Genomic DNA, 63,793 nt, shown 5'->3' on the forward strand with positions numbered 1-63,793 from the left:
ATTGACTAAGTGGTCTAAAAACTTATGGAAATTAGATATTTCTGTGTTTAATTTTTAATACATTTGCAAAAATTTCTAAAAACATGTTTTCACTTTCTCATTATTGGGTAGATGGGTGAGAGAGAAAAAAAATAGATTTAATTCATTTTGAATTCAACCTGTAACACAGCAAAATATGGAATAAGTCAAGGGGTATGAATAATTTCAGAAGGCACTGTATTTGGTACCAGCTCCATACAGTCCATCCAGTTGCCTGTCTGAATTCAGGCATATTCCTACAGAGGAGACAGACAGGGAAGGTACAGAGGAAGCCAGTTGTAACACATATTTGAATAGCTATGATATGTGATCCTTCTAGTTCTCAATCCACATTCAGAAATGGGCTCCGTAGTCAGGAAATTCCAGTGGCATCCATCCATGCAGAAATGCAATGTGAGCTAAACAGCAGTGCAATGTCTTATTCTCAAGAGGAGAAAAGGCCACAACAAAGAAGCATTAAAACACTAAATGTCAGGAATTGTGAAAAACTGAGTTTAAATGGCTAAGGTGTATGTAAACTTCCAACTTCAACTGTAAATATTCCCTTGGATAAATTCTGAATTCCTTATGGATTTGGATTCCTCACGTCTCATTCCTTATTGGATGAGATTCGTTATGACAAGACCCTCTGAGTATAAGTACTTGTTTACTTAGTGGGGGGGAGGGGGGGGGGGGGTACCTTAAAGTGCTTACATGAAACAATTTGTTCCCTATAAATCAATTGTATTATCATATCAGCCTATCATCAAATGCTCTTTGCCAGATATCAAACAATGATTGGTATGGATTTGAACTACTTATTCCTCTATGATAAAGCCGTTAGCCTGGGTTGACAGGCAGGCTGGACGGCACATGGTGTGACATTTTTCACTTCATCCCCAGTGAGCTTTTCTGGGCCAACTCCCTTCACACTGCCCAGAGGAAATATGAACGATTGACATATGGCACCTTTTCACCTCAGTGTCAGCCATGTCAAAGCAGCTGATGTGTCTGTAAACAATACTGCTCCATGAATGAGGTGAGTTGGGGCAAGTAGGATGCCTTTGGCACACCTGAAAGTGAAAACACTTTCTTGTAAATCAGATAAGGTTCCTTACTAGAATCTGGTTGGCATGTGTCAAGATGCAAAGTCAATCGATAAAAGGCTGTTGTAGTGGTTTACCACAGCTAGTCAGCGGGCAATGCCCTTTATTGATAGACAGTTTTAGTGCAGCTGGTATGCTACTAAACTGTGAAGACAGACAGGCTGTGGGTCCAGGTTTAGGGGGGGGGACACTCCTACCTCCTGCACATCTTTCCACTCCCTATAAGACAAAACCTCTCCACAGTTCTCTGTGACTCAAACTCACATGTCAGGTGTCCAGAAATCAAAGCAAAACTGTATCTTTCAGAGGTTGGTGTTTGGTAGCAGAATGCTGAATTATTCAATATGTTTAATACTCAAGTACAGTAGATGTCAATCAATAATAAGAATCATATTTGTGTATATCTTCCTATTCTCCATTCTCTCCCATCAACAGGACATCTGATCCCCTCATCCAAACCTCAAAACATTGGCATTCCAACTAATATCAGCTGGTGAGGGGAAACTTCATCAATGTAAACTCATTACCTGTCCCCTGTTGTATGTGGAGCTGCTAAGCATCCTTTATTAGTGACTTGGTGAAGATGTCTGTTGTTGGACGGTCCGCCCAAGCAATCACAACTTGTTAACTCTCTCTCTCTATGGCTCACCCATAACAGTGCCAACCCTATTCTTGAGCAGGACAAGAGGTGTGTTAAGCGTCATATGCCAACTCTTCCATCCACAGGGTTAAATGTCGAATTAGGCCCTGTGTTTCTCTCTCTCCTGTCTGATCTGTCTTTTTTTCTGTGAAAACATAGCAACCCAAATAAGGAGATTGGCTGAGAGCTGCTGTGTAAGTGAGTGTTTACAGCGGTCCAAGCCATTCCTTAGAAAGGCCTCGCATGAGTGGTTTGATTGGGTGGTGGGGTGGGTGGATGTCTGGTGAGGGGGGCAGAGTGGTGCGTGGAGGGATGGAGGGAGGAAGGGAGAGGGAAGCATCGGAGACTACACTCAGGTTTGGTTAAGAGTTTAAAGCATTGACAGCAGCCCTAGGCTCAAGTCTGCATCCCTCTGTGCTGCGCTTGCAACCTTTTGTCTCTCACTCCATTGCTCTCCCTCTACCTCTGTTTCTCTAGCCCTCTGACTTGTGGACTCAGGATCTAGTAGTCGCTCCATTACTGCATAGGACAGGCTCTATCGCAAACTACAGGGGTAACAACTTTCTCAGCTACATTTCTCTTCTCCGTGAGCACATTAACCAGACACTATGGAGGCCATCAAGAAGAAGATGCAGATGCTGAAGCTGGACAAGGAGAACGCCATCGACCGCGCAGAGCAGGCTGAGACCGACAAGAAGGCAGCAGAGGACAAGTGCAAGCAGGTGAGTTGAGAAAGATCCATCTGCATGTCTATGAAACATCACTCAGTTGACACAGTAAAATGGCACTTAGCTACAGAAGGATAAAGTGCAGGATTTAATCAAAAGCAATGTTCATAAAGGGATATGACAAGAGATATCCGAGTTGGATGATGCTTAAATTCAAACCATGTACGGGCTCTGATGTCTCATACTGCTCTACACTCTGTAAGCCAATCTAAACATTTGTTCCATACCAGATGTATTTCGGAGAATATTGTGTGTAATTAATCCAATGCAAATAGGTTTGATTAAAGTGTGGACCCAAATCAAAGACTGACAGTGTTAGCAAATGTATTGTAATAAAAGATGTGAGACCAAGTCAATCAAAGTTAATGAAAGAATCAAAGTGGACCCAGTGTGCATATGCCTGTAATGTCTGCAGTTGACCAGAGCACAGCTCAGTGGAAGTGTTTAGGTTAAATCAACAAATGAAAGATGACGTTGACCTATGAGGAAAGATTCCTTACCAACAGCCCACAGCAGCCTTGGGAGGGAAAGAGGACCGGATGACAACTCCTTCAATGGACAACACACAGTACCACTGGAACTTGACAAGAGCAATAAAACACAGCTAAGACGGAGTATAACCTCCGATTATGGCTTTAGTTACATAGTCCAAAGATTAATGATGATCCGAGTACTTTATCCCCCAGGCTTGGACTAAACTGATGCCAACTGAAAAAAAAATGTATTTAAAAAAGGACAAATAGGTGCTGGATGCAGCATCGTCTTGATGGTCTGTTGACAAGGCTCAGCCCAAATCAGGATAAACCCAGTGGTGGTCGGGGTCCTACAATTCCACAGAGATGGACCCAGATCCTATTCACCCCGAGTTTGGAGGTTCCTGATGGGGCTCCGGAGAGGTATAGCTGTAGCAGAGGAACACTGGTAGACCAAGGGCCAAGAGTCCATCCAAGTGCCTGACATGCGTCTCCATTGCCTGAGAGAACAGTCAACCAAGGATAGCAGCTGTATTTTTAGACAATAGGAGATCGGCCCTGTGGAATCCAGCGGGATTATCAGCACTTCAGAGCCCCAAAGGCACAGAGGGGAACTCTGATTACTACTTAACCCCCAGTGTGTGTGCAGGCTCTGCATGCTAGCGCTTTATTGTTCTGACAAAATTAAAATCCACTGTCAACACCCTGAGGGAAGTTACCATGCACATTGTAGATTTCTCTCATCACTGTTGCTTTGAGCAGATTATCAATCCAGCTGCAGAATTATAACTTTATAGGCATTCATTTATTTAATGTTTTACCATCAAATCATAAAGGTGTAACATTGGGGCTGCTAAATAGGTCCCCTGAATATCAAGATGGATTATGGGTAGACACATCAGTCCTATAAATCCATAGGCTAAAGTACAGGTAGGGAATAGGCAAAAGGCATTGTTAGTGAGGCAGGCAAAAATTCACACGGGAGCAATAAATCCCAGGAAAAATAGTGCTCTGAAATACGTGTCACAAAACAATACCTCCGTGATGGGGTGCAAAGAACTGAACTAAATAGTGTGTTAATGAAATACAAGTGTGCGAACATGTGAATAGAATTCAGGTGATTGGGATCTGGAAAGTGAGCTGCATTCGGGGGATCTGTGTGTTTGGTGCAGGTAAAAGGTTTGAGCTTACCGGTAGGTAGTTGGCGAGGGCTCTTTGCCCAAGCACAGACGGGATAGGAAAGAACGTAATCTCGGACGTCAGCTGTTAAGGATGACCACCAGAACTTGTGTGTCAGTAGCTCTGCGGGCCGGGTGATTTCAGGATGGCCAGAACTCAGCGAGGTATGGCACCACTGCTGACGGATGCAGGAACATAGGTCTTGCCTGCAGGAGTGTCGGGAGATGCTGGGTCGTGGCATAGGGCCTCCTGGACGGCTGCTTGGATTTCCCACTGTATGGGTCCCACGACACAAGATGGAGGCAGGATGGGCTCAGGAGCTGGGTTAGAGGAAGGGGTGTCAAATAGACGGGATAAGGAATCAGCCTTCACATTTTACTTGCTGGGCAGATAGGTGAAGTTAAAGATGAGTGCCTAGGGAGCCTGTCTGGGGTTGAGCCTATTAGCACTTAAGTACTCCAAATTGCAGTGGGCGGTGAGGACAAGGAATGGGTGATGAGCTCCCTCTAACAAGTAGCACCACTCTTCAATAGCCAGCTTAATGGCGAGGAGCTCTCAGTTCCCAATATCATAGTTCCTCTCAGCGGGTGACAGTTTCTTGGAAAAGAAGCCACATGGGAGTCATTTGGGAGGTGTCCCGACCCGCTGAGAGAGAACCGTTCCCACGCCGACCTCCGATGCACCTCCAGAACAAAAGGAAGGGTAGGATCTGGCTGCCTAAGGATGGCTGCAGAGGTGAAGAGGCATTTCAAGGTCTCAAATGCAGTAAGGGCGGTGTCGGTCCATTGGAGGGTATGGGTTTTGACTGATGAGAGCTGAGAGAGGAGCGGTTGTGCTGCTGCAGTACCAGAATGAACCGCCGGTAGTAATTGGAGAATCCTAGGAGACATTGTAGTTCCTTTACGGTGGTAGGTTTGGGACTTTGCCTTCGTCCATGTTGACCCCTCCTGGTGTCAGCACGAACCCTAGGAAGGTTACTGTGGTAACGTGAAAGGCACTCTTCTCAGCCTTACCATAGCAATGGTGTTCCTGTAGCAGTTGGCTAAAGTACAGGCAGGGAATGGGCAAAAGGCGTCGTTAGTGAGGCAGGCAAAAACTCTCAATCACGTGAGTCAACCGTGGGAAAGACATATCACAAACCAAACAATACCTCACAGGGATGGGCTGCAAAGAACTGACCTAAATAGTGTGTGATAATGACATACAGGTATGTGAACAGGTGATTAGAATTCGGGTGATTGGAATCTGGAGAGTGAGCTGCGTTCAGGGGATCTAGGTGTTTGAGAGTGTGAGCTGGAAAGTGGGCTGGAAAGTGAGCTGTGTTCAGGGGATCTAGGTGTTTGAGAGTGTGAGCTGGAAAATGGACTGGAAAGTGAGCTGCATTCAGGGGATTTACATGTTTGAGGGTGTGAGTTGGAAGCAGACATTACAGATACAGCTAGATGTGTAACTGAAGGACAGAACTGAACAAAGCATTAACATTCCTACCCATACCAACATATTTTCTTGTAGAAATTTGGAAACACAATCTCACATTTGATTAATTAATTAAAGAAGATAAACAAGAACGGCAACATATGATGGAAACTTGATACTAAAAACCTTACGTTGACATTGATAAAATGGTGATATAATAAGAGTTATCATAATAGAAATATAAGAAAGCAAGATGAGTAGGCTAATATACTGAAAGAAGAAAAGACACCAATGTTTGTGAGTGTGTGCATGCAGGAGAGCTAATTTGTGTGTGTGTGTGTGTGTGTGTGTGTGTGTGTGTGTGTGTGTGTGTGTGTGTGTGTGTGTGTGTGTGTGTGTGTGAGTGGGTGGGTGAGTGAGAGAGAGAGAGAGCTGACTGTGTGTACTATTAACTAACAAACATCTGTCCTGCTCTAGCTGGAAGACGAGCTGCTGAGTCTGCAGAATAACCTGAAGGGGACTGAAGACGAGCTGGACAAATACTCTGAGGCCCTCAAAGACGCCCAGGAGAAACTGGAACAGTCTGAGAAGACCGCCGCAGACGTGAGTGGGCAGCAAAGCACCCTGGGTAGAGCCCCTATCACACACCCACTGGGTGGTGATTGGAGGAAGGGAACTAGGAGGAGGTTGGGCGCGTGGGTTAAGTACACTACCAGTCAAACGTTTTAGAACACCTACTCATTCAAGGGTTTTTCTTTATTTTTACTATTTTCTACATTGTAGAATAATAGTGAAGACATCAAAACTTTTGAAATAACACATATGGAATCATGTATTAACCAAAAAAGTATTTGAGATTCTTCAAATAGCCACCCTTTACCTTGATGACAGCTTTGTACACTCTTGGCATTCTCTCAACCAGCTTCACCTGGAATGTTTTTCCAACAAGGAGTTCCCACACATGCTGAGCACTTGCTGGCTGCTTTTCCTTCACCCTGCGGTCCGACTCATCCCAAACCATCTCAATTTGTTTGAGGTTGGGAGATTGTGGTGGCCAGGTCATCTGACGCAGCACTCCATCACTCTCCTTCTTGGTAAAATAGCCCTTACACAGCCTGGAGGTGTGTTGGGTCATTGTCCTGTTGAAAAACAAATGATAGTCCCACTAAGCACAAACCAGATGGGATGGCATATCGCTGCGGAATGCTGTGGTAGTCATGCTGGTTAAGTGTTCCTTGAATACTAAATAAATCACAGACACTGTCACCAGCAAATCACCCCCACACCATAACACCTCCTCCATGCTTTACGATGGAAAATACTCATGCAGAGATCATCTGTTCATCCACACCGCGTCTCACAAAGACATGGCGGTTGGAACCAAAAATATCTCATTTGGACTCCAGACCAAAGGACACATTTACACCGGTCTAATGTTCATTGCTCGTGTTTCTTGGCCCAAGCAAGTCTCCTTTTCTTATTGGTGTACTTTAGTAGTTGTTTCTTTGCAGCAATTCGACCATAGATGCCTGATTTGTAAATATTTCTAAAAACCTGTTTTCGCTTCGGCATTATGAGATATTGTGTGTAGATTGAGGAGGAACAATATTTATGTAATCCATTTTAGAATAAGGCTGTAACGTAACAAAATGTGGAGAAAGTAAAGGGGTCTGAATACTTCCCAAATGCACTGTATATCATAGAAATCAAAAGATAATTCCACATAAAAAAATGTATGGGATTTGCTGCATTGGTTTTGTGGTTTTGCTGCTCAAATGCCAGAATAGCCAATTGGCTACTGTCTAAAACTGCAAGGGTACATCCTCAGTGTTCACTGTAAACACTCGCCGGAAGTTTAAAAACACATTTAGCTCACAAGACATAACATTTGCTCAGTGTTTAGCAGTCTTATGGCTTGGGGGTAGAAGCTGTTCAGGCTCCTGTTGGTTCCAGACTTTGCAGTACTGGTGCCACTTGACGTGCGGTAGCAGAGAACAGCCTGTCTTGGGTGGCTGGATTCGGACAATTTTTGGGGCCTTTCTCTGACACCATCAGGTATAGAGGTCCTGGATGGCAGGGAGCTCAGCCCCCCATGATGTATTGGGCCGTACTCACCACCCTCTGTATGGCCTTACAGTTGCCGTACCAAGAGGTGATGCAGCCAGTCAAGATGCTCTCAATGGTGCAGCTGTAGAACTTGAGGGCTCATGCCAAATCATTTCAGCCTCCTGAAGGTGAAGAGGTGCTATCGTGCCGTCTACATAACTGTGTTGGTGTGTGTGGACCATGTTAATTTGTTAGGGATGTGGACACCGAGGAACTCAACGCTATCGACCCGCTCCACTACAGCCCGATCGATGTGGATGGGGGCGTGCTCGCCCCTCCGTTTCCTGTAGTCTGCGATCAGCTCCTTTACAATATTAAGCATTATTGGAATGGTTCCCACCTGTTGGGATGATTTATATATACACTAGATGACTGATAGGGGGCGATGTGTTGAAACCACCATGTTTCCATCTTGGCACTCTTCCACCACCGTTGTAAAAAATATTTTGGAAGTTATAGAAATGAATGTATTAATGTCTACATTTGTTTATGCATGTATTATATTACACACACCATTTTGTATACTTTTAAATTATATTATGTGAGCAAAAAGGTTCTTAAAAGTAAAACATTTTTAGATTACTAATGCTACTGTCTCCAATACAACAAAAATACTTAAATAGATGTCATTTTGTCCTTGAAACATTTGATTGAAATAATGCACAATTTTATTCATTCCCATAGAGTACCACAGTATGTGGCACAATAACCATACAACTTAAAGTCAAACAGAGAAATGGCTCCAATTGTTTTTTCCACCAATCATTTTGCCGTTAAGGGATTTTAGAAACACTTCAAATTAGGTCTTTGTTTTGTGTAGGCTTACCATGGTGTGACATTTTGATTTGGGCTCCCGAGTGGCGCAGCGGTCTAAGGCACTGCGTCTCAGTGCTAGAGGCATCACTACAGACTCTGGTTTGATTCCAGGCTGTATCACAACCGGCTGTGATTGGGAGTCAATTGGCCCAGCGTTGCCCGGTTTTGGGTTTGGCTGGGGTAGGCTGTCATTGTAAATAAGAATTTGTTCTTAACTGACTTGCCTAGTTAAATTTAAAAAATACAAATAGCTGTGTAAATCTCTAGGACAAGGTGACTTTTATCAATATATTTGCCTGTATTTACCCCTCACAAATGAAAAGCCAAATAGCTGTGTAAATCTCTAGGACAAGGTGACTTTTATCAATATATTTGCCTGTATTTACCCCTCACAAATGAAAAGCCAAATAGCTGCTAATGTGGCTATCATAAAGAAGTACAAACGCTATGATGATCTGGATGAGACTGACGAATCGAGGCAAAGGTAAGAATCTCTGAATTAACTATCTAATGTTAGCTAAAGGTAGTAATGAATAAATTGGCAACATTTCTCTAAATGTACAATTCTGTGAACTGTCTTGCGCAAGTTTTAAATTGACACAATACCTGTTAGCAAAGGTGTCAGCTCGAGATGACGTGCTGGGATTTGTAGTTTTGCATGACGTCTACTTTGATGCTAATTAGCATTTTCGAATCTGAGAGTAAATAAGAGCCGAATATATTGATAAAAGTCACCTTGTCTGAGAGAGATTTACATAGTTATCAAAATGTCACGCCATAATAAGCCTACACAAAACACAGCCCTTATTTTAGTGTTCCTAAAAATCCTATATGGGTAAAATGTATGCTGGAAAAACAATTGGAACCCTTTCCCTGTTTAATACCCATAAAACCACTAGGTTTTATGACGCCTCCACTGTGGGGCTCTATAGAGGACTGCTCCTACTGGAGAGTGCCAACATGGCCGACCGGCGGCTTCAAAGCCTCTTAATGGCCAATGCATAGCATCAGCAATCAATGGTTTATATACATCATTGGTTGGGACCTGGGCCTTTGTGTTAAGAGGCCTACACCAAATTTGGTCAGCAATGTTCTTGGCTACCCACCACATGCCATTGTTTTGAATGGTGATATCCATTCTACTTGTTCTAGTTATATGGCTGGTCCGTTGCCCCAGCGCCAGCTGTGAGTGTACTTTGATCAGGCCTGTCTGTGTGGAGATCATAATGTGTATATCATTCTGGGCGCCTAGTCTTGAAAGATGAGCTCACCAACTCCCCATACACACTCAGCCACTATGTTCCGCCTAAACACAACAGCACTGGTTAACATACAGGAATGCTGGTAAACTCTGGATAGTAGATACTGTATGTATGGCTGGGTGGCTGCTATAAAGGGGGTATCCCTCTACACCTGCTTTGACTGTACTTACAAGCAGGTAGCCTAGTGGTTAGAGTGTTGGGCCAGTAACTGAAAGGTTGCTGGATCAAATCACTGAGCTGACAATGTTAAAATCTGTTGTTCTGCCCTTGAACAAGGCAGTTAACCCACTGTTCCCTGGTAGGCCGTCATTGTAAATAAGAATTTGTTCTTAACTGACTTGCCTAGTTAAATAAAGGTTACATTTAAATACAGGCTTAGGCTTCATTTCAAAGAGGATCAAGTGTGTGCTCGTCATATTTTTGAGGTTGAGTATGAATAAGCCCATATTGTTGTTTTTCAATATCCACAATCTGATTATCTAATAAGATGATCTATTAAAATGTAGAAATTCAGCAACTTTTCCTAAGAGGAAAGGCTGTTTTTGGTATTAGTTATGTGCTCTCTGAACGACTGTTCGTCAAAGAAAGGCAGTGTCTGTTTTGCCTGTGGCTAGAATGATGTTATCCTGCTGTCATTATGAGATATTATCTCTCATACCAGACCCACTTTTTCATTTTCCCAAACACAGTAGGCCTGGTGTCTGAGATCTGCAAGCAGACAGAAAGAATGAGCACCAATATTTATACAATAAACAATCTATGCAAGAAAACAATTAGCAGTAACAATACAGTTCCTGTAACACTTTTTAAAATTCTCTAACGTAAGTGATAGCGGTTTGTAGATAAAACAACAAAGTCAGATTATCTGAGCCGTGTGTGCCCCAACTTCAACAAGGAGACCGTATTGTTTGGGATTCCGGATATCCCAGAGAAACTCACTGTTGTCTTGCACAGGGAGAGAGAAAGACAGAGAGAGAGGAAGTGGCTGACCAGGCGCAGGAAGGCAGGACTGACATGGCAGCTCTGGGGAATTTAGGCCAGGCTTCCATGAAAACATGCTCCTGAACACTCCGCCACATGTCATTTATTAGAGGCAACGGTCAACTCATTACACATCTGAATTAACACAGCGAAATCAGATGAGTAGGCAGAGAATAACTGCCCTATAAGCCAGACAACAGCTGATTGCTAATGTTAGCCTGTGTCTGTGAGGCATTGTAAGTGAACAGTATGGTGAGGTTGCCCCTAGACACTGGTCTAAGGTCAATTTTCCCAGCTAATGATTTAACATCAGGATTTTAGGGAGGTTAAGCTGGTCCTAGATCAGTGCCTTGGGGGAACTCCAACCTGAAGCGTGTGGTATTTCCTTTGTGTCTGTGGGGCATGGTAACCTTAAGAGAATGGGCTGTAGTGAATACGGGTTGAAAAGGGCTGTGGAGCAGCAGGGCAGAGCAGCAGTTCTGGAATGTCAGGAATGCAGCTAAAGCAAACAGATAGGTCCACACTCCGGTGTCTAATGAAATAAATGATCCAAGCTTTTCCTGTGGGGAATTCACATAGGCATTCACAGAGCTGGAGCTGAAGCTGTACCGACCACATTTCCACAAGACACTCACCCGAGACACCATACATCAAAACCTGCTGATTCCATCTGCTTGCTGGAGTATAGACAACTGAATGATGTGAATTGTTTTGTGTACAGCTACCCACACACATATTGATGAGGTATTCAACAACCAAGTTACAGTAACCAATACAAATAGGAGTCGCCAGAGCTACACGAAAACGACACAACATTTAGCCTAAAATCAAATGCTTTAGACTTTGATTTAACAACTGTTGATAAAACCTGGAATTTTTGTACACTGTAATAGATAATTAGAATGAACTGTTGCGAATATTGTTCAGAATAATCTCTTAAAGTTCAAGTATGAATTTTCCATGTCAAACCAGAGAGAAGAGCTATGTATAGGCACTTAAGTGTCACATTTTAGCCTCATGTTTGCTGGACTGGATTTCCTGTTTTCCCTGTCTTTGGTGACTAAATTGAAGCCCTGAATTTGAAGAACATACATTATTTACTATGGCATTGGCAACTGTTAACGTACATAACACTCTTTATAGGCTACAAAATAGATTGATTTCTTGCCATTGAAGCTGTTCATTGAAAGTCCCCTTTGCCTACACCCGCAAGAATCACGCAGAACGGGAACGCCCCGCCTATCCTGAAACCGTGACCTCATCTGAATCACACTTCTCTGTATTGGAGGAACTTTTCTCATCATTCCTTCCTTCCTTTTATTTATTTATTCTCTGCCATTCAAAACTGGAACGCTTCGCTAATGCGTTCATACATATTGCATTCCAAAGTATATATTTGAATACTTTTTTTAAAGTTACTCTTAGTCTGAACTAAATAACCACCTGGAAAACCTATTGTCTTGGCTTATACAACTTTTCTTATTGCACTGCACTTGAAGATTTATATTCTGCTATTTCGGTCCATTCCAAAGACTGAGTACTATTATTATATCCTGTTTGAATAGACCAAAGCAACCTTTGCACAATATTACAATTTTCGAAAACAAAAGTATTTTTTAACGAATAGTACGAGAATGTCGGGTTTGAATTCTTTGGACGCTGTGAAAAGAAAAATCCAGTGTTTGCAACAGCAAGCCGACGATGCAGAAGACCGAGCCCAGGTTTTACAGAGAGAACTGGATGGGGAACGAGAACTTCGGGAGAAAGTGAGACAATCGAATACTTATCTTTTTCCTCTGTCTACTCTTTTTAAAAACGTCGCTTATCTGTCCTTCTCCTCATGACCACGTCTGCTATAATGGTACGTTCTGTAATAGTGTGGAAGATACACGTTAATGAATTGATCTGCCGGTAATGAAGACACAAAAAGTCTCCAAAAAAGGCTGAATTGCTAAAGGTCCTAGCGCGTACACATTAATCATCAGATGTGTGCTACAGTAGGAATCATCCATCTTTGTTTTAGACAATCCACTATTGACATATTTTCAAGACCTAAATATATGGTCCTTTTCTCTCTTTGGACATTTCCTTTTCATTATAAAGGAGTACGCTGTAACTAGGCTAGGCTTAATAATAAGGCCCAATTTAGGTTTGTATGAGTCTAATGCTGGAACAAGATGTTAGTATAGAAAATTGGTAAATCTGGAGGGCCAGCACAAACTTACGTTTCTTGTAAAATAGCTGTATGGTTCAAAAGTATTTCAAATGCTGTTGCTTTTGAAATATGTCTGAATCATCCAAACATATTTGCAATAGAAACATTAAATGGCTACTTGTGGGAGGCCTAATGAGAGTAGAGAGATTGAGCTGTCAGGTCTTGATTGGGAAGGCAGCAAGAGGTGAGGTAATGAGAGGATCTGGCTAAAGGAGGGGTTTCCCCTTCATTTCAGTGCAATCCATCAAAGGAAGCAAAAGAAAGAGGGATGTGAAATGGATGTTTGGATAGCATTGTCCTCCACGAGAGGCCCAGGATGTAAATGTGTGCGAATGGCTTCTTGGTAGTTGTTGTCAGATATAGGCCTTGTAGAGAGGCAGCTTTCATTGACATATGGTGATGCATATAGAAGAGACAGAACCTTAGGGCTCATTGGACATGAGTACTGACTCATGATTGGACAGCAGGGAGGCCATAGTGGGTCTGTGAGAAGCTTAAGAACCAGGCATGGTGGGGGATGCATTTTCATTTCATCCCCTGAATTGACCCCAAGTCTGCAACCTGGCTGCTATTACATTCAGTTTCTTCAGTCACAGACTCAGACCTTACAGTCTTCTCAGCCTCAAAGCCTCTTGGCTGCATCTCTGATCAGTCTTCTCCTTGTATGAGCTGAAAGTTTAGAGGGACGGCCAGGTCTTGGTAGATTTGCAGTGGTCTGATACTCCTTCCATTTCAATATTATCGCTTGCACAGTGCTCCTTGGGATGTTTAAAGCTTGGGAGCAGAGATCCTCACTGAACTTCTGGAGAGAGTTTGCTGCACTGAAAGTAAAGGGGCTGAATAATTTTGCACGCCCAATTTTTCAGTTTTTGATTTGTTAAAAAAGTTTGAAATATCCAATAAATGTCGTTCCACTTCATGATTGTGTCCCACTTGTTGTTGATTCTTCACAAAAAAATACAGTTTTATATCTTTATGTTTGAAGCCTGAAATGTGGCAAAAGGTCGCAAAGTTCAAGGGGGCCGAATACTTTCGCAAGGCACTGTATGTAGAGGAGAGGGATGATATCTATCCCAAGCGGAGCTAGCTTCACTCCCAGACCCTTCCTGGAGGGACTGCCTCTGGCTCGATATAGACCATAGTCCTCCAAACCACAGAGCTAGGATCAGATGACCCTACCCCCAGTCCTAGGCTTAACCATTAGGGGGATGAAACAGTATCTGACCCAGTATCAGTGGTTAGACGCAGCTTCTCTCTACTCCCTGCCCCTGAGGAACAGGCCCAGGATACTGCCTGTCGGCTCCACTCCGACACTTCCTGTGCCGCAGCTTCAGCCCACATCAGCAGGAAGATAAGCAGATGCTGGACATTTCTCCCAGGCCTGGACTCTGTGATACAGACACATCCTGATTATCTGGGGGGTCTAAAAGAGAACCCAGTTGCTATATGAAGTTGGCTACTGACTTTGGTGCTGCAAACATTTCTTATCAAAAGACTTCTATAGAATAATGTGATATTTATAATCACTTATTATAAAAGTGTAAAGAGCAGACCACACCCAGCTAGCGCATAACATCCTGAGAACCATATGAGCGTGGTTGTCCTATGGTTATTTAGCATAAAATCTTAACATAACTTTCTAGGAATGGTGCAGGATAGTTACATGGCTTTGGAACATTCTTAGCACATTTAAGGAACTTGACAAAAAAAAATATTTTCTTGGTATTTCATTACTTTAACAGGACGTTTCCTAAAAGTTCAAATATGGTTACATTTCATTTAAATTTTGGTAATGTTCTAGACCCTTAAGAAACAACGTTCGTCTGTCGGAATTTCCGTACTTCAGCAAAACGTTTCCTACAGGTGTTCTCATGGTTGTATTTAAAGTAATGTTCTCAAATTGTTCCGAGAACGTTAAGAAAACTTTACATAAAAACCACAAGAGAACTTTAATAACATTCAGAGAACAAACATACATTCCGTTCTCAGAACGTTAAGACCATTGACATGACAACTTTAGTAACGTTCAGAGAACGTTCAGTTTTACTGGTCAGGATACTTATGGCTTCGTTCCCTGAACCAATGGGAAACCGAAAACGGACGTTCCCACAACTTCCAAGGAACCAAATGTGCTAGCTGGGCAGTCTATCCCTCTCACCAAGTTTTAAATAACATTTGTTTGCTTAGATCTGTATGCTTTTGACAGCCATGTAAATATACAGTAGTGAATGCCAAATAGGTCTAGATTTATTGACTGGCCTGTCTGGTAATTAGGCAGTGGTTTCCTGCCACAAATAGCACCATGATGCATTGCATGCTACGGAAAGAATTACTTCCTGGTTCCACTGAAGAAGAAAAAAAATATCTAACTTTGGACTTTCTCCATGGGAGTATCACGACTATTCAAATTTAAGTTTAACAGTAATACATTTTGGCATTCATTGGGCACAGGGCACTCCCTTGGAACTTGAAAGTACAGTATTTGAGGGAGTGGATGTTGGCTTGTACTTACAGTGTTGACCAGGGATCCTACTGCCACGCATAGTGACAGACCTAAGCTTGTCCACTGCTTTAGACCAGCATAATATATAAACCAGTAAATAGTTTCACAGGCAGAATGTTTACTTTACCTGCTGGTACTTAACTCTCTGGTCTAAGACCCAATTGAGCTTTCACTTTCTTATTTGCATACCGGCACTACTTCCTGGTGTTGGCTAGCAACTGAGACCCTGCTGAAGCACAGGGCTTTTGTTTTGCACATGTTCTCAGACCCATTAACAAATCAGTGAGCCATCCCTACTCTGAAGCTGGCTTAAGTCAGGATGAGGAACAGGACAGGGTCTGAATGTGGCTGAAATACGATGGAGTTGACCACACTGTTCATTTAGCGTACTATTTGCATTGAAAAGGCTTGTCGCACTGCATTAGAAGCACGTGGCTGGTGTTTAATATCCTGCCTTTACATATCTCCTCCTGAAATGCCTAGTTATATGAGGCTGTCTTTGTATGTCAAGTCTCTGTTAACAGATGGGATCACAACAGGACTGGACCAGCACTATAACACAGCTCCAGCCTGGAACACTTCCATAGAAACCCAATCCTTATGCTCTTCATTACCCCACTGTCCTCAAATGAAGCAATAATTAGATTCCTGACGTGCAGTCGCCCTCGCTCCGTCTCAATGCTTATGACTCTTCAGGATGAGAGTGACAACAGGCATGTGTTTTCTAATGAATGCATGTCTCACTCTCACCACCTTCGTTCTTTGTAACTCAGTTCACGCCAGGGTCTTGGGTTCGATTCCCGCTGGGGCCATCAATACGAAAATGTATTCAGTCACTGTTGTACGTCCCTTTGGATAAAAAATGACACGCTAAATGGTATATCCCTGTCATCTTTGGCTCAGCATTTACATAATCACAGCCAATGAAAAGGCTCTGGTATTGATATAAAGTCTCCAAAGCGTAAAGAAAGCTGGTCGCGTGGCCACAGGGAGGGAGATAGAACTTTGTCCAGAGCAGGGGACAAAGTGAGCGATTCAGCGAGTTAGTGCTCCAGATGCTGGTGGAATATCAAGCGTATTGTAGTGAGCTGCTGGCGCTTGATAAGGATGCTGTGGCAGTGGGTTATTAGTGTCAGTGGGGCTTCGTTGTGTCATCAGCTGCCAGCTAGACTCAAACGGCCTCAATACAACAGAACACAGTCGGCTGGTACAGCAGATATATAGAAGCTAATGGCTAGGAGTTAAAAGGCTTCTGAAGTTTGTAATTTACACGTTGAAATTTCAGATCTGATTTTCCCTTCCGAAAAAAGGAATCGACCCCAACAAAAATGTCCATTAATTATTATCCACACAATAATAAAGATCCTACATTTTTCGCTACTGATACGCTTTTCATTCTATACACTATTGTTGATGTATTTAATGCCATGACATAATAATAGACATTCCATTAGCATAACTTTAGTCTGTTGAGTTTCTCACTAGACATTTTCTATCTTCCATTCATAATTGGATCCTCTTATTTATATGTGAGAGAGGAAGCACTAACAGAGCACCTCCTTAGCTTGGTGTCTTTCCTTTTCCTGAATCTAGTTGTCACAGATGGTTTCATTTTAGCATTTTTTTCCTATGTGTGTCTCTCTTTGTGTGTGTGTCTGTGCGCCATTGTGTGTGTGTGTGTGTGTGTGTGTGTGTGTGTGTGTGTGTGCGCGCTCTCTAACATCTTCTTGGCACTGCACCACAAACATTCTCTTGAGTATGTTTTACCATATAAGGTGTGTGTCTCATGCAGCCAGAGAATGCTATTTGACTATGGAAGGGCGTGGCTAGGGAAAAGGAGAGAGATGGAGGGAGGGAGGGAGAGAAAGGGAGAGGGAAAGAGAGAGAAAGAGAAAGCACTCTCCTCTGACCCTGAACTGACTGTGAGAGAAAGAGGGGAGGGAGGAAGGTCAGGATGTAGTGTGGATTGGTTTCCTGTCCGTTTTCTACCATTTTCCCCTTTAAACCGACTCCATTTCCTTTCTCTCAAATAGGGTCTTTACATTTTCGTCTAAATAACAGGAATGTGCTCATGTACTGTATAGGGTGTGACTGTAAGTTGTTATGACAGATAGTTGGTAGTTAGCTATATACATCTTTGTGGTACTTTTCAGGTCTCCAGAGTATTCTTTAACGACCATCCATATGGTATGGGCCTGGTCCATCGTTCAGCTACACAGTAAATAATCTAACTAACAACAAAATGCTTTTCCAACCAACTCTGAGAGACTTCAGTTTTTGAATGCAAGTACCTTACATCATCATGCATCTCGAAGAAGAATGCCTGGTTCCCTCGACATGGCTGAATGATTTACCTTTGGAACATACTATATAACGATGTAGGATCTTTATTTGAGCCAGTTTGCTATAGCAGGAAAATAATCCTGCAGCAATAGGAAATGTAAATTATTATGCAGATTTCTGTCTGAATCCTTTTAAAACCTCAAATACACTAGAACTTTTAAATGTCCTGCATTGCAGAAAAGTTATCCTGCAACAGGGTGATCAAATTAAGATCCTACATCTGTAGATGGACAAGCAAGCTTTAAAACACACAGAGAATTGTCTGGGGGAGAATTCCCCACATGATAATCAATGTCTGATGTTAGATAGAGTTGAGGCACTAGTTTATAATGGCTATCGCTCATTGTTTTAGTGGTAAATCCGCTAGTAAAAATATTTCTATGCTGCTGATTATTTTGTCAACACAACAGCCATTCAACTGTTCAGGTAGCTATTGTAGCTCTATTGCTAACTGCCTGCCTGGTTGTATCAGAACGGGTTTCATAGCCACATACAGACATGCATACCTAACTGACCTGCGCTCATGAATAGAATTGATGTTTGTTTATGTGTGGAGGCTTTCTCCAGACAATTGCCTCATAACTGTATCTGTTTTTTCAGGCCTTGTTTCTTTCAAACTGTCTGGCAGTTGATCTGATGTCCATACAACCCCATAAAGAAGTTAGGGGATGATGTATTATCCACATTGATTCATTTTGTGGTCAGTTTATGCACCAGTTTAGAAAACGCTCAGTGTCTCGTTGGATTCAATTGACTTTTAGCTGGCTGGCTGTTGATCCATCATTCATTTAATGGACATTTCCTGTCCGCTTCCACTGCCTCTCTAAGCACATATTAACTAGGGAGAGAGAGGGGGGGATGGGTGGGGTGTCAGTCATGCCTGAAAGATAGATCGGGAGAAAGCAAAAGAGAGGCATAGAAAGGAGAGTGCTGACTAACCGCCAGGCCCTGAGCAGAGCAAGAAGCCATGTCTCTCCCACAGCCATCCCAGAGCAGAGCTGAAATATCCAGCCCATGAGAGAATGGAATGGCACTCACTCTGCACAAATAAATCCTAATTGCCCTTTTCCTCTGTCCTCTGTTAGCTCTCTCTATGCCTCACTTTCCAACAGTAACCCCCATCTCTATCTCTGTAGAGCTTCTCTTCCAGGCCCTAGGCCTGAGGCCTAGTTGTGTACGCTGGGTCTGGACATGGTCAGCCAAGGGCAGGCCTGTGGGTGCTGTATTGAACTGTGGGAGGAGTAGTAGTAGTAGACCTGAGTCAGAGTTGGCTAGAGAGCTTCCATTGTATTTGTCTGAAATCTGTGTTTCTATATTAGGCCTACTCCCTGGGAGGTGGATATGCTTATGGACTGAGAGAGGGAATAAAGGTTTGATTTTCTGTTTGCTTTCTACGAACGGGATTGTTTTTCAAGTAAAGAGGACCCCCAAAAAAATCCATCATGTGACCCACTTATTTTGTCTTAAATCAAATCAAATGGATTCCACTGAATGGAATCAGTAGTTCTGTTCGATGCTCATTCATCATTAAACGTACGTTAAGCGTTAAACGTTAAGACTCTTGCTTTTATCCATTTGAATGTTTCCATCTGTCTCCAATTCACTTTGTAAATGAGTTATTCATTATTTGGACACTGAATGCATGACTAATTTTACATCCAAGAACTCAGCCAAATAGATTGCCTTGGCTTGACCTTTTACTGCAGTGGGCTAAATCAGGGTCACACAGAGTGTTTCTTGTTAGTCTTAAACAAATCTACTTTGAATGTATACACCTTACACATATGGTTATTGACTTAAACAAATTAAGGCAACTGTACCATGTCAGATATAGAGTTGAAATGTATTACATTTTGAGTTTACATCCCAATATTACACTTTATATACTTCACAGAACACTGAAATATAACAAAACCGTTTGACATAGAAACACCGGACTTTCTGTTTAATTACAAAATTCAGAAAAATATTAATAACATTTCACCCATGAGGCCACTAGAGGGCGATTTGGTAATTTTACTATAGGAAAGGGATCATGAAGAGGATATGGGCTCTTTGTGTATTCCCCTGTTGTTGGATCCTGACACATGGTTATGGGTGACTGAGGATGTCTTTACCCCCCATATGATGGCTTACATTACATTAGCATTTACATTTGAGTCATTTAGCAGACACTCTTATACGAGTAACTTAAAATAACTAGGTGGGACAACCACATCATAGTCATAGTAAGTCAATTTTTCCTCAATAAAGTAGCTATCAGCAAAGTCAGAGGTAGTAAGAGGAGGAAAAGTCCAGATCGACTGTTAGTTCACAAAAGGCATTTTTGCAGTGTGCGGAGAAGCGGTTGACATGGGAGAACTTGGGAAGGTTGAACACCAGGTGGGCAGTAGCGTTCTGGATAAGTTGTAGGGGTTTAATGGAACAAGCGGGGAGCCCAGCCAACTGCAAGTTGCAGTAGCCCAGGCGGGAGATGACAAGTGCCTGGATTACGACCTGCGCCACTTCCGGTGTGAGCTAGGATCGTACTCTATGGATGTTGTAGAGCATGAACCTGCATGAGCGAGTCACTGTTTTGATGTTTGCAAAGAACGACAGGGTGTTGTCCATGGTTACGCCAAGGTTCTCTGCAATCTGGAAGGGGGACCATTGTGGAGTTGTCAATCTGGAAGGAGAGGTCTTTGAGCGGGCTGGTCTTCTCCGGAATGAAGAGCAGCACCTTCTTGTCAAGGTTGAGCTTGAGATGGTGGGCTGACATATAAGCTGAGATATCTACCAAGCACGCAGAGATGCGTGTCGCCACCTGGGTGTCGGAAGGTAGAAGGAGAAAAGTAGTTGAGTGTCATCTGCATAGCAATGATAGGAGACCATGTGAGTGTACCATCCAGGGAACATCCTCTTAGCAGGATGTGCTTATTTCTAGTACAACACATTACTGTGTCAGTGTGACCCTGATATGTGTAACCTTTGACCTCATCCCCCTCTCTTCTCCCAGGCGGAGGGTGATGTGGCGGGTCTGAACCGCAGGATCCAGCTGGTAGAGGAGGAGTTGGACCGGGCCCAGGAGAGGCTGGCCACTGCGCTGCAGAAACTGGAGGAGGCAGAGAAGGCTGCGGATGAGAGCGAGAGGTCAGTACCAGCCAGAGAAACGGACGTATTTATAATCTTTCACCTTTTAATCTTTATATTTAAAGTGCATTCGGAAAGTATTCAGACCCCTTGACTTTTTCCACATTTTGTTACGTTACAGCCTTATTCTGAAATGGATTAAATACATATTTTTCCTCTTCAATCTACACACAATACCCCGTAATGACAAAGCAAAAACAGGTTTTTAGACATTTTTGCAAATGTTTTAAAAATAGAAAATCCTTATTTACATAAGTATTCAGACACTTTGCTATGAGACTTGTAATTGAGCTTAGGTGCATCCTCTTTCCATTGATCATCCTTCAGATGTTTTTACAACTAGATTTGAGTCCATCTGTGGTACATTTAATTGATTGGACATGATTTGGAAAGGCACACACCTGTGTATATATAAGGTCCCACAGTAGAATATTCCTGAAGGACAAAAATCTCTACAGCACTCCACAATCAGGCCTTTATAGTAGAGTGCCCAGACGGAAGCCACTCCTCAGTAAAAGGCAGATGACAGCCCGCTTGGAGTTTTCCAAAAGGCACTTAAAGACTCTCTGACCATGAGAAACAAGAATCTCTGGTCTGATGAAGCCTGAATGCCAAGCGTCATGTCTGGAGGAAACCTGGCATCGTCGCTACGGTGATACATGGTTGTGGCAGAGTCATGCTGTGGGAATGTTTTTCAGCAGCAGAGACTGGGATACTAGTCAGGATCGAGAGAAAGATGAACGGCGCAAAGTACAGAGAGATCCTTGATGAAAACCTGCTCCAGAGCACTCAGGACCTAAGACTGTGACACCAACCCTAAGCACAAAGCCAAGACCATGCAGGAGTGGCTTTGGGACAAGTCTCTGGATGTCCTTGAGTGGCCCAGCCAGAGCCCGGACTTGAACCCGATCGAACATCTCTGGAGAGACCTGAAAAGAGCTGTACAGGAACACTCCCCAGCCAATCTGCAGAGAAGAAGGGGAGAAAGTCACCAAATACAGGTGTGCCAAGCTTGTAGTGTCATACCCAAGAAGACTTGAGACTGTAATCTCTGCCAAAGGTGCTTCAACAAAGTACTGAGTAAAAGGTCTGAAAACGTATGTAAATGTGATATTCCAGTTTGTTATTTTTAATACATTTGCTAAAATGTCTAAAAACCTATTTTTGCTTTGTCAAGGCTGTCATTGTAAATAAGAATTTGTTCTTCATTGACTTGCCTGGTTAAATAAATGATGGGGTATTGTGTGTAGTTTGAGGGGAGAAAAAAAACGACTTAATTTGTTTTCGAATAAGACTGTAATGTAACAAAATGTGGAAACGGGTCAAGGGGTCTGAATACTTTCCAAATGCACTGTGTATGACATTTTCCATTCGATAGTACCAGGAACATGCGACTTGCTTTGACATTTTTTTTTATTGTTATAGGTTTTGATGCCATGTCCATTGCTAGCAAATGACCAGCCCCTTCAATAGCGTACTGAAAGAAATATTTCCGGAAAGCCATCTTGAATGTGTAAAACCATTCAATGTGCCTCCATATTGGGTGGGCTGTGTAAATGATACTTGAAATTGATTGTGTCTTGGGTGTTGCTGACATTACTGTGTGTCCTGTCCTATCAGAGGCATGAAGGTGATCGAGAACCGGGCCTCCAAGGACGAGGAGAAGATGGAGATGCAGGAGATGCAGCTAAAGGAGGCCAAACACATCGCTGAGGAGGCCGACCGCAAATACGAGGAGGTGAGACTTCACATGGTCCCATAGAGTTTGTTCTGTCTGGGGTATAATCCATTCATAGAAGTATCCCTTAACACACTCATACTGTTCCACTAATATGTTTATCTCGCTACCTTAGGTGGCCCGTAAGCTGGTAATCCTTGAGGGAGAACTGGAGAGAGCTGAGGAGAGGGCCGAGGTCTCAGAACTGTAAGTGCAGCACACGCCTCCTACACTAAAATAAGAGGGTAAACAAAGGTTCTTGAAATGAACATGTGAAGATCCTTCCAGTATTGTGTATGTAAGTATTGAGATGCCAATGCTAAGTACTTTTCTTCCTTTATTCCCCGGTAGTAAATGCAGTGATCTGGAGGAGGAGTTGAAAAATGTGACCAACAACCTAAAATCCCTAGAAGCCTCATCTGAGAAGGTCAGTGTGCATACTATTACATCATACAAGTAAATACAGTCAACTACTGATGAGTGCAAACTCAGCTTAAGTGCAGTGTAGATCACCAGTCCCAATTCAAATACATTATTTTTTTACTTATTCTGGATATTTGCATGTTTTAGGTAAGTGCATCCACTTAAGTCAGTCCCAAATCATTAGTTGACTATACATGGCAGACATGAAAGCAGAGTTATTTTTAGTATAATCAATACCTGACACACTTTTATCTTCAAAGACATCTGAACAAAGATCCTGGTGTCACCTGACAAATTGGATGTTGATTTCTTTATGATAATGTTGATGGAACAGGAAGGTGTAATAGCCCTGGACCAAAACAGACCTTTCTCTGCATTCCTATCTAGCCAGCTTAGTGCCAGTCACGCCACATGAATCTCCCTCAGCCACTTAAGCAGTTGCCCGGTGCTGATTAAATCACTGCCCTTCTCATGGTTGGCATCACAGCACGATGTGTTCCTTATGCCCATGCTAACACAAAGCTAGTTTATCAAACCTGAAGAGTTGTATTTAGGGTTGCAAAGCTACCTGTAATTTACAAAAGTTAGTAATTTTGGTAATTAGTAATTTTGGTAATTAACAGAAAATATGTATCGGAATTTTGGTAATTTATACTTGAATAACTTAAAACATGTTTTATTCATATATTATTCATTTTTTATATCTGTTTCCATATTGTTCATGAGTTTCTTATTAGATCAACCATATGGTTCAAGAGAAAATGGCCAAATTAATGAAAAAAGCATCTAATCAACACTGCCATTATTTTCAATTATTTCTGCAACTCTTCCAACTATTGACATTTTTCACAACTGTCACCAGTTTGACGCCAAAACATTAGCAAATACATATTGACATAGTAAAATAAATAAAGGTTTGTAAAAAGAAAATGAAAAAAAAAGATGAAGGATAGTTCATGTTGAAACCCTCCTATTAAACACCAATGGTATTCAAGAAGTTGATGGTTTACATTTAGGATAATGTTTTACAGCTTTGTCATTCTATTTTTTATTTTAAAATCATCTTAGGTAATTATTTAATATATTTTACATGTGATGAGGCCATACAGAGCTAAGATATTATTAGACACCTGTGATAATCTTAAGTACCCAAAAGGGCCACTAAATGTTTGTGATAAAATCATTGAAATATACCAAAATGTTGGTAGTTTACTTTTAAACTTAGAAAGTTTCCAGTAATATACCCTCCCTTTGCAACCCTAGTTGTATTACAGCGAAGCATGGTTGACAAACAGTGCCGCAAGATCATCGCTGTCTATGCACTTTCATGTCTGTCTGTTTCTGAACGCGTTTCTGTCTCTGAGATGAATGGTCTGACATGTTCAAGATTTCAGAGCTTGCCTGGAACAGACTTTGTCTTGTATTTTGACAGTACTCAGAAAAAGAGGACAAGTATGAGGAGGAGATCAAGGTTCTTAGTGACAAGCTGAAGGAGGTAAGCAGCTGCTGGCATCTTATTGGATTCTTAGTTCATACAGTAGTAAGCCAATTTGCTCCATGTCAAAATGGCGTCCTGTTCTGACACCCCCCTCCCTGTGTGTCCCCCAGGCTGAGACTCGTGCAGAGTTTGCAGAGAGGACAGTGGCCAAACTGGAAAAGTTCATTGATGACCTGGAAGGTATGAGTGCTAAAAACGCTGTTGCAAACTGCTCTATGGCATTTCGATAGAAGAGAACGTAAACGTACCTTAGTGTGGAGAGAAAGTTAGACATATTTTATTGCAGAAGATTAAACTATATATTTTGAAAATAACCGTTTTATCATTGTTCTCAGTTGCATCTCAGACTTATAAAGCTGAGTTGCTCAAATAAGAACATTCCATGTCAGTAAATTAGTAAAGATGTCGAGCTTGTTCCGTATTCCCCATTGTATGTAATTTCCTTGGTCAAGAGGTCTGGATATTTAATCCTCTCCCTGGGCAATGAAACAACATCTTATTATGCACAGTTTCACATTGACATGGTCCCAGCTAAAAATAAGAAAATTTAACTAGCTGGAAATATTTCTCTAGAAGAAAGGGTACCCTGCCAAACGTATGGAAACTTCTCCGAGAAGATAATAAAACACACTGCCTTGGTCTCCAGTTTAAAGAAATATGTAGGCCCATTTTCTACGAACCAAAGAGCACCTATTTTGGTGTCTGATGTCTGCACTAAGAACAGAGTGCTCAAATTCCTTTAAGATCAGCATTTTTGGTCCTAGAGCCACATGAAATGGGTTTACCGGTATGAAGTACGTTTATGGAAACCTTGATATAGGCTTAAATGCTTAAGGTCTTAATCTCTTGCCCCCCCATCAAAAAAAAGATTTGCAACATATTTCAATTTTAGAATGCTCACAGGTAGACTAAGATGTCTTATCTTTCTGGCATATTCTCTTCTTTCATTTTTATACTGTATGACTTTTCTCTTTTGCATCCACTGACCTGTCCTCTCTTTCTCTTCCCTCTCTTTTTGGCACCATTTCCTTTTTGATTCCCTGTCCTGTTCTCCACCTCTCTCGGCTGCTGATTTCCTTGTGCCTTACCTGTGCTACTTCTTGCTGCCCTTTGACCTCCAGATGAACTTTATGCTCAGAAGCTGAAGTACAAGGCTATCAGCGAGGAGCTGGATCATTCCCTCAATGACATGACCTCCTTGTAGACATTTCTTTCTGCCGGCCTCCTGCTGCCTCCAGGATGTCTGTCCCTCCAGGGTGTCTGTCCTCTCACCCTTCCCACTTTAGGCTATTGTGTCCTGGGGTTAGCCTCCTGAAATACCCTTTCTCCTTTTCTCTGTGCCTTCTGTCCATCTCACTGTGTAATGAAACTCATTAAAAGCTAACTATCTCAACTATCCTTCTTTAATTAAATAGTTTTGATATTACAATCTTTATAATAGGATAAACAACTGTTTTAAGAAGGTGAGAATTTATGGAGTGTGGCATGCATTCACACCGAGTGTCCCTCACATCCTTTTTACATAACATTTGTCGCGCAACTCCATACATTACTGTCATCAGTTTTATATATGCAAATCTGCCTTTTGTTTTGGGTAGTGTTCTTTAGTGTGGTTGTGTTTTGCATATTGAACAACTTAACACGGCCACAGCAGTTACAGTATGTAAAATCAATCAAATGTATTTATAAAGCCCTTTTTTACATCAGCTGATGTCACAAAGTGATATACAGAAACCCAGCCTAAAACCCTAAACAGCAAGAAATGCAGATGTAGAAGCACGGTGGCTAGGAAGCAGCTGTTGTACATCCTGTATAGGAATGGCTTTGGATTCTGTGTAGAATATTGTTTACCAAACCTAAGGAGAATGAATTCATATGAATCAACTTTATGATGGTCCTGTCATGTGTGGTTTCATTCTATATGTCTTCAATATGTCTTTATTTTATGTATTTTTTTAGAAAAATTAGCAGGTGCCAAAGAAGAGAACCTGGGAATGCATCAAGTCCTGGATCAAACACTGCAAGAGCTCAACAGCTTATAAAGATGATGAGGAGGAAGATGGAGAGGATAAAAGTCTTGCAACATTCCATAAATATTACATTTCATTCCACATTTTGAGCTGTAAAGTCTTATTCCCAGCGAAAGGGGATTAACTTAACTTGTACCCTTTTTTTTTAAACCAATGAGTCAAGAATAGAAAAAAACGACAACTCATATTTGAAATGTGCACTCAAAAGCATGTTTTGAAATAGGTTGTGTTATGTATGGCGTTCATTTATGTATGATTCATGAGCTCCACCGAGAGTTATTTTGCAAACAGTTGACAGGAATCAGCTTTTACCAACTGACATGGTAATTTAGTGCATGCACAATGTATGTGAACATATCCACAGGTTGGACTGTGCCTTTTAATGAGCCAATATTCTACCTTTGGTGTATATGTGTGTGTAACATGGTCATTGACACTAGAGGAAGACTCATGGAAACGATGGTGAACATGTCTGTGGTGCTACTGGTGGTGCTAAAATACTGTGACTATCAACAATACAATCGTTTTTTATGTGAAAAGAGTATTCTATACAAATCTTTCAAGGAACTACAACTCCTCTTCTGACCTAACGTATTATCTGTATGGTCTTAAAGTGCCGCCATATGCTGACATGCAGCTTCATAGCACCTCCTTTCCACTATGGCCTGACATGCCTGCCACTATCCCAGCTCTGCATTTGGCTGCCTAGCCTAGGTGTAAAATCATAATCCTGGTATTATATTGTGGTGGTAGCATATTTAATAAAAGTTAAACCAAAAAAAGCACCACTGGGGCCTCAATCAAGGTAATAAAACACGGATACTTATTGTATATAGTAGAATAATGTTAGTTATTGATGTATTGCTCCAGTTTTACAAAACTTTCAGTCAGGGGAACTCTCGAAACCAAAGAATACACAAACCACAGAAGGTGAACCGTCAAAAGGTTTTATTGTTGTCTGTGAAGGTAATCAATCAAGGCTTCTCATCCTTATTTGACAGTCTGTGTTAAAATGTTTCATTCACTTTTCCCGCTTTCAGTCTAATAAATTTTTACACAACCTGGCTCAAGAGATTATTTAATGTATTATTTAGTAAGAAAAATAGAAATGTCAAACACAGAGACAAACCACTTCATACACTGCATACAGTATATTATACCTATTCATTACAAAAAGGCATATTGTATCTCAACGATATTGTAATCTGTTTATATCATAAGGACAAAACACTGCCAATCAGCTCATCTGAATAATCCCCATTCAATATAATGTGATAATTTACAAAACATCCATGGTCCACAATTTACGACTATCACAGTTGATAGCTCACTACTGAAATCTCACTCAGCGTTGCTTTCTTCTGAAGGAGCAGCCTGTATAGGGGTGAGAAAGAGACTGGTAAAGTCAAAAATCAGTAGATATTCGATAGAGCTCTACACTGATATGGGCCTATGCTACTGTATAAGTTATTGAGCAATGTGATTGTACAACAGTCTTCTTACCCTCAGTGAGGCGGCATTTCCCCCCTCTGGGCTGGCACAGGACGAAGGAGCAGCCGCCACAGGTCACCACTCTCTGGGCATGACTGAACACTGTGGTGATCCTGTAGCAGCCTGGAATAAAGTTGAAAACAATGCTTTGTTTATTTTCATGCTTCATCTTTTTGTGTTGTAAATTATAATTCTTATAGATCGGGAAATGGGAAAGCTAATTTAATAATAGTGTGAACACTACATGTAAATAGTTTGGGCAGTTGATGTAAACTACATCCTTAATACTCACCAGGGCATTTTACATCCATGAAGTAGGAGTTGGGACTCTGAACCAACCTCTTCTTCTTGTGTCTTTGCCTCTCAGCCTCCAAAGTAGGGTGCATTAGGTCCTTAGTGAGCTGCAATATGGATTCATGTATAAAACTATTTGTTTTCACAGCTCACACCATTAGAACCATTAAAAAATATAAAACCATGTAAAAGGGGAAATAAGTCAAGGGCACCCTCTCATGTCTGATACAAGAACTGCAGCAGAACTATTTCTGAGACTTGCCCGGGCATGTAATTCCATTCCCAGAACAGGCACTGTTTTATATTTGCTAAATGGTCATGTTTTAAACCAAATCATAGTCTTCATAACTTATTGCTGAACTTGACTGAATCATTAGCCAGTACTGAGCGATTAACCGACATATTTTCTGGTTATTTGCAACGTCGGTCAATTACTTGAATTCATTTAGTCCGGTTTTAGTGGGTGGCCGTATATAATGCGACGGTCTAGCAATCCAAAGGTTGCGAGTTCAAATCTCATCACGGACAACTTGAACATTTTCGCTAATTTACAACTACTTACTACTTTTTTAGCTACTTTATAACTACTTAACATGTCTGCTATCCCTACCCCTTTAAACCTAAATCCTAAACTTAACCTTAAGCCTAACACCTAGCCTAGCTAACGTTAGCCACCTAGCTAGAATTCATAACAGAAAAATACGAAATTCTTTGAAATCAGGATCCCACCGGCTGACTGTTACTGCCTAAGCAGAGAAAAGATTATTAGGATATTAAAACGAATAAGCTCATTAAATAAAAAGTAATATACACACCGGAAATATTGTATTTCATAGTAATTTCTTATTTTATATTGATATCTACCTCATGTGGAACTGAGAGACAAAGCAACATTTTCAATGTTTTGACAAATTAATGTTTACTACTTTTGACTTTGGAATTTCCATTACAAAGCTCTAAAATCATTGTAATGCTATTATTTCATAATGCATTTCATGTAAAAAAAAAAAAAAGAAAAAAGGATCAAAACCGAAAACCATGATTATTTTTTTTATAATAGAACTGAAACCGAAGCAACCTCAAAGTACTAATAGCTCAGCACTATTAGCTACTAACTTCAATGTTCATGGTCAAAACAAGGCCACCAATAAACATGTACACGTTGTACAGTATTTGACTGGCTATTCCAAAGAATTGCTCGCATGAGCAAAGAAAAAACACTTACCGACATTGCTTCTCTTGGTTATTGTTATTTCACTCACTGGCACTGTACTTTCAACTTTGAATAGAATATTAAAGCACTCCTTTGCAGACTGATATCGTTGTTGTTAAGATGAGAAGATAATGGTGGGATCACATTTTCATGGGTGGGACATTGACTTCAAGAGCACAATCAGCTGACGTTACCCTTTTGATTGACAGCGGGTAATTCACGGATACAGAGCAGTCAAGAGTGAAATGTTGTTTGTCCAATCACTGGTCCAGTAAATCGAGTAAAGCGGTAACGTATCTCTTTGCACAACTGCCGGGCGGGATTTCCGCAATTGCTAATAATATGGCGAAGACTTACGATTACTTGTTTAAACTACTGTTAATCGGCGATTCTGGCGTCGGAAAGACGTGTGTGTTGTTCAGGTTTTCAGAAGATGCCTTCAACTCAACATTTATCTCCACAATAGGTATGTGAATTTCGTACGTTTTCTGGTTAGAAAAGTTATACCGGAGGACGGGTAGCTAGTTAGCAGCAATAATAGTGTGCGCCCATCCTGTCATGCTAACGCTAGTTAGCTGGCTAGCTAGCTTATTTTGTTAGCATTCAGGACTAGCTTGCTAGTTAACTTAACCGGTTTTTCACAATACTCGCTTGGCAATAAAACCAGCGCTTCAGCATCCCCAACATTCCTCAAATTGATATTTTCATGCGATTTTAGCAGGTGACGTCACCTGACTCCTTAGCTAACTAACGTTAGCTGTCAAGTGAGCAAGAACAAGCTTACTCTGACACTCATTAGATAGCTTAGCTAGCTAACGTTAGATAACAGTGAAGTTCACTTCCCAGCAAGCAATACATGAACGAGTTTGCTAGTTCAAACCAGTCACTGTAACATTACAGGAAAGGTAAGTTTTAGTAGCTACATGTTGGGGAGGTCTTCCCTGAAGTTATGCAGCCATTTACAATAGGCAAGCCATCGCTCAAATCGAAGTTGTGCACTTCCTGTGTGTGGCCTGCAACATCATCTAAAAAGATGGGCCTCCCTAGACAGAACTCTCTGGACATGATATAATCCAAAGAATTACTAGCTAGCCTTCAAGCAAATGTTGAATGCAGTCTGGTTTTGCCACTTGTGCATAAACAGTGCTGTAGGCCTACAAAATACATTAAACTCAAATAGTTGCGTTTCAATGATCCTTTGTCGTTTGGAGCTCTGTGGTTAGACAATAGTGAAATCGCATTTTAAGTGGGTAGAAGTGCAATAATAATTGTCTCACTTTTGCTATTCCTGTTTCAGGTATTGACTTTAAAATTAGAACTGTAGAACTAGATGGTAAGAAGATCAAGCTACAGATATGGTAAGACAGCCCTTTGACTTCACAGAATGTCTCTGAAATTATGTCTTGAAAAAGTGCACCTTGGGAATGATCACAATTGGCCTATAATTCTACAAGTGGGTTAAAATCAGGGATGGGAATTAAAGGATCTCATTGTGTTGTTCTCTCCCAGGGACACAGCTGGCCAGGAGCGGTTTCGAACAATCACAACGGCATACTACAGAGGAGCCATGGTCAGTCGCTATGCTTTACTATGCCCCTCACAAATTTTGCAAATGTACTACAAAGCACATATGAGAATCAGTAAGATACTTGAGTAAAAGCAAAGATACCTTTTTTAAAAGACAATGACTCAAGTGAAAGTCACCCAGTAAAATACTACTTTGGTAAAAGTCTAAAAGTATGTTTTAAATGTACTTAAGTATCAAAAGTAAAAGTATTAATCATTTCGAATTCCTTATATTAAGCAAACCAGATGGCTTGATTTGATTTGATTTTTTGAATTTATGGATAGCCTGGACACATTTCAACACTCAGACATAATTTACAAACAAAGCATTTGTGTTAAGTGAATCTGCCAGATCAGAGGCAGTAGGGATGACCAGGGATGTTCTCTTGATAAGTGTGTGAATTAGACAATTTTCCTAAGCATTCAAAATGTAGCTAGTACTATTGGGTGCCAGGGAAAATGTAAGGAGTAAAAAGTACATTACTTTCTTTTGGAATGTAGTGGAGTAAAAGTTGTCAAGTATAAAGTACAGTTGCTCCAAAAAACGACTTAAGCAATACTTTAAAGTATTTTTACTTAAGTACTTTACACTGTTGATGAGAGTGTAGTTTAGATTATAAGAAAAAAAGAGACATTAATGGCGATCAATTTGTGTTAGGCCTAGATTGCACACTAGTTTGAGTCCCTCCTTTTTTTTTTTAATTGAGCACTACATACCTGAGATCATTCATGGGAGGTGTAAAATCGCACTGGATTCCTGTTCAGGCCCTTCATAACAATTAGCTTTTTACTGAGGTGTACAAGTCTCAAGTTTAACAGGATGTTAGTATCTGACATTCATTGTTCAAGTGGTTGTTGTTTACCAAGTCTCTGTCTTTCTCCCCAGGGCATCATGTTGGTCTATGACATCACCAATGAGAAGTCGTTTGACAACATCAAAAACTGGATAAGGAATATAGAGGAGGTAATTATCAGAGATTATAGTAGTTTGGTTCCTGGATGCTTATTCGCTGAAACAACATAGCATTTTATGTCACGTGGTGCCTAAGAACAGCCCTTAGCCGTGGTAGTGTTTCCACTACAGTCAAAAATATTCCACTTTAAAGATGCTAGAACAGTCCACATTTACTTTTTCCCTGCAAACAAGACAAGTAATTACTAGAAAAAAACAGACCCCATAGTAAAATAGTTAATCAATTTACCTAGTCAGCTTATGTGTTCTATGCTAGATAAATATTTCTCTCAAGGTGCATTCGAGTTGCGATTGCCTTAGGGAGGGAAACATGCATTCTGACAAGCAGTCAATGCACAACAATTCATAATGCAATCATGGGTAAACAGGAGTTTTAAAGGTCTTTAGTTGAGCAAGAGTAGTGGCAGCCAGGGAAAGAATTGTGACATGCAGTGGTTTCCGTGAGAAGTACGATATTATCACCGATACAATAAGTATTGCGAATCGAAGCTGATTTTTATTGTGATTCGACATTCCAAACATATTGCTCACCATATGTCTGCTGCAGAGGGACAAAGGACAGCTGTGAAAAAACAAGTTTTGATCAGTCATGGAAGTGCTGAAAATAGAGTTTTGGTGCAGGTACATCCAACTAGCGCAGAAATAGTATTGCGACGTTGTCAAAACTATACAATATATTGTGAAATATAATATCAAGATATGTAACTATAAATTATTTTCCTCCTCCACTAATATCTAATAATATTGACCATGTATAGGCTATATGCATGGTTCAATATGTTAAAATAATTGTAACAATATTTTTATCAATGTGTTATTGGGATCATTCCTGGAGGTGGAAATTATATTTGAGATGGTGTCAGCATGATTTTATTTCCATTCATTTTGGAGTAGAATGTCCTTTAAAAAAAGTCACCAGAGCTGAGCTTCTCAATAATTCTACATAAAAATGATCTAATGAGGACCCCGGACCCCATTAACCCCCACTGCTACAATTAACCCCCACTGCTACAAAACACTGCCATGGTATATTGGCCATTATAAACTGGGTGGTTCGATCCCTGAATGCTGATTGGCTAACAGCCGTGGTAAATCAGACCATATACCACGGGTATGACAAAGCATTTTTACTACTCTAATTACGTTGGTAACCGGTTTATAATAACAATACGCCACCTCGGGGGTTTATGGTATATGGCCAATACCTGCTAAATATTCAGACCCTTTGCTATGAGACTCAATTAACATCAGGTGCATCCTGTTTCCATTGATCATCCTTGATTGGAGTCCATCTGTGGTAAATTCAATTGATTTGACATGATTTGGAAAGGCACACACCTGTCTATATAAGGTCCCACAGTTGACAGTGCATGTCAGAGCAAAAACTAAGCCGTGAGGTCGAAGGAATTTCCTGTAGAGCTCCAAGACAGGATTGTGTCAAGGCACAGATCTGGGGAAGGGTACCAAAAAATGTCTGCAGCATTGAAGGTCCCCAAGAACACAGTGGCCTCCATCATTCTTAAATGGAAGAAGTTTGGAACCACCAAGACTCTTCCTAGAGCTGGTCGCCTGGCCAAACTGAGCAATAGGGGGAGAAGGGCCTTGGTCAGGAAGGTGACCAAGAACCTGATGGTCACTCTGACAGAGCTCCAGAGTTCCTCTGTTGAGATGGGAGAACCTTCCAGAAGGACAACCATCTCTGCAGCTCTCCACCAATCAGACCTTTTATGTAGTGGCCAGGCAGAAGCCACTCTTCAGTAAAAGGAACCTAAAGGAATCTCAGACCATGAGAAACACGGTTCTCTGGTCTGATGAAACTATTTGGCCTGAATGCCAAGCATCACATCTGGAGGAAACCTGGCACCATCCCTACAGTGAAGCATGGTGGTGGCAGCATCATGATGTGGGGATGTTTTTCAGCGACAGGGACTGGGAGACGAGTCAGGATCAAGTAAAAGATAAACGGAGCGCTCAGGAACTTAGATTGGCGGCGAAGGTTCAACTTCGAACAGGACAACTACCCTAAGCAGACAGCTAAGACCACACAGGAGTGGTTTCGGGACTAGTCTCAATGTCCTTGAGTGGCCCGGACTTGAATCTGATCTAACATCTCTGGAGAGACCTGAAATTAGCTGTTCAACAATGCTCCCCATCCAACCTGACAGAGCTTGAGAGCACCAGCAGAGAATAATGAGAGAAACTCCCCAAATACAGGTGTGCCAAGCTTGTAGCGTCATACCCAAGAAGACTCGAGGTAGTAATTTCCGCCGAAGGTGCTTCAACAAAGTTCTGAGTAAAGGGTCTGAATACGTACGTAAATGTGATATTTCCGTTTATTTTAATAAAATTGCTAAAATGTCTAAACCTGTTCTTGTTTTGTCATTATGGGGTCTTGTGTGTAGATTGAGGGGAATAAAAAAAACGATTTTAGAATAAGGCTGTAACGTAAGACTGTGTACAAAGTCGAGGGATCTGAATTAGAGGTTGACCGATTAATCTTAATGGCCGATTTAATTAGGGCCCATTTCAAGTTTTCATAACAATTGGTAATCAGCATTTTTGGACACTGATCATGGTCGATTACATTGCACTCCACAAGGAGACTGCGTGGAAGGCTGACTACCTGTTCTGCGAGTGCAGCAAGGAGCCAAGGTAAGGCGCTAGCTAGCATTAAACATATCTTATAAAAAACGATCTTAACATAATCACTAGTTAACTACACATGGATGATGATGATATTACTAGTTTATCTAGCTTGTCTTTCGTTGCATATAATCGATGTGGTGCCTGTTAATTTATCATTGAATCATAGCCTACTTCGCCAAACGGGTGATTTAACAAGCGCATTTGCAAAAAGCATTTGTGAAAAAAGCACTGTCGTTGCACCAATGTGTACCTAACCATAAACGCCTTTCTTAAAATGAATATACAAGTATCTATTTTTAGTTAATATTGCCTGCTAAAATAATTACTTTTAACTAGAGAAATTGTGTCACTTCCCTTGAGTTCTGTGCAACAGAGTCAGGGTATATGCAGCAGTTTGGGCCTTCTGGCTCGTTGCAAACTGTGTGAAGACTATTTCTTCCTAACAAAGACTTCCAACCTCTCCAAACTGGGGAAGAGTCAACAAAAGCGCATTTGCGAAAAAAGCACAATCGTTGCACGGATGGACCTAACCATAAACATCAATGCCTTTCTTAAAATCAATACACAGAAGTATATATTTTTTTAACCTGCATATTTAGTTAAAAGAAATTCATGTTAGCAAGCAATATTAAACTAGGGAAATTGTCACTTCTCTTGCGTTCGTTGCTCGCAGTCAGGGTATATGCAACAGTTTGGGCCACCTGGCTCATTACGAACTAATTTGCCAGAATTTTACATAATTATGACATAACATTGAAGGTTGTGCAATGTAACAAGAATATTTAGACTTATGGATGCCACCCGTTAGATAAAATACGAAACGGTTCCGTATTTCACTGAAAGAATAAACGTTTTGTTTTCTAAATGATAGTTTCCCGATTTGACCATATTAATGACCTAAGGCTCGTATTTCTGTGTGTTATTATGTTATAATTAAGTCTATGATTTGATAGAGCAGTCTGACTGAGCGGTGGTAGGCAGCAGCAGGCTCGTAAGCATTCATTCAAACAGCACTTGCGTGCGTTTGCCAGTAGTTCTTCGCTGTGCTTCAAGCATTGCGCTGTTTATGACTTCAAGCCTATTAACTCACGAGAATAGGCTGGTGTAACCAATGTGAAATGGCTAGCTAGTCAGCGGGGTGCGCGCTAATAGCGTTTCAATCGGTGACGTCACTCGCTCTGAGACAGTGAAGTAGTTGCTCCCCTTGCTCTGCTTTTGTGGAATGATGGGTAACGATGCTTCGAGGATGTCTGTTGTCGATGTGTTCCTGGTTCAAGCCCAGGTTGGGGCGAGGAGAGGGACGGAAGCTATACTGTTACACTGGCAATACTAAAGTGCCTATAAGAACATCCAATAGTCAAATGTATATGAAATACAAATGGTATAGAGATAAATAGTCCTATAATTCCTATAACTACAACCTAAAACATCATACCATGGAATATTGAAGACTCATGTTAACAGGAACCACCAGCTTTCATATGTTCTCATGTTCTGAGCAAGGAACTGAAACGTAGCTTTTTTACATGGCACATATTGCACTTTTACTTTCTTCTCCAACATTTTGTTTTTGCATTATTTAAACCAAATTGAACATGTTTCATTATTTACTTGAGGCTAAATTGATTTTATTAATGTATTATATTAAGTTAAAATAAGTGTTCGTTCAGTATTGTTGTAATTGTCATTATTACAAATACATTTTTTTTTTTTTTTACTCTGCCGATTTAATCAGTATCGGCTTTTTTTGGTCCTCCAATAATCGGTTTCGGCGTTGAAAAATCATAATCGGTCGACCCTAGGCTGAATACTTTCCGAATACACGGTATATCTTTTGAAGTCTGTACGTTTTACTGAAAGTAGCAATTACATTGCATGATCAATCTTCTGTCTTCCTGTCCAGCATGCCTCTGCTGACGTGGAGAAGATGGTTCTGGGAAACAAGTGTGACGTCAATGACAAGCGACAGGTGTCCAAAGACAGAGGGGAGCAGGTGGGTGATCATCACCGATCAGGAAATGAAAAATATCAAACTACCTGACTGATATCCAACTTACTATACAGTTGATGTTTTGTACTACTGTCCATGTTTGCTGAGTGACAGTTGTCCAAAGACAGATGTGAGAAGGTGGGGGATCAGTAAATGTTATGTAGGCTATTATCAATAATTATAATCAATGACTCACATCTTGAGTATCTACAGATGTAGACTTGTGATTGAGCTACTGTCAATGTTCGCTGAGTATATTTTATGCGTTCCTTTTTACTGACCTTTGGCAGTTGTCGTTGGAGTACGGTATCAAGTTTATGGAGACCAGTGCAAAGGCCAATATCAACGTGGAGAATGTGAGTTCACTAATTCTCAGCAGTTAAAAACAACAATGGCTGTACAGTAATTGTTGTTCTGTTAGGTTGAAAGAGACTGCACATTGTTTTGTCTCTTTGATCTTAATTTGTCCTGTCTTTTTTTCCCCTTAATTTCAGGCATTTATGACCCTTGCCAGAGACATCAAGGCGAAAATGGACAAGAAACTGGTAAGTGTGTGTTATGTGCAAATCTATTGCAAATCTATTTTAGATGCGGTATTGTGTGTGTGTGTGTTCTGACTGTGTGTGTGTGTGTTCCAGGAGGGCAACAATCCTCAGGGCAGCAGTCATGGTGTGAAGATCACAGAACAGCCCAAGAAGAGCAGTTTCTTCCGCTGCACCCTCCTGTGAGGACAACGATCTTACCATTGTCCACAGCTGGACAGAACTGGACTTGCTCAGAGCTTTCTTCTTTCGCCCTGTTCTCATCCCTCTCATTCCTGATATCCCAGACCTCTTTGGGCTTTGTTTTTTTTCTGCTTCACCATGTGCCCCCAGTTTACAAACGGTAGCTTTCATTGGTCAGGTGTATCAATCAGTGTTGTTGGATGGGTGTTAGATTGAGATCTCTATACCAGACACTCTTCTGTACCATCATGCTCTTATATCGTCTCTCGTAATTACACTTAGGTTTCTGCTCACCCTCTCCTCTCTCTCTCTCTCTGTTCTCTGCAACGGTTGTCACAGATACTGTATGTTGCTCTGTGGTCGTACTGCTGCCAAAGTTGATCCGTAGTGAGGTTTTGTCTCAACATGGATTGACCTTATCCTTAAAAGCAGTGGCTTAATTCCATGATAAGACTAGTTAACCATCATACATTTGACATCTTCTGTGAGATTGTTGACTTCTGCGTCATCTAGCTACTATGGAGATTTATTCCAAATGTGTCCTCTATGCATCCCTGTTTTTCCTTTATCAAATGAGTGATTATCTGTATTCTACCTTAAATCCCCTTTTGCCATCCAACAAATAGACCAGAAAGCCACTTATTTCCTTAATATAATACAGTTCTGAAGTGTTAGTCTTACAATGTTAACAGTAAAGACATACCATCTTAATGACATACCTGAAAATGTTCATCTGTGTTCAGTATTTACCATTATGCAGTTCAGATTATTTTTATGCACAAGGTTTGCAAACTGTGTGTTAGAACAATTTTATGTGCACAACAGCACATTGAGTTGAACCCTGTTTTACTGTGTACTCTTGCACTTTAGTAGTGAAATTGGCTGCACATCTTGCAATTTGCAAAAGTATGTCTTATTCCAGTCCCTTGTATTGAAGTATAGGAATGTCAGCATTCATTAGAAATATTACATTCCAGAATTGTTTCAGAGGCTAGAAGTTAAAATCATCTGTTCCACAATAACATCAGTCTAGTTAGGAAATTAATTGCAATCTAACAAATTAATGCATACGTTTACCATATTTTTAGTTTTGGCATTCAGAATGTGTTTAATCTTATACCACTCCACCCCAAAAAATTGTGAGTACCGCATTGCCCCAAATATTCATGTTATGTATGATGTAGAGACCACTGAAATAGAGATATAGTCCTTTGGGTGGTAAATGCTTGATGTCATTTTTTAACTTCTTAAGCACCCTTTTCAAATTCCAGCCTCTCAGCCTATTCCTTTTTTTTTAAACTGGTTGTTTTAATTGTGATACTGTAATACCATGTAGGTTTGTGTGGCCTTTGACTTTTGTAAGCTGTTTTCACGCTTGTCAGTGTTTGTGACAGAAAATTTGTGACAATTGCGCCAAAGTAGGCTGCCTATAAGAACTCAATTGAATAATGTCAACCTACTGTATGGTGAAACAAATGCCATGAATATTCATTTCCAGGTTTATTACTATGTTCTCCTTTTTTTCTGTTGATTTATCAATATGCTGTGACATTCCAGAACCATTCCTGCTGCTTCTTTAGGGAAAAGGCTACACGGACACTCCTGACCTGCTAACTGATATTTAATTTAAAAATTGGTTAAAATTAGGTTAGGCTTAATCAAATGTATTTATTTATAAATATTTTTTTTACCTAAGCAGATGTCAAAGTGCTTAAATAGAAACCCAGCCTAAAACTGCAAACAATACAGATGTAGAAGTGTGGTGGCTATGAAAAACTCCCTAGAAATATCAGAACTAGAGAGGAACCAGGCTCTGTGGGATGTCCAGTACTCTTCTGGCTGGGCGGAGATTATATGAATGCATGGTCGTTAAGGTAAGGGTCCGTTTCAGATTCTGGTTAGTCATTTTGATGGTCACCAGTGTCCTTATCGCCCCTCCCCTTCTTTAGTCAAGAGCGGTAGCTATGCGTTTGTCCTAATTTAACTCCAAGGCCCAAATGTTGTTTTTTGATGTGCCAGTATTAAGACCACAATCTATTTTGGAGTGTTTTGAGTTGAAGGTATTTGCATTGCGTACTGTATTCGAAGCAAGATATCGGCATACCACTGTAGTGACATGGCAATGGACTAAAATGTTACAAGCAAGAGAACGTGTAGTCAGAGTGGGATAAAAACATCCAAGTATGAAAGTGCCCTTGTAGAAACCCTGCTCTTGATTATGCACTTTTCAATAATTCTCCATTGTCATGAAAGACCAAATGATTTATGATGAATGAGTTGCGATATTCTACAGTACAGATTCTATCCTCGACTTAATTTAAGTCGCCTTCAGTGTGACAATGTTAAATGGATGGCTGGAGGAAAGTGACTTCATATTGGATTTAGCATTTTGTTTTTTGTTCTCGTCTATCCTTCCCTCTGAGCTTGCCCCTGTCCATCGCAACAGAAGTGGCTTATTTTCACCTGATGCTTGATATAATGGGCTTTGGAACTATTCATCATGAGACTGTTGGACCTCTTGAGGCTTTTAATATTTGACTTGAAGAAGAGCTTCTCTTTGAGATTAGAAATGTGCAAAGGATCATTCTTGTATAGCTTTCTGTTCTACTTTTTTTTTGTCACCTTGAACTTGCTTTTCTCAACGCAAATCTATAGGGAATGGAGCACATGTTAAATCATAGCAAAGGAACAACAGTGACTTCCCCATGAATTATCACAAATTGTTTCTCTAGTTGTGACAATGAAGTAAATTGCCATTGGAATTGAATTATTTTATATGTCCTCTCGTGTAAGTGTTTTACACGAGAGGACATATAAAATAATTCAATTCCAATGGGTGGGGCACAGTCAGTTTGTCAGACTGTTGTATCTTTTAGGACCTTTACAAAGGTCTGGCAAATGTTTCATCAGAATACCAGTTATTATGAAGGTTTATTTTCCTTCTGGTGGAACTATTTGTACATATTTCAGTTTATAAATTAATTTTCTTTGAACATATAATTAGCATTCCATGTTCAAGACAATTTGGATTTCATAGTTGATTATGGGTTAAATGGAGGAGAAAATCGCATTTTGAAAACAATTGTAAATAAGAAATACATTTTACTGTTACCTACTTTCATAAATCTTGTTGAATTGATCTACATGTTTGTAGATGTGTCCTTTTGATGATTTATTAAAATGAGATTATTTTAACTTGCTGCATTTTTTTGTCAGACATTTTCAAATGAATCTTAATCAAATGTTATCAATGTATATTGAATAGGCCTAATCCTATATGGAATTCATATTAACATTTTTTTTTAAACAAAATAGCTTGATAAAGCTGTAATACCAAGGACAGTACCACAGAACCACGAGACAGATATTTCACTGGATATTTAAATATGAAGTGTCCACTTGCCGTTTCCACTCACTACCAAATATAGTAAGAGGAAGCTTACTGGCGGGCAATGGGAGAAGATGGAAAAGAGATGGATTTTGGCTGACATTCTGCAAATTTTCTCAGTGATTAAACATTTGATCTCAATACAGTTTTCTGTTCCCAAAACTAAGGCATAATGCTAGGGAATTAAACAAAACGTGCACCCCTTGGGGTCATGATAACAAATTGAGAAACACTGGGGGGGTTAAGGTTAGGAGTTGGGTAAGAGGGTTAGGGGAGGAAGGGTTAGCTAACATGCTAAGTCATTTCATAGTAGCTAAAAAAGTAGTATGTAGTTGCTAATCAGCTAAATTTGTCCTTGATGAGATTCGAAATTGCAAACTTTGGGCCGCTAAACGTTTGCTAGGTAACTAACGTTAGCTATGCTAGGGTTTAGGGTTAGAAGCTAGGTTAACCTCTTGAGTGTAGGGGGCAGTATTTTGATGTTTGGATGAAAAACGTACCCAAATGAAACTGCCTATTTCTCAGGCCCAGAATAAGTATATAATTGTCAGATTAGGATAGAAAACACTAAAGTTTCCAAAACTGTCAACATATTGTCTGTGAGTATAACAGAACTGATATTGCAGGCGAAAACCTGAGGAAAATCCAACCAGGAAGTGCTGTTTTTCCTGAAAGCTCTCTGTTTCATTGCATGCCTTCCCTCCATTTAAAGGGATATCAACCAGATTCCTTTTCCTATGGCTTCCACATGGTGTGAACAGTCTTTAGACATAGTTTCAGCCTTTTATTTTCAAAAATTAACGAGAAAGATCACATTGCGTCATTGGATGGCTGGGTGCCAGTAGCGTTTTGCATGCGCCAACAGAGTGGAACAGACATTTTCTCTTTCTCTCCTATTGAAGAAGCTACAGTCCGGTTGAAATATTATCGATTATACATTGTAAAAACAACCTGAGGATTGATTATAAAAAACGTTTGACATGTTTCTTCGAACTTTACGGATACTATTTGGAATTTTCGTCTGCCCCGTCGTGACCGCTCGAGCCTATGGATTTCTGAACATAACGCGCCAACCAAATGGAGGTTTTTGGATTTTTAAATAATCTTTATGAAACAAAAGGAAAATGTATTGTGTAACGGAGTCTCGTGAGTGCAAACAGCCGAAGATCATCAAAGGTAAGCGATTAATTTTATTGCTTTTCTGACCAATCTACTTTACTGCTAGCTGTTTGTAATGTTTTGTCTGCTGAGAGAGATGTCCTTACATAAACGCTTGGTATGCTTTCGCTGAAAAGCTTTTTTTGAAATCTGACATGCCAGGTGGATTAACAACAAGCTAAACTGTGTTTTGCTATATTGCACTTGTGATTTCATGAAAATGTAATATTTTTAGTCATTTAATTTGGCGCTCTGCAATTCAGCGGATGTTGACGAAAATTATCCCGCTAACGGGATGGGTGCATCAAGAAGTTAAAGTGTTAGATAACATGCTAAGTAGTTGAAAAGTAGTTAAAAAGTTGTTAGTAGTTGCTAAACTGCTAAAGTTGTCTGTGATGAGATTCAAACATGCAAACTTTGGGTTGATAGACATTCATGTTATATGCCCACCCATTTACCCTGACCAACCACCCTCCTTTTGTTTTTGTATTAAGTAACCTTCTGCCTTGTATACCAAATGTAACACATTACACAAATTTCAGAATTACGTTTACTATGTTACGTCTAGTCTGAGACCAGGCTGCAATGTTTCTCTATTAATTACCCAGTTTGTTATGACCATTGCATTGTATACATTTGTATGCCTATTTGTTGCTGTATCAGGTTTTTGCCTCCGTTAAAATAATATTGACCACAAGGATTGACCACAAGTTCTCAACGGAATTAAGGTCTGGGGAGTTTCCTGGCCATGGACCCAAAATATCGATGTTTTGTTCCCCGAGTCACTTAATTATCACGTTTGCCTTGTGGCAATGTGCTCCATCATGCTGGAAAAGGCATTGTTCGTCACCAAACTGTTCCTGGATGGTTGGGAGAAGTTGCTCTCGGAGGATGTGTTGGTACCATTCTTTATTCATGGCTGTGTTCTTAGGCAAAATTGTGAGTGAGTCCACTCCCTTGGCTGAGAAGCAACCCCACACATGAATGGTCTCAGTATGCTTTACTGTTGGCATGACACAGGACTGATGGTAGCGCTCACCTTGTCTTCTCCGGACAAGCTTTTTCCGGGATGCCCCAAACAATCGGAAAGGGGATTCATCAGAGAAAATGACTTTACCCCAGTCCTCAGCAGTCCAATCCCTGTACCTTTTGCAGAATATCCGTCTGTCCCTGATGTTTTTCCTGGAGAGAAGTGGCTTCTTTGCTGCCCTTCTTGACACTAGGCCATCCTCCAAAAGTCTACGCCTCACTGTGCGTGCAGATGCACTCACGCCTGCCTGCTGCCATGTCTGAGCAAGCTCTGTACTGGTGGTGCCCCGATCCCGCAGCTGAATCAACTTTAGGAGACGGTCCTGGCGTTTGCTGGACTTTCTTGGAGTATATGCAAATTGCCATCATACAAACTGAGGCAGCAGACTTTGAAAATTAATATTTGCATCATTCTCAAAGCTTTTGGCCACAACTGTACACTGAGTGTACAAAGCATTAGGAACACCTTCATGTTGAGTTGCACCTCTTTATGCCCTCAGAACTTAATTCGTCGGACAGGGACTCTACAAGGTGTTGAAAGCATTCTACCGGGATGCTGACCCATGTTGACTCCAATGCTTCCCAGTTGTGTCAAGTTGGCTGGGTGTCCTTTGGGTGGTGGACAATTCTTGATACACTCTGGAAATTACTGAGCGTGAAAAACCCAGCAGCGTTTGACCTGTCAAATTGGCAATAGAAATTGGGGTTGATTCCCAACATTCATTATTTTACCAGAACACAACTGAGGGTATGAACAGAACACAGACTCAGGGAAGACATGATGCCCTTTCCTGGTTCAGAGTTCCAACGTGACTGTGTAATCAGGAATGGGGTAGTTCTAGAATGGTTCCATGGCATTATTTCTAGGAAGTAAGTTCTCAAATTGTCTCTGTCATTGAAATGCACTCATTGCTTACCAGCCGTAGCAACCAAGGCTAGATGAGACCAATGTAAATACAAAAATACCTTCATAAATCCAAAACAACAAAAAATGTGTGGCCTGGAGTGTACGATATATGCCTTATGACTGTTGTTATTGTATTACAGTAGGGCACTGAATGGTAGTGTTCTGTGACATTGCATGCTGTATATTCTTCAGTTAAGTGAGTTAAAACCAAAGTCTGTCCTAACATGGCCGTGTCTATTCGCTGCAGGGTTGCTGAGGAAATGCTCCTTTCCAAGCCCACAGACTACTTCCTGTTCCGAGTAAGTGAAAGCAGGATAGGATACACGCTCTCCTATCGGTAAGCCTCTGTACATTAGAGACACTTCCAGGCGAGGTGTAATTAGACTGGTTGTTTGTTCAGCTGAAACATGAAGAATGGCATTTCTATAAACAGGCAGGCAAAGAAATGTTAACAATAGGCACATGAGCAAATTAGTTGTGTTCTGTTTCCATAGCTTGTATCTTATCTGATTCTACACCATCGTCACACCTATTACCCGCTGACAGGCCCTTGTTCTATTCACTAGTGTAGTTTAAAGTCCTTCTCCACTTCCTTATTTTGGTTTTTCTCTCTGTACGTCTAGTGCCACTGATTGCTGCAGGCCCTTCAGGATCGACGTGCTGCAAGACCTGGTGAACTTCCACTGCAGGGTGCCTGTCATGCCTTTCAATGAGCTGCTGACTGTAGCTTGTGGACAGGTGAGGAACTACAGTTGATTCGGTAAACTACCATATTGTTCATTTTGTACACACACAGGTATCATATAGGCTTGAATTGAGTTGGTTTGATATGGCATACACACAGTGGTCGGGGTACAGCACACTGAGCTGAATTTTTTGAACACTGTTTTTTGAACGCTGTTGTGGATACATACGTATGTTTTTGACTAAACATTCTCCCCTTTCATCTACTTGTTGTTGTTGTTGGTATCAACGGACGAGGCTAATTATGCCAAACTTTTATTCCCCCAAAAGACAACCCATGAACCCTAATCATGGTGTGTTGCTGAATAACCCCCCACACATGAACAGTAGTACTCATCTAAAACCAACTGAGGACACTTAACCTGCCTTCCAACATCATCCCAGCACATTGAGTGACCCTGCCGGCCAGCCTCCAAATGCTAGTAACTCCAAACGGCCATCCTCCAAGACTCTACCCCTGCCTGGAGACAGAGTTAAACACAATAAGCCACCAAAATCCAAGTATCAGAAAAATGCTGGATTTACATTGTGTGTTTGTTGGGGGATAGGGTTAAAGTTTTATTTTTTTAATGTTGAAATATTGCTATTGCAAAAGCATTGTAGGCCTTTATTGCCTACATATGTCTGCAGGTTGAATCCACTGAGATCAAAGAGAACTTAAGTTAGTGTAAGAATACAGTCTATCTATGCTGTATATTCCAGGTAGATTGTACTGCTAAGCCAATGCCCAGAAAGATACACTTAGTCACCGCGGGCCAACCAGACCAACCTCATGAGTTACCTGCCAGAGCTCCCTGCTCTTCCACAGAGAAAGATCAAGACACAGAGCAGCACTGCACCTGAAGGCCCCCCAGGACCCAGGATGGTGTATACAGACTGACGACCACAGGCCCCGACCGAACACACACCACCTGGACCCAAATCCCAACAAACAGAAGAATTAAGATGTAAAGTCAGAGGAAGTTCCATAATAAGAGGAGTGCTGGATGGATGGACACATGGATGGATGGACACATTAATGTAGTTGTAGCAGGCAAGACCGTTTATGAGAGAAATATATCTGTTGCAGGCAATGATGACTTAAAAGTTAGTGACAGTCTGAAGATGATTATTTAATTGTATATCTAGAATTTATTTAACAAAGTAACATTGTCCATCCATTTGAGATGGTTGCCAAATGCTGATCTGTAATCAACAATGTAATTGGGAAGTCTGCTCTCAAGGACAGGTTCTGGTCTGACTGGATTGACAAACTTGGGTGACAGTCGTTCCACAAAATGAGTGCCTTGTGTCCCTCTAATATTTTAAGTAGAAATTGTGCATTAACATGTTTAATATAGACCACATGGAAATTCTATAAATCAGATTTTGAATATGAAAAAAAAAGGCTTGCTAAAGTCTCAAAATTCAGCATTTTGACATGTCCTTCCGTCAACCCTGTGTCACTTCTAGGACTATTTTAACCCACTTAATCTCAATGTCGCCATCATAGTAAAGCCCTTTGGCGACTAGGATGCGATGATCATCTTAATTTTGCTGATTGTTCCCGGGGTAATCTAGGTTAACCGTGCAAGGGAGTTGCATTAGATGCAGCTGGGGATGCCGTACTCCACTAGACCACACAGATTGGATCCCCGCCTGTCCTTGAAGACCAGACGTTTTTTGGGTTCCACTGGGAGTTTGGTTGCACAGCTGAAACTTTGTGGCAATGGAGAGTCGTTGAAAACACACATGGAGTGGTTGATGTGAGTACCTAAGATTTCTAACGTTATATATGGATTCTGTGAATATATAATTTATCATGTTTTAATGTGTTGATTTAATAATGTTTTAATAATTGATTACTACAGATTTGATAAAGTGATAATGATATGCAACTTAAACAACTCACACGTAGATGTATGTAAGGGGAGTACAAAGTATTTTAGAAGTATTCTCAGTTGGTCCCTTTATGGATCATTTGATAGAGATAAGGCTAATGATTATGACTGTCTACAGTCATGGAAAGAGTCTTGGAAAGAGTCTCAGAAAAAGATTGGCTTATATCCATTTTTTGTAAAAATATGGGAAATTGACTTACCTCTGTCCAGGTAATAATATATATTTTTAAACTGCCCGTAAGGACTGAAAATGTTTTTTTTTCCCACAGTAAGAGAGGAGTTGCTATATTTATCGAATAAACACTTTTTTTCCATAAAGTTCAAGGGAATTAACATGGAATGAAGACATAAATGTAACGACATAAAAAACAAATGAGGTTTTCTATCAAGATAATAATTATTGCGGAGCTAATGTGATGTAGTAATGAAGGAATTTCATTATGTCGCACGAGAAAAGATCATCCACTTTTATTAAACTCGCCAGATCTGTTTCCAAATCAATGAATGTCGATTCAACTCATTGACTACTAAATTCCCTTTGCGCTTCTGAAATCTTTGCATAGAAACAATTGTAAGAACTTTAAGGCTATTTTTTGGTAATTGTGTCGTTATTATGTGCCAGATGTTAAGACTACAATTGCAAAAATCGCTGAAGCTGGAGACTTACATTTCACTCACTAACTTTAAACATCAGCTATCTGAGCAGCTAACCGATCGCTGTAGCTGTACATAGTCCATCTGTAAAAAGCCCACCCAATCTACCTACCTCATCCCCATATTGTTTTTATTTACTTTGCTTCTCTTTTGCACACCAGTATTTCTACTTACACACATCTGCTCATCTATCACTCCAGTGTTAATCTGCTAAATTGTAATTACTTTGCTACTATGGCCTATTTATTGCCTTACCACCTCATGCCATTTGCACACACTGTATATAGACTTTATTTTCTTTCTATTGTGTTATTGACTGTAAGCTTGGTTATTCCGTGTGTAACTCTGAGTTGTTGTTTATGTCGCACTGCTTTGCTTTATCTTGGCCAGGTCGCAGTTGTAAATGAGAACTCGTTCTCAACTAGCCTGCCTGCTTAAATAAAGGTGAAATATTATTTTTTTTAAAATCCATTATAATTGGGTTATTTGTGGGATTGACTTGTCAATTCAATAGCTTTGCATCTGTAACTGACTAAAATCTGGATTTCTAATTGAATTTCAACTATTGCCATGGTTTTCTTAGCTAGAAACAGCAGCCAGTCTTTGTTTTAAGATGTAAACTGAATGATTTAGCAGCTTGCTTAGTTCAAATTGAAAGGCTAATTTATTCAAAATGAATATCGAGGACATTTTATGGTAATACGTTTTTGTGTTGCCTAATAACCTGCTAGAATAGGCTACTGAGAATGGTGTCATAATTTCAATCACAAAATATTAATAATATGGATATGAACTGAATATACACTACTGTTCAAAAGTTTGGGGTCAGTTAGAAATGTCCTTGTTTTTTAAAGAAAATCATTTTTTTGTCCATAAAATAACATTAAATTGATGTTATTTTGAATGTCCAAAAAAAATGTGCTTTTCTTTAAAAAATAAGGATATTTCTAAGTGACCCCAAACTTTTGAACGGTAGTGTATGCTTGTCAACAACAGCCAGTGTTTGTTTTATTACCTGTAGCCTAATCTTACAGACTGTTACCTAAATCTAATGCATTCTAATAACATCTGATCGGCAATTGCGATATCGCTGTGAACATGATCATGATAAAACAAAGTTACAACTGCAATGGATTGAAGTTGTGGGCAGAAAGAGACTCGTATTGAACTATTTTAGCTCCCATCGAAATGCATCTTTTCCCTTAGGAATTGACTGATTTATTTTATACATTTGGCGCATTGCATGTTAATCTTAAAATAATAGATATTTAAGTGTGAAGCAGAAAGGAAATATCCAATAGAGGTCGGTATTCAGAATATAGAGTAATATTGTTTAAAATGAAAACAATGCCTTCTAATAATGGAAATGGAAATATGTTATTAGTGTTTTTGGATAGACTCTAATGAAGTCATGTTTTAGTCCGCGGGTGAAAGCAAGTCGTGCTCGCTGGGCTATATCAGGCTGTAAGGGATGCATGTGGGACATTTGGAGCAGAGGTATGAATAGTTAAATGGGAGATGTTCTTTGACCATTTCTAATTATTATTACTCAATTTTATAAGGCGGAAGGTAATTTAAAACGATAATCTGTTTCCATTACGTGAAACAGTGTCAAGTATTTAACGTAGATTGAAATGTATATTTTAGTATTGAATATTAAGTTTATAAGACAGCACCAACTTTTTGAAGGTCCTAGATTTGTTAAACAACAGGTTATAATGATACAATTACAGGAAATGGGTTCTGGGATTGTTTACTTTAGGTGTCTATTCCACATAATGGGATACTATTATCTGGTTTCTTAATTAGGATTCTTTCTTCCAGAACTGATGGAAGTCTATTACAATATGTATGTTAAGGGTGCTCCCAAATTAAATAAGGCCTGGTCAATTTAGTTTGTTTTTACCCTACGTAATGCATATTTGTTAATGGTGTTAATACCGTATTTGATGCATTGTGTGGGGTCTCTTTTATTTGGTTTTAGTGGTTTTTCACAGGTTAGAAAGGATGCACCTTAACAGGCACACATGACATTTTCTGAAGTTTCCATTGTTAGTTTTGGTTGAACACTTGTAAATTATTTTAATAAGGAATGTACTGAAAAAACATAATACAAACCTGGTACACAAAATGTTTGAAATGTTTTTAAATAATTAGTCTGAGGTACGGGGAAAGGAAAGGGAGAGAAACACTCACTTGAAGGGGTTGAATGACTTCTGACTTTCTGGTGAGGCTTGATCACCTTCACTAGAGGGCCTAGAAACATTGGGGTAAGATTTATATGTAATATGTAAGCACTCATAATTACGGATACGTTTTATACTTAATAGTTAGAGTGATTCGGACTAGGAGATGGAAAACCTGTCTCTAGTCTTTCTCTATTCCTTGAATTATGAGATCAAATGTATTTCTTTATGGAGTTAAAGGTAGTAATTCTAATTCGATTTTTTTAATTTTTTTATTTAACCAGCAGTGTTTTTTTTACACATTAATCATGTTGTGAGTCATGTGTCAAAATAGGGGAATTACCAGTTCTGAGTTTTTTTGGATTGATGTTTTACACACCTGGAGTGATATTGCGAAAGTAATCGGCCCCCTTGAACTTTGCGACCTTTTGCCACATTTCAGGCTTCAAACATAAAGATATAAAACTGTATTTTTTTGTGAAGAATCAACAACAAGTGGGACACAATCATGAAGTGGAACGACATTTATTGGATATTTCAAACTTTTTTAACAAATCAAAAACTGAAAAATTGGGCGTGCAAAATTATTCATCCCCTTTACTTTCAGTGCAGCAAACTCTCTCCAGAAGTTCAGTGAGGATCTCTGAATTATCCAATGTTGACCTAAATGACTAATGATGATAAATACAATCCACCTGTGTGTAATCAAGTCTCCGTATAAATGCACCTGCACTGTGATAGTCTCAGAGGTCCGTTAAAAGCGCAGAGAGCATCATGAAGAACAAGGAACACACCAGGCAGGTCCGAGATACTGTTGTGAAGAAGTTTAAAGCCGGATTTGGATACAAAAAGATTTCCCAAGCTTTAAACATCCCAAGGAGCACTGTGCAAGCGATAATATTGAAATGGAAGGCGTATCAGACCACTGCAAATCTACCAAGACCTGGCCATCCCTCTAAACTTTCAGCTCATACAAGGAGAAGACTGATCAGAGATGCAGCCAAGAGGCCCATGATCACTCTGGATGAACTGCAGAGATCTACAGCTGAGGTGGGAGACTCTGTCCATAGGACAACAATCAGTCGTATATTGCACAAATCTGGCCCTTATGGAAGAGTGGCAAGAAGAAAGACATAAAAAGTGTCGTTTAAAGTTTGCCACAAGCCACCTGGGAGACACACCAAACATGTGGAAGAAGGTGCTCTGGTCAGATGAAACCAAAATGTAACTTTTTGGCAACAATGCAAGACGTTATGTTTGGCGTAAAAGCAACACAGCTCATCACCTTGAACACAGCATCCCCACTGTCAAACATGGTGGTGGCAGCATCATGGTTTGGGCCTGCTTTTCTTCAGCAGGGACAGGGAAGATGGTTAAAATTGATGGGAAGATGGATGGAGCCAAATACAGGACCATTCTGGAAGAAAACCTGATGGAGTCTGCAAAAGACCTGAGACTGGGACGGAGATTTGTCTTCCAACAAGACAATGATCCAAAACATAAAGCAAAATCTACAATGGAATGGTTCAAAAATAAACATATCCAGGTGTTAGAATGGCCAAGTCAAAGTCCAGACCTGAATCCAATCGAGAATCTGTGGAAAGAACTGAAAACTGCTGTTCACAAATGCTCTCCATCCAACCTCACTGAGCTCGAGCTGTTTTGCAAGGAGGAATGGGAAAAAATGTCAGTCTCTCGATGTGCAAAACTGATAGAGACATACCCCAAGCGACTTACAGCTGTAATCGCAGCAAAAGGTGGCGCTACAAAGTATTAACTTAAGGGGGCTGAATAATTTTGCACTCCCAATTTTTCAGTTTTTGATTTGTTAAAAAAGTTTGAAATATCCAGTAAATGTCGTTCCACTTCATGATTGTGTCCCACTTGTTGTTGATTCTTCACAAAAAAATACAGTTTTATATCTTTATGTTTGAAGCCTGAAATGTGGCAAAAGGTCGCAAAGTTCAAGGGGGCCGAATACTTTCGCAAGGCACTGTATAGAAGTGTATCGCATGATATATGAAGGAGTGTATTGTTGTGTTTGTTCTCTTTCCATTTTGTTTCGATACAAATCTCACCAGATTGGGTCTGCAGGATGATCAAGATTTCTCCCTACGGATTAGCGGTCTAACTTCCTGATCCGGTGACTCTGTAGTGAGGTCGACGGTGTGATAGGGGAGTATAAGCCAATTTGAAAAAATGGTTAACAGATTGTGTTATTTTCTTTGACATTTGTCTTAGAAATGAGTATTAAGAATATTGCTAGTAGTAGTAATTTGTCATACAGAAATAATTTGTCTGGAATTCCTGAATCAGAAATTATCTAAACTACACTGTTGTTCTGATCTGTCCTCTTTGTAGGTTACTGCAAAGGTGACAACAGATGGTATCTAGGCATAGCAGGGACAATTTTCCCAAGGACCAGTGTGGACCTCACACCCCCTATAACCAGCTGAAGAAATGGTGAAAATGGCTTTCACTACAGCCCTGTCCTTCCCCACTTCTACCTGAGACGTGAGTCCGAGCCAGCAACCTGTACCCAGCATCCAGTCGAAGCTATCAACTGCCTTTTCTCTCATGCCTTTCCTCTCAGGGGTGCGACATGAGTCCACGTGGAGGGAGCATGGAGAGAGATCCCGTCCAAACTTCTCTCATGCTGCTGGTATATTGGTTGGCAAATGGACAAGACATAATGGGTGATAAAGGCGGTGACAACCCAGGTGAGACATTGAAATCAGGACATTATCATGGACCAACCACTTTGAACTTTGAATCTATCTGAAGAAGATAATGAAGAGATGCCATAAGAATGAGTGCCTGAAGCAGGGGTGGGTCAACTGTGCCCATAATTGATTTAGGGTTGCCCTAAATTGTTTATTTGGGGTATCAAGTTGATTGTACAGGTCTACACACTGCAAAATGTATAGTAATTTAGACTAAGAATGCATTAAGATACTGATCTGTAATTATGACCGTGATAAATCAATGCTAGAATTATAAGATGAATATATTGTATGTTTATATTAATGTCAATCTGACAGTGTTGGTATGTTAAGTTAAGGGTTTTAACTTTGAGTAATAGTGATTCACGTTAGTTCTAAGCATTGTAATTCTAAATTTGGGTTGGATAATTTATTAATTGGGTTTTAATTATGATTTGGAAACTGAAAGGTTTTTGTAAACTGACATTGATTTGAGAAAGTTTTTAGTATGTTAACGATATGAGTGGAGCAATTAAAGTATTATGGATTGATTTGTTATGCAAATTGTGACGTGTGCTAAGAAGATGTGTACTAAAGATCTCACCATGCCCCTGCTAAATGGAGAGGGGAAACCCTCTGATCCTGAGAGTGAATCTTATCCTAATCTATTTGACCTATATCCATTACCAAATTACAATTTTGATGATAATACTTATGAACTATAGCATGTTTGTGCTAATGGCACATAGAGTCCATAGGCGATGCCCTTAGACTTGACTGCCCTTGACCAGCACAAAAACATCCTGTGGCGTACTGCATTAGCATCGAATAGCCCCTGCGATATGCAACTTTTCAGGGAAGTCAGGAACCAATATACACAGTCATTTAGTAAAGCTAAGGCTAGCTTTTTCTTAAACAAAAATTTGCATTTTTCCACGGTTGGCCATGCTGTCCAACTGGTTACCCCTACCCCGGCCAACAGCTCTGCAACCCCCGCAGCAACATGCCCAAGCCCCCCTTGCTTTTCCTTCACCCAAATCCAGATAGCTAATGTTCTGAAAGAGCTGCAAAATCTGGATCCCTACAAATCAGCTGGGCTAGACAATCTGGAGCCTCTCTTTCTAAAATAATCCGCCGAAAATGTTGAAACCCCTATTACTAGCCTGTTCAACCTCTATTTCATGAGATCCCTAAAGATTGGAAAGCTGCCACAGTCACCCCCCCCCCCCCCATCAAAGGGGGAGACACTCTAAACCCAAACTGTTACAGAACTATATCCATCCTGCCCTACCTTTCTAAAGTCTTCGAAAGCCAAGTTAACAAACAGATCATCGACGATATCGAATCCCACTGTATCTTGTCCACTATGCAATCTGGTTTCCGAGCTGGTCATGGGTGCACCTCAGCCATGCTCAAGGTCCTAAACGATATCATAACCGCCATCGATAAAAGACAGTACTGTGCAGACGTTTTCATCGACCTGGCCAAGGCTTTCAACTCTGTCAGTCATCACATTCCTATTGGCAGAACTCAATAGCCTTGGTTTCTCAAATGACTGCCTCGCCTGGTTCACCAACTACTTCTCAGAGTTCAGTGTGTCAAATCGGAGGGCCTGTTGTCCGGACCTCTGGCAGTCTCTATGGGGGTGCCACAGAGTTCAAGTTTCTGGCCTACACTTTTCTTTGTATACATCAATGATGTAGTTTTTGCTGCTGGTGATTCTCTGATCCACTTCTAAACAGACGACACCATTCTGTATACATCTGGCCCTTCCTTGGAAACTGTGTTAACAAACCTCCATATGAGATTCAATGCCATACAACACTCCTTCCGTGGCCTCCAACTGCTTTTTAATGCTTGTAAAACTAAATACATGCTCTTCAACTGATTGCTGCCCGCCCACCTAGCATCACTAATCTGGACGGTTCTGACTTAGAATATGTGGACAACTACAAATACCTAGGTGTCTAGTTAGACTGTAAACTCTCCTTCCAGACTCACATTAAGCATCTCCAATCCAAAATTAAATCTAGAATCGGCTTCCTATTTCACAACAAAGCCTCCTTCACTCATACTTGCAAACATACCCTCGTAAAACTGACCATCCTACCGATCCTTGACTTTGGCGATGTAATTTACAAAATAGCCTCCAACACTCTACTCAGCAAATTGGATGTAGTCTATCACAGTGCCATCTGTTTTATCACCAAAGCCCCGTATACTACCCACCACTGCGACCTGTATGCTCTCGTTGGTTGGCCCTCGCTACATATTCGTCGCCAAACCTACTGGCTCTAGGTCATCTTTAAGGTCTTTGCTAGGTAAAGCCCCGCCTTATCTCAGCTCACTGTTCACCATAGAAATACCCACCCATAGCATGCGATTCAGCAGGTATATTTCCCTGGTCATCCCCAAAGCCAACACCTCCTTTGGCTGCCTTTCCTTCCAGTTCTCTGCTGCTTATTACTGGAATGAATTCCAAAATCACTTAAGCTGGAGACATATCTCCCTCACAAACTTTAAGCATCAGCTGTCAGAGCAGCTTACCGATCACTGTACCTGTACACAGCCCATCTGTAAATAGCACCTCATCCCCATATTGTTATTAATTTTTTTGCTCTTTTGCACCCCAGTATCTCTACTTGCACATCATCATCTGCACATCTCACTCCAGTGTTAATGCTAAATTGTAATTATTTCGCCACTACTTACCTCCCTAACCGTACCACATTTGCACACACAGTACATATATTTTATATTGTGTTTTTAACTGTACGTTTGTTAATCCCATGTGCATCTCTGTTGTTGTTTTTGTCCCACTGCTTTGCTTTATCTTGGCCAGGTCACAGTTGTAAATGAAAACCTGTTCTCAACTGGCCTACCTGGTGAAATAAAGCTGAAATAAAATTGTCCTGGATCATGTTCATTAGGCACCAACCTGAAGAACCTTTACTTAAACCCAGAGTCACTACCTGGATTTGTCCAAAATAGGCTCATTTTAGTTTCTTCAGATGGTGCTATGCAGATGGAAATAAACTCAGCAAGAAAAGAAATATCCCTTTTTCAGGATCCTGTCTTTCAAAGATAATTCGTAAAAATCTAAATAACTTCATAAATCTTCATTGTAAAGGGTTTAAACAACTGTTTCCCATGCTTGTTCAATTAACTATGAACAATTAATGAACATGCACCTGTGGAACGGTCGTTAAGACACTGGCAGCTTACGGACAGTAGGAAATTAAGAACACAGTTAGGAAAAGTTAGGACACTAAAGAGGCCTTTCTACTGACTCTGAAAAACAGCTGAAGAAATATGCCCAGGGTCCCTGCTCATCAGCGTGAACGTGCCTTAGGCATGCTGCAAGAAGGCATGAGGACTGCAGATTTGGCCAGGGCAATAAATGTCCGTACTGCGAGACGCCTAAGACAGCGCTACAGGGAGACAGGATGGACAGATGATAGTCCTCGCAGTGGCAGACAAGGTGTAACAACATCTGCACAGGATTGGTACATCTGAACATCACACCTGCAGGTCAGATACAGGATGGCAACAACAACTGCCCGAGTTACACCAGGAACGCACAATCCCTCCAGTGCTCAGACTGTCCGCAATAGACTGAGAGAGACTAGACTGAGGGCTTGTAGGCCTGTTGTAAGGCAGGTCCTCACCAGACATCACCAGCAACAATGTCGCCTATGGGCACAAATCCATTGTCGCTGGACCAGATAGGACTGGCAAAAAGTGCTCTTCACTGACGAGTCACGGTTTTGTCTCACCAGGGGTGATGGTCGGATTCGCGTTTATCATCGAAGGAATGAGCGTAACACCGGGGCCTGTACTCTGGAGCGGGATCAATTTGGAGGTGGAGGATCTGTCATGGTCTGGGGTGGTGTGTCACAGCATTATCAGACTGAGCTTGTTGTCATTGCAGGCAATCAACACTGTGCGTAACGGGGAAGACATCCTCCTCCCTCATGTGGTACCCTTCCTGCAGGCTCATCCTGACATGAGCCTCCAGCATGACAATGCCACCAGCCATACTGCTCGTTCTGTGCGTGATTTCATGCAAGACAGGAATGCCATGGCCAGCGAAGAGCCCGGGTCTCAATCTCATTGAGCACATCTGGGACCTGTTTGATCGGAGGGTGAGGGCTAGGGCCATTCTCCCAGAAATGTCCGGGAACTTGCAGGTGCCTTGGTGGAAGAGTGGGGTACCATCTCACAACAAGAACTGGAAAATATAGTGCAGTCCATGAGGATGAGATGCACTGCTGTGCTTAATGTAGCTGGTGGCCACACCAGATACTGACGGTTACTTTTGTACCTTTGTTCAGGGACACATTATTCAATTTCTATTTGACACATGTCCGTGGAACTTGTTCAGTTTATGTCTCCGTTGTTGAATCTTGTTATGTTCATACAAATATTTACACATGTTAGGTTTGCTGAAAATAAATGCAGTTGACTGTGAGAGGACGTTTCTTTTTTTGCTGAGTTTAGTTATTTCCACCATGCTGACCAATGGGAGTATGCTCAGTGTCAATGTGATTGTGTTTCATACTGATTTAAAAATGTACCAATAATTCGTTAAGGTTAAACACAATGAACCAACGGATGGTCATTTACAATGATAATATAATAGTGCAAGGAAGTTATTTTTATATATTTAAGTTAGAAGTTGTTTCATGACTGATGCCTGTTTTTCTACATTTGTATTCATGTGTTTTTAAAACATATTTTCTTTGAAGTTGAGACAAGTCTCAAAATGGGGGATTATGGTAGAATATTACAAGATTGTTTTAAAACTGTTTATGCATTGAATAAGGTTTCTCCGTACAGTCTCATCTGTGTCTGTGGGACTGATTTGGGTCTCTGGGGCTTGGGGTTGGCAATTGATTTATGATGGCTAGGTGATAGAACCTGCAGCCTGCATTCCATTGATTGAATAGTGTCTATGAAATAGTGGCCTTTCTGCCAGGGCCAGGTGAACCCTCCCTCCAGTTTATCTCTTACATACAGATGAACACTGGACTTGTTGCATTAGTATACAGTGGGGCAAAACGTATTTAGTCAGCCACCAATTGTGCAAGTTCTCCCACTTAAAAAGATGAGAGAGGCCTGTAATGTTCATCATAGGTACACTTCAAATATGACAGACAAAATGAGAAGAAAAAAAATCCAGAAAATCACATTGTAGGATTTTTTATGAATGTATTTGCAAATTATGGTGGAAAATAAGTATTTGGTCAATAACAAAAGTTTATCTCAATACTTTGTTATATACCCTTTGTTGGCAAAGACAGAGGTCAAACGTTTTCTGTAAGTCTTCACAAGGTTTTCACACACTGTTGCTGGTATTTTGGCGCATTCCTCCATGCAGATCTCCTCTAGAGCAGTGATGTTTTGGGGCTGTTGCTGGGCAACATGGACTTTCAACTCTCTCCAAAGATTTTCTATGGGGTTGAGATCTGGAGACTGGCTAGGCCACTCCAGGACCTTGAAATGCTTCTTACGAAGCCCCTCCTTCGTTGCCCGGGCGGTGTGTTTGGGATCATTGTCATGCCGAAAGACCCAGCCACGTTTCATCTTCAATGCCCTTGCTGATGGTAGGCTTTGTTACTTTGGTCCCAGCTCTCTGCAGGTCATTCACTAGGTCCCCCCGTGTGGTTCTGGGATCTGCAGATCGAGGGAGATTATCAGTGGTCTTGTATGTCTTCCATTTCCTAATAATTGCTCCCACAGTTGATTTCTTCAAACCAAGCTGCTTACCTATTGCAGATTCAGTCTTCCCAGCCTGGTGCAGGTCTACAATTTTGTTTCTGGTGTCCTTTGACAGCTCTTTGGTCTTGGCCATAGTGGAGTTTGGAGTGTGACTGAGGTTGTGGACAGGTGTCTTTTATACTGATAACAAGTTCAAACAGGTGCCATTAATACAGGTAACGAGTGGAGGACAGAGGAGCCTCTTAAAGAAGATGTTACAGGTCTGTGAGAGCCAGAAATCTTGCTTGTTTGTAGGTGACCAAATACTTATTTTCCACCATAATTTGCAAATAAATTCATTAAGAATCCTACAATGTGATTTTCTGGATTTTTTTTCTCATTTTGTCTGTCATAGTTGAAGTGTACCTATGATGAAAATTACAGGCCTCTCTCATCTTTTTAAGAGGGAGAACTTGCACAATTGGTGGCTGACTAAATACTTTTTTGCCCCACTGTATGTGTGTTAAGGACGGTGAAACTGAGAAGATACCCCTGTATAAAGAAGCAGTAAATTACCTAGAGACAGAAACCTGGCGCAATGTAAATCTTGTATGTTGCTTGATAGAACGATGTACTTTTCTGGTGTTTTGTGCTGGAAAACTGAGCATAACACAACCCTGTTACCCATAGATAGACAGGCTAGAAATGTTATAACAATTTTATTTTATTTTTTGTGAAGCATTCAATTGCCACTCCCTGTTGCACACAACAAGCTTCCATTCCCCGTCTCAATTTATGTCTGATTTAAGAAGAAATTGTCAACCCGGTTACAGTCTATCTTCCCACTGGGTAAAAACTGGGTAAAAACATTTATTCCACATCATTTCAACCAAAATAAATAAATGTGATGTTGAATCAACGTGTATTGGATTTGCAGAAAGTCATCAACATAAGGGAATTGACTTTTTTTCAGCCAACTTAACCTAAATCCAATGTCAAACTTTGTGGTATGTTTGCTTCTGTTTGGTGGGTGTGGCTAGGTGTTGCTTGAATCAATGAGTGACGTATTTAAAGGGCAATTGGAGCTTTCAAGACAACTGGTGCTGCGTTCAAAACAACTGGGAACTTTGAAAAAAAATCAAGCTCCGACTGGGGAAAAAAATCGTTTTTAACTCCAGCCTCTTTCTAGAGTAATGATCTCAAAGTCATGTCAGAAAGTCGGAGGTCAGACAGGTCAGAAAGTCGGAGCTCTAGAAAGATGGCAGAGTTTCCGACTTGGAATTCCAAGTTGGATGACCGTTCAAAAAAAAAATCCCAGTCGAAGCTTGTTTTTTGCCACTTGTTTTGAACGCACTGAATTCGGAACTCAAGAGATTTCCCGAGGTTGAGTTCCCACTTGTTTTGAACGCAGCAAGTGGCCAATCCATGCTGATGGCGTTTCCCAACCCACAAACATTTTACAATTTACTCCACAACCCAACCCCGAATTTCAACTGTTCGTTCAATACAGCACCATTTCAGTTAAATTGAACGACACAGAACGTAAACACGTACTGAACGCAGCCCTATATTCTAGAGGGGTGTATTCACTATGAACCTAACTCAACAAAACGGGGAGGGACGTACCTGCATTTGGCCAACAGAAACTCTTGTAAACTTGCAAAACGCAACTGTTTGGACTTTGGACGAATGATTACACACCCCAGGGGTGTATACATTAGTCGGATCCAGTTGTTGCAAAACATTTTGCAACTGAAACCGTTTACTCCAAACAGAAACATTTTGAAACGAAAACGAGAGTTTCTATTGGACAAATGCTTGTAGCCTACGCAAATCCCTCTCTGTTTCGCTTGCTTCCGTTTGGTTCCTAGAGTAAACGGTGTCGGTTACGAAACGTTTTACAACGGAATCCGATTAATAAATACACCCCAGAATCCATGACGATGACTAACCACGAAAAGGCAGTATGACATCACCAACCCTGCCTTTACTTGCCAGGAATCATTTGCTAGTTGTTGTTACTCACACAAAGGGAAGCTGCTTCGAATACTGTATAATTTCATCAAAGGAACAAAAACTACTATAGATCGCTCAGTTATTTGCAATCGCGGAGAAACACAAAACAATTGTGTCCGAGTTTCCGTCTGAAACGATGTCTTTCATCCCAGGACAACCAGTTACTGCTGTTGTGGTAAGTTTTGAAATAGGTACGGCATCCATTGTCCAGGTCTAAAATCCTTCAATCAGTGCCTAGATGCGAACTATAAATGGGTAAAGTATTTATTCCAAAAATGTAGACTAACATTACTGGTTACAAAAGTGAATTTAGCATTGTGGTCATGCGTGCTTGCTTACTCTTGGCTATGTAACTGTTCGAACTTACCCTCGTCAAAATGGTTACATTGTAGCAGCAAAGTTCCTTTGAAACATTGCTGTTCGATAGGTTCTAATCAAACCTACAGTATCTACGTTTTACTCCTTTCTGTTGTAACGTTAGCTTCTGTATCCAGGTGGATAACAGTATAGGAGCACTTCATTTAATGGGTTATGAAGTTAACTGTTTTTCATTTTCACATGATGAGAAATCTTTCACCCCTAAAATACATGTATCTAGTTAGCTAATATTACACTGCGCGGCCTTGCCAACATGTTTTTTTTCTTTAGGAGTAGCCTGTTATCTCTACATTAAGGCTAGCAGCTAGCATTATTATCCAACTTGTTTGCTATGCTGCATGCATGAAAGTGAAGTGTTTCAGAGAAGGGTGTCACCTACCTACCTGAGACTGCTTGCATAACGTTAGCTTACTCTATTGACACAGCCATTGAAGTGACATGGTCAATACTCTGTAATTCATGAAGGCCATGCCTCTCAACACACTGTTCATTCCTAACATCCAGCTAGAAATATGAGTCATTAAGTAATTGCCTAGTGACAATGGGTTGATATTTCCATTAATACAGAGATCCTGGTGGTCAGCCGGCATTATACAATTCCATGAGTGTTTCAATATTCTCATCACCAAGAACTTCAGATCCACTGAATGATGGTTAACCATATTGACCACTGAGTGCAGGGGTTTTAAGAACTTCTGACAACTGACACTGAGGCTCCTCTTATTCACCATCACACAGACTTGCTTTGTGCTGTAAAGAGCAGTGAGCTGGATGTGCCAGAATCCTCCATCTGTTTTATTGAGAGGGCAGCTGTCTGAGGACCATGAGGACAGCTAGACTGAGAAAAGATCTGTCTCCAGTCAGTTGGTGGCAGAGAGTTTCTCTTTAAGTCAGTCACTCAACATGACCCACGACATGGAGATTATCTTTGTCCCTTCAGGGAACTAGTCTATTCATAACCCTAGTGTTCTGAACAATTCCACAGTAACATAATGATGCTGAGACTCAGATTTTTCACTTTAAAATGATTGGCAAACAAATAACCATTCTCAATGACTACTTTTAACAATTTCCACAAACATGTAGAAAAACACATTCACTTGAAGAACAGTGCAGATGCAACATGGTTTGTGCTGTCATTCTGTTACTGAACTTTGGTTACCAAACCATGGAGATGCCCTTCTGCATTCTTAAAGGAAGCTCAGTGCATGATGTGGGGGACTCGGCACTACATTTTACATTCTATGTAAGTCATCACCTCATTCTAAATATTGTGGCTAGTTATGCTACTGGAACTATTTTATAACCTGTTGCAATGGTGGAATGAGAATGCGAACAGAGACTTGGTGGTTGTTGAAGTTATGAGTTCTTTCCTCTCCCAGCTCCACTTTCAACTTTCATGTGCTTTACAGCAACGAATTGAAATCTGCAAACTTCGCCAGGGTGAACATTTGATCCTGGGTTTCAGCATTGGAGGGGGAATAGACCAAGACCCTGGTCAGAACCCCTTCTCTGAAGACAAGTCCGACAAGGTACGAGTAAAACACATGGAAATACTCTCCCTATCAGTTCTTAGTGAGCTCTGCTCTGGCAAAACTCTAACATCAACAGTAAACTAGTAAACTAAGGTATTAGAGAGGCAGGCCTGAACACATCAACTCTAGCCTCAGGTAGCTACTGGAGTAACACTGCAGACCCAGATAGCTGATTGCATACAAGGCATGGATGGATTACTTAAACAGTGACATTTTATAGTTTGAATTTATCATCAAACCAGTCTATAATGAATTGACATTAGGTAATACGTTTTGTATGTAGATGCACAGATGTTGGGCTTTCATATGTATTTCTCTTTTGCTGTATTGATGTTTTTCTGCATGATCACAGGGCATCTATGTGACACGGGTGACACCAGGGGGACCAGCAGAAGTTGCGGGCTTGATGATGGGAGACAAAGTAATGCAGGTATGCTATTTTTACATTAATTGCTTCAGAAATGCATGTTTCAAACTTTTGACCCGATAAACATTTAATTTGACCTTATTGATGCATTTCCACAAGGTGGCACCATTTACTCTATCACTAGGCATGATATACACTACAAAGTTATGTGGACACTTGCTAGTCGAACATCTCATTCCAAAATCATGGGCATTAATATGGAGTTGGTCCTCCCTTTGCTGCTATAACAGCCTCCACTCTTCTGGGAAGGCTTTCCACTAGATGTTGGAACATTGCTGTGGCGACTTACTTCTATTCAGCCACGAGCATTAGTTAAGTCAGGCATTGATGTTGGGTGATTATGCCTGGTTTGCAGTCTGCGTTCCAATTCATACCAATGAGTTCAGGGCTCTGTGCAGGCCAGTCAAGTTCTTCCACACTGATCTCGACAAACCATTTATGTATGGGCCTCGCTTTGTTCACGGGACCATTGTCACGCTGAAACAGGAAAGGGCCTTCCCCAAACTGTTGCCACAAAGTTGGAAGCACAGAATAGTCTAGAATGTCGCTGTAGCATTAAGATTTCCCATCTTCAAACCATGAAAAACAGCCCCAGACCCTTATAACTTGTCCACCAAACTTTACAGTTGGCACTATGCATTGGGGCAGGTAGCGTTCTTCTGGCATCCGCCAAATTCAGATTAGTCCGTCGGCCTGCCAGATGTTGAAGCGTGATTATCACTCCAGAGAACGTGCTTCCACTGCTCCAGAGTCCAATGGCAGCGAGCTTTACACCACTCCAGCCGACGCTTGGCATTTCACATGGTCTTAGGCTTGTGTGCAGCTGCTTGGCCACGGAAACCCATTTTATGAAGCTGCTAAACAGAAAGCTTAAAGATCATGTAGGTTTTCTGAGTGTGAGATGTTATTGGTCCCAGATTTCAGCCTGTTTCAAGAGGAGATTCAGTTTGATACTCTGTAGTGAGTGTTGCAACCGAGGACAGTCTATTTTAATGGGCTACAGCACTAGGGGGTCCCGTTCTGTGAGTTTGTGTGGCCTACCACTTTGCGGCTGAGCCATTGTTACTCCTAGACGTTTTCACTTCACAATAAGAGCACTTGCAGTTGACTGGGGCAGCTTTAGCAGGGCATACATTTGACAAGCTGACTTATTGGAAAGGTGGCATCCTATGACGGTGCCACATTGAAAGTTACTGAGCTCTCCAGTAAGGCCATTCTACTGCCAATGTTTGTCAATGGAGATGTGCTAGATTTTATACACTTGTCAGCAACGGGTCTGGCTGAAATTGCCAAATCCACTAATTTGAAGGGGTGTCCACGTACTTTTCTATATATAGTGTATATGCCAATTAGCAGACGCGCTTATCCAAAGCAACTTTAGTCATGCGTGCATACATTTCATGTATGGATTCGAACCCACAATCATGGCGTTGCAAGCGCCATGTTCTACCAAAGCGAGTCTGCGTAATGGTGAATAAGAGGAGTGTCAGTGGTCAGAAGTTCTTAAAAACACTGCACTCAGTGGTCAGTATTGGTGATGAGAATCACTCATGGTCATGGAAACACTCATGAAACTATTCACTGTATACCAATATTCCACTTACATCG

The 63,793-nt window shown here is 40.8% G+C and overlaps 5 protein-coding genes across 8 annotated transcripts in view; 4 read left to right on the forward strand and 1 right to left on the reverse strand.

The window, feature by feature from the left end:
- The first annotated feature begins 1,987 nt into the window (after positions 1–1,987).
- On the forward strand, positions 1,988–27,648 carry tpm4a (tropomyosin 4a). Of its 3 annotated transcripts, none has more exons than XM_021579973.3 (9): positions 1,988–2,486; positions 6,038–6,163; positions 20,782–20,915; positions 22,536–22,653; positions 22,769–22,839; positions 22,984–23,059; positions 24,488–24,550; positions 24,664–24,733; positions 26,513–27,648. In XM_021579973.3, the coding sequence occupies exons 1-9, from the start codon at positions 2,373–2,375 to the stop codon at positions 26,593–26,595; spliced, it is 855 nt and encodes a 284-aa protein (XP_021435648.3). In that variant the 5' UTR covers positions 1,988–2,372; the 3' UTR covers positions 26,596–27,648. The 3 variants fall into 3 exon arrangements, with proteins under 3 accessions (XP_021435648.3, XP_021435697.3, XP_021435749.1); XM_021580022.3 differs by lacking the exon at positions 26,513–27,648 and adding an exon at positions 25,675–25,826; XM_021580074.3 differs by lacking the exons at positions 1,988–2,486; positions 6,038–6,163 and adding an exon at positions 11,892–12,491.
- LOC110502382 (small ribosomal subunit protein eS27-like) lies at positions 27,517–29,735 on the reverse strand. Of its 2 annotated transcripts, XM_021580480.3 has the most exons (4): positions 29,594–29,735; positions 28,367–28,475; positions 28,087–28,197; positions 27,517–27,957 (listed from the first exon to the last, which is right to left on the reverse strand). In XM_021580480.3, the coding sequence occupies exons 1-4, from the start codon at positions 29,597–29,599 to the stop codon at positions 27,929–27,931; spliced, it is 255 nt and encodes an 84-aa protein (XP_021436155.3). In that variant the 5' UTR covers positions 29,600–29,735; the 3' UTR covers positions 27,517–27,928. The 2 variants fall into 2 exon arrangements, with proteins under 2 accessions (XP_021436155.3, XP_021436078.3); XM_021580403.3 differs by having other exon boundaries at positions 27,917–28,197.
- A 46-nt stretch (positions 29,736–29,781) lies between these two features.
- Positions 29,782–40,676, forward strand: LOC110502309 (ras-related protein Rab-8A). Its single transcript, XM_021580282.3, has 8 exons — positions 29,782–30,047; positions 30,879–30,939; positions 31,091–31,151; positions 32,034–32,111; positions 36,670–36,759; positions 37,047–37,112; positions 37,251–37,301; positions 37,395–40,676. The coding sequence occupies exons 1-8, from the start codon at positions 29,924–29,926 to the stop codon at positions 37,482–37,484; spliced, it is 621 nt and encodes a 206-aa protein (XP_021435957.1). The 5' UTR covers positions 29,782–29,923; the 3' UTR covers positions 37,485–40,676.
- Positions 40,677–43,806: 3,130 nt separating this feature from the next.
- hsh2d (hematopoietic SH2 domain containing) lies at positions 43,807–45,839 on the forward strand. The gene is given in 8 exon segments (XM_090184193.1): positions 43,807–43,853; positions 43,855–43,926; positions 44,211–44,300; positions 44,587–44,701; positions 44,808–44,815; positions 44,978–45,106; positions 45,108–45,208; positions 45,387–45,839. Coding segments are annotated over 8 exon segments (726 nt in total). The 3' UTR covers positions 45,551–45,839.
- Positions 45,840–59,526: 13,687 nt separating this feature from the next.
- LOC110502506 (tax1-binding protein 3) overlaps positions 59,527–63,793 on the forward strand; it is a 6,517-nt gene continuing 2,250 nt past the window's right edge. The window contains exons 1-3 of the mRNA XM_021580605.3: positions 59,527–60,020; positions 61,636–61,755; positions 62,111–62,188. Of these exons, the coding sequence (XP_021436280.1) occupies positions 59,982–60,020; positions 61,636–61,755; positions 62,111–62,188 (237 nt within the window). The 5' untranslated portion in view covers positions 59,527–59,981. The remainder of the gene's footprint in view (positions 60,021–61,635; positions 61,756–62,110; positions 62,189–63,793) is intronic.

The sequence above is a fragment of the Oncorhynchus mykiss genome, chromosome 1, assembly GCF_057628025.1.
Source record: "Oncorhynchus mykiss isolate SJ-2025 chromosome 1, ASM5762802v1, whole genome shotgun sequence".
NCBI classification, from domain to species: Eukaryota; Metazoa; Chordata; class Actinopteri; order Salmoniformes; family Salmonidae; genus Oncorhynchus; species Oncorhynchus mykiss.

Excerpts from the sequence above, each read along its gene's own strand:
- tpm4a (XM_021579973.3), top strand. The coding sequence starts at position 2,373 with ATGGAGGCCATCAAGAAGAAGATGCAGATGCTGAAGCTGGACAAGGAG. Across the intron at positions 2,487-6,037 it reads CAGAGGACAAGTGCAAGCAG|CTGGAAGACGAGCTGCTGAG; the intron begins GTGAGTTGAGAA and ends GTCCTGCTCTAG. Across the intron at positions 24,734-26,512 it reads GTTCATTGATGACCTGGAAG|AAAAATTAGCAGGTGCCAAA; the intron begins GTATGAGTGCTA and ends GTATTTTTTTAG.
- LOC110502309 (XM_021580282.3), top strand. The coding sequence starts at position 29,924 with ATGGCGAAGACTTACGATTACTTGTTTAAACTACTGTTAATCGGCGAT. Across the intron at positions 30,048-30,878 it reads AACATTTATCTCCACAATAG|GTATTGACTTTAAAATTAGA; the intron begins GTATGTGAATTT and ends TTCCTGTTTCAG. Across the intron at positions 36,760-37,046 it reads CCAAAGACAGAGGGGAGCAG|TTGTCGTTGGAGTACGGTAT; the intron begins GTGGGTGATCAT and ends GACCTTTGGCAG.
- LOC110502382 (XM_021580403.3), bottom strand. Across the intron at positions 28,198-28,366 it reads CATGGATGTAAAATGCCCTG|GCTGCTACAGGATCACCACA; the intron begins GTGAGTATTAAG and ends ACTTTATTCCAG.